Genomic DNA, 72,089 nt, shown 5'->3' with positions numbered 1-72,089 from the left:
AAAATCCTAAAGCTTTACGAGAAATCAAAGATTTAAAACTATTTTTTTTTGTGTTTTTGTAAAATATTTACAAAAGGGAGTTTTTCTAAGAGTTTAAAAGCTATTTTGAGAAAATTTCTTCAGAAAATGGGTTTTGATCCGAATTTTGAGGAAATATGGATTTAAAGGACTGGATTCGGCTCCGGAATTGAATTTGAGTACATCAATATGGAATTTAATTCAGAGAATCTGAAGAACGATTGAAATATAGCTTTGGTTTTCTCAGAAAATGAAACCAAGGGCAAAAAGGTCATTTTTACAAATTTTTGAAATAATTGGGGTGTTCACATTAATCCAACGTTGGAAGAGTTTTTAGGCATGTTTTGAGTGTGCATGTGTTTGAAATGAGATTTCTATATGTCTGCATTTTTCAGTTGTTCTAAGTCCATTAGTTCTTATTTTGTTCGAGTTTATTACCTTAGGAAAAGTGACTATGTGATTTTCTATTTTGTGCGTTTTTAGATTTTGTGAAAATGAAAAGTCGAGTGATGTTTGTTGATTGTTGTGTAGGTCGTCCAGCAGGCTGTAGTATTTTTTGGTAGTTCTTTAGTTTACTGTTTTCATTTCAATGTGTGAATTACTGTTTAGGTTCTAATAGATTGTAATCTTAGAGTATGTTTTAGTAGATTAATTTATGTTTCATGTTTTAGCAATAGTCGATTTTAGTAGATTCCTACTTAGCGTTTTTTCTGATTTATTTATTTAATTTACAGCATGACTAGTTGGATTAGGTTGTTTGTTCTTAGTTAAAATTAGTAATTATAATTGTGGTAGCTTAGTTTAATTTAGATGTGTAATTGTCATAGTAGTATTAGTTAAAATTAGATTTTTCGTTTTTCATATAGGTGTAGTCGTCTTCTCCAAATGTAGGTCAGCCATTAGAGGTCCAGCAAGTTTGTAAAAGTCGGTTTGAATAAGTTGATAATATAGTATAATGTCGATTTTGATTTGATTTATTTATTTCATATATTTTAGTTGATGTGTTAGTATAGTTTTAATATAATGCTTGTTTCATTTCATGTAGATTAAAATTCTATAGGTTAGGTCAATGTTAGACGTTTTTTATGTTCATTTAGTCATAGGCTAATTAGATTGGTTAGAATTCCTGATTTTCGTTTTAGTTAACTTATTATTAATTGAGTAATTGAATTTTGTGTTTAGTATTTAATGTGATAGATTGTGTCAATTCGTTATTTCTTGTTCATGCCCTTTGCTTAATGTATATAGATGTTAGTTTAACTAGAATTAATGTAGTTTAGATTAGTTAATGAGGTATTAATAGTTGATAGTTGAGGGGCATTGAGGTCTTTGAAGTGAGAAGACGATTTTGGTATGAATACATCTCCTCTCAATTTGTGGATAGTATTTAAGAAGGTTATCTTTTCCAACCCAACCATAAATGACTTCTTTTTCCAAAAGAGAGAACCCTTTGGAATTCCAAGGACTCTTTAAAGAGGTTTACACGATTTTTTGGAAACCCTTGGGAATTCCAAAGGTCTTTCCAAAGGATTACACGAGTTTTGGGCAAGTCTTGAAATTCCAAATTTTTATTTAAAGCAACCCAAATTCGTGTATGATGTTTTGGGAAATAGTTTAAAAAAAAAAGGGAGTTAATGTTTTGAGTGAACCAAGGAAAAACGTTTGGAAACCTCCTTATGAATTTCAAAAGATTGTCTAAAAGGGTTTACACGAGTTTGGCAAGAATTGAATGCTATATGCTCTTTTAAATCTAGGCAAAATCGTGTAGTGTGTTTTTGGAAGGTTTTCAAAAGGGATTCAATAGCTTTTAATGCCTATTTGGAAAAACGTGTGAATCATTAGTTGGATGGTTTTTGAAAATTACACTTTCCCAATATGCATTTAAGGCAATTAAGAGGAAAACTTCATTTCCCAACCAAGTCATAAATGCCTTCTCATTTTCAAAGTTAGAAACCCTTTGGAATTCAAAAGGTCATGCTAAATATGGCTACACGTTTTTGGAAAAGATTGGAAATTTGAAAGGAGCATTTAAAGCTAATCCAAAAACGTGTTTGGTGTTTTGGGAAAGGTTTTCAAAAGAAGTTAATGTTTTTAATGAAAAAGAGGTTGGACGGTTTTTGAAGTTGAGAACTTTCCTAAAGTGCAATTAAGGCAATAATGAGAGGAGGTAACTCATACCAAATTCGTGGTCTATCATTGAAAGCTCTATTTACTACTTTCGTTATTTGAATTAGCATTAATTAGGTGTTAATTAAATTAGTAACGTAGCATTAGAAGTAGATTTTAGAAAATCGTGTGTATTTAATTAGGATAAGTTATTGAATTAAATTAGGTTTGTAAATTTGTGTAGGTCTAATTAGGTAGATTCTAATTGTAGTGTATATTTAATGTAGTAATTAATTTAGATTGAATTTAGTGTTTTTAGGAACTAACCATTATTATTATAGCATTTAACCTTAGTTAACCCTAACCACCCTTATCTAACCATATGTTACGACAATGAAGCCATACATGATACTTCAAGTACAAGGTTTTGATGATGAGCAAGTGGAATCAACTGCATTTTAGCTTAGGCTATGAAGAAATTGAAGAATTCAGTGAAGAATATTTGAAGACTAGTGTGCAAATGTTTAATTCATTAAAAGTCTTAGATTCTTGTAAGAGCCTTACTTAGAGTGCATATTTATGTTGCATTTCACCTTAAAAGTCTTTAGAAAAACTTTTCTAAAAAGAACCTTCATGAAAATATTTTTAGAAAACTCTTTTCTTAAATTTTCATGTTTATTAGTCGACCAATAGACTTACCAGTCGACTAATCCTTTCGCGCCATATTTTCTAAAAAGTCATTTTTGTCAAATTAGTCGACCGAAGGTTTTATCAGTCGACTGGACAGAATGTCTGTTTTCTAGAAAATTAGCAGCAGTCGACTAATGGTTTTATCAATTGACTGAATAGAACATGTGCAGCAGTCGACTAATGCTTTTTATTAGTCGACCGAACATAATGTTTGTTTTTCAAAAGATTTTAGCAGCAGTCGACTAAAAGGTTTTTCAGTCTACTGATGATATTATCAGTCGACTAACTTTTCTCAAGTCGACTAAGTTTCAAAAGTTCAGATTTTCAAACGGCTCGATTAACAGATCAGTCGACCGACGATACCTGTCAGTCTACTAATAACTAACTATTAGTCGACTAACTGATGTTTCAGTCGACTAATTTTGCCGTTTTCCTGAAACTTCAAAAAGGCGTGTCTTTTCATTTTTCAATCGTTTTGATCGTTCAAAATGGACAATTTTGATACCCTTTCATACCCTCAACGTATGGAAAACTTTAACTATAAATATGAGTGCATTGTACACTCAAAAATAACAAGAATTCAATTGATTTGAATCATTTACTTATTGTTTTTCACTCCTATTCATTCAAGTATTTATTTTCTCACTCACGTGATATTTTCACTTCAGTTTTTCACTTAAATCACTTTGAGAGATAGTGAATTCGTGAGTAGAGTATTTCAACAACCTCAAAAGCCAATAGCATCTCATTTTCATTCAAAAGGAAGGCTCATAGGTTGTTTTGTAAGTTGTTACTTATTTTCTGTAAAAAGAAGGACTCCTTGGTGTAAAGGAGTTGTTTGCTTTCATTAGGGTTGTTACTGAAAGTGGGACCAGTTATGGTCTGTGTGATCTTGTAGTTTACAAGGTTGATAGTGGATATCTCAAGCGGGTTTTGCTTGGGGACTGAATGTAGGTCGGGTTAGACCAAACCGGGATAAAATCTTGTGTTCTTTGTGTGTTTGCTTTGAGATTTGCAAAATCATTAAATATTCTGCAGACAATTTTTTAAAAGCACTATTCACCCCCCTCTAGTGCTCGTTGCCTAGATCCTAGTGCACTTTCATTTGGTATCAGAGCACAGGTTTGCTATTACTTTGATTTGACCATCATCTAGCATGGCAACTACAACATCTCAGCACAAAGAAGGATGCTCTTCTGTTCGTCCTCCTCTCTTCGATGGAACAAACTATGGATACTGGAAAGTAAGAATGACAATATTCTTGCAATCCATGGATCTCGATATCTGGAGAGTTGTTTCAGAAAAGTACCAAACTCCATCAACTGATTTTAGCCGATGGACCGATGATGAAAAGAAGTCTGCTTCACTGAATGCTAAAGCCATGAATGCATTATATTGTGGCGTTGACAAGGTAGAATTCAATCGCATCTCTCAATGCTCTACAGCAAATGAAATTTGGCATACTCTTCTAGTAACTCACGAAGGTACGTCAAAGGTAAAGGAATCTAAAATTGCTTCTTTAGTTCATAAATTTGAATTGTTCAAAATGAAGCAAAATGAATCTATATCGGACATGGTAACTAGAATGACCGATATAACTAACACTTTGAAATCCCTTGGAAAAGAATATTCACAAGTGGATTTAGTCAGAAAGATTCTAAGGTGTTTAACTCCTGAATGGGAGAGAAAAACCACTGCTATTGAAGAAGCAAATGATCTCAATACTCTCACTCTTGAAGACTTAGTTGGTAACCTAATGGCATATGAGGTCCAACTTCAAGACAGACAAGAAGAAGAGCCTAAGAAGAAATATCTTGCTTTTAAGGCTACTTCTGACTTAGAAAATTCAGAAGAAGATGAAGATTAAGATATTGCCCTCGTCACAAGGCAATTCAGAAGATTCATCAAAAAGGGAAGATTTCAAAAAAAGGTAAAGAAAGCAGATTCTTCCATTCCCAATGAAGTCAAGTGCTTTAACTGCAAAAAGGTAGGACATATCAAGAAAGATTGTCCTCTTCTCAAAATCAAGCCCAAGGACCAATTCAAGAAGAAAAAGGCATTTCAAGCATGTTGGGATGATAGTGACTCCTCTTCCGATGAAGAATCAAATGAAGAAGTCGCCAACATGTGTTTTGTAGCACAAGAAGATTCGGTAAGTCAATTTGACTATGATGAGTTATTTGAAGCATTTAATGATTTATATGCTAAATTTAAGAGTCTTAGTTCTAAAAATAAAGAGTTAAAAACTGAAAATTTAACTCTTGACTCTCAAAATAAAGTGTTACTTCAAGAAATAGAAGATCTCAAGAATGAAAATTCTTGCCAAGCACTTGAGATAAAAGAAATTGGAGTTAGAACCAATCTCTTACAAAAAGAAATATCTAGTCTTAAAGAAAAGTCAAATGATCTTATTTCTATAGTGACCAAATTCACAAATGGTCAAGAGAATCTAGAAAAACTTCTTGGGTCTCAAAAATACTCGGTTAATAAAACCGGATTGGGATATAGCTTCTTTGATACTCAAAATAGACCAAACTATGTTGTGAAAAATCAAAGACATTATTCTCAACCTTTTGTTCATAGAACTAAACTTTCTAGTTCTAATAGAAATGCATCTAGATATGATTATTCTAGACATGTTTATTCTAAATCCTTTTATAGAAAGAATATTTATTATCAAAGGAAACCAAAATCCAAATGGATATGGGTTTTTAAGACTAACTCTCATGGACCCAAAAATAGAAAGGGGTCAAATGCTCTGTTTTCTGATTTTGTTGTAGGTACACAACATAAGGAGCAAATGGATATTGGACAGCGGCTGTTCCAAACATATGACTGGAAGGCCGGAGTTATTTTCCACCCTCCAAAATAAGGATGGAGGAATCGTCACCTTTGGTGACAATAACAAGGGAAAAGTGATAGGTATTGGTAATATTGGTAATCCAAAATTTTTCTTGATAGAAAATGTTCTTTTAGTAGATGGTTTAATGCATAATTTAATATCTATTAGTCAATTATGTGATAAAGGTTTTCATGTTTTTTTTTAAAATGATTTATATTTAATTTCTGATTTTCAATCTAAAAAGATCATTTTTAAAGGTAAAAGAAGAAAAAATGTGTATGAACTATATCTAGATGAATTACCCTCTTTTAATGAAAAATGTCTTATTGTTTCAAATGAAATTCAATGGTTATGGCACAAGAGACTTGGACATGTTAACTTTAAAATTATTTCAAAGTTATCCAAGAATGATCTTGTAAGAGGCCTACCTAGAATACCATATAAAAAGGATCACTTATGTGATGCTTGTCAAAGGGGTAAACAAATCAATAGTTCTTTTAAAGCAAAAGATATAGTTTCAACAAAACGTCCTCTTGAACTTTTACATTTAGATCTATTTGGACCATCTAGAATTCAAAGCTTGAATGGTAGCAAGTATGCTTTTGTTATAGTAGATGATTATTCTCGGTTTACATGGGTGATTTTTCTAAAAAGCAAAAATGATGCTTTTTCAGAATTTTCTAAACTTTGTAGAAGAATTACAAATGAAAAATCTACATCTATTATTAAAATTCGCAGTGATCATGGTGGTGAATTTGAAAATGAATCTTTTCTAAAGTTTTGTGATTTACATGGTATATCTCACAACTTTGCTTTTCCTAGAGCGGCTCCACAAAATGGAGTTGTTGAAAGAAAGAATAGAACTTTGCAAGAATGTGCTAGAACCATGCTTCAAGATAAAAATTTACCAAAATACTTTTGGGCTGAAGCAATTAATACAACATGTTATGTCTTAAATCATGTTCTTATTCGACCAATTTTACATAAAACATGTTTTGAATTGTATTATGATCGTATACCAAAGATCTCATATTTCAAATTTTTTGGTAGTAAATGTTTCTTGTTAAATACCAAATATAATCTTGATAAGTTTGATTCAAAATCAGATGAATCAATATTTCTTGGATATTCTTCTAGAAGTAAAGCATATCGTATTTTCAATAAAAGAACATCTTGTATTGAAGAATCTTTACATGTTGCATTTGATGAGAATTGTGAGCAAGTCATACCTCTAAGCGAAGAATAAGAAGTAATACTTCATGAAGAACCCTTGATAGAGAGTACTTCTCAAGGAAATATTCCTCTTCAACCGGTTTGGAAAGAAGTTCCTAATCATCCACATGAACAAGTTATTGGTGAAATAAAGAGTGGTGTCCAAACTAGAATGCAATTAGAAAAATATATTGCAAATGTTGCTTTCATATCTAAATTAGAACAAAAGAATATCAATGAGGCTTGTGTTAATGAATTTTGGCTTTTGGCCATGTCTGAAGAACTTAACCAATTTACTAGGAATGATGTTTGGGATCTAGTTGATAGACCAAAGGATCATCCGGTAATTGGAACAAGATGGGTCTTCCGAAATAAGCTGGATGAAAATGGTGAAGTCATTCGTAGCAAAGCAAGGCTAGTGGCACAAGGCTATAGTCAAGAAGAAGGCATAGATTTTGATGAAACCTATGCACCAGTGGCTCGATTAGAGTCAATTCGAATGATGCTTGCTTTTGCTAGTTACATGAACTTCAAGTTATCTCAAATTGATGTTAAGAGTGCATTCTTAAATGGACACATCAATGAAGAAGTTTATGTAGAGCAACCTCCAGGCTTTGAAAATGAGAAATATCCAGAAAAAGTCTACAAATTGAAAAGAGCTTTGTATGGACTCAAACAAGCACCAAGAGCGTGGTATGAAAGACTACAAAATTTTCTAGAACAATCTGGTTTTTCCATTGGTCGGGTAGACTCCACTTTATTTATTAAAAATCTTAATTCAGATATTCTTATTGTACAAATTTATGTTGATGACATAATATTTGATTCTACTAATGATTCTCTTTGTAAAGAATTTGCTAAAGCTATGCAGGAGGAGTTTGAAATGAGCTTGATGGGCGAATTAAACTACTTCCTTGGACTTCAAATAAAGCAAACTGAAGAAGGAATCTTCATCAATCAGGCTAAGTATACAAAAGAACTTCTCAAGAGATTTGGGATGGACTCATCGAGATCAAGAAGGAATCCTATGAGTACAACTACTTCTCTTGATAAAGATGAAAATGGTAAAAGTGTAGATACTAAGCTCTACAGAGGTATGATCGGATCTCTATTATACTTAACTGCTAGTCGATCTGATATTATATTTAGTGTTTGTATGTGTGCAAGATTTCAAGCTAATCCAAAGGAATCTCATTTAACTGCAGTAAAACAAATTCTACGTTATTTGAAAGATACTTCAGATTTCAGTTTGTTTTACCCAAAATCATCTTCCTTTGATTTAGTTTCATATAGTGATGCAGATTTTGCAGGAAGTAAATCTGATCGCAAGAGTATTAGTGGAACTTGTCATTTCTTAGGAAATTCCTTAGTCTCTTGGTTTAGTAAAAAACAAAATTCAGTATCACTCTCAACAACTGAAGCAGAATATATAGCGGCTAGTTTAGCATGTTCACAAGTACTATGGATGAAACAAACCTTAAAAGATTTCGGCTTGAATTACTCCACAACAACTATTTATTGTGATAACACTAGTGCTATAAATCTTTCGAAAAATCCTATTCAGCACTCAAGAACTAAGCATATTGAAGTGAGACATCATTTTTTAAGAGATCATGTGTTAAAAGGAGATATTTCATTAAATTTTATTTCCACTAAAGAACAACATGCCGATATCTTCACTAAACCTCTTAAAAATGAAGATTTTATGAGAATTAGGAGAGAACTAGGTATTTGCTCATTTTTGGATTTATAAAAATGTTGATTTTTTAACAAAATCTCAAAATCGCACTATATTAGTCGACCGATAAAATTCTAGTCGACTGCTGTTTTAAATTTTGGAATGTATTGCACTATATGATTACTTCAATCAAGGATTTGCTCAACTCACTTTTCTAATCTTTGTTGTCTGAACTTTCATACTTTATGGGTTGTAATATTTTAAACTTATATCTCTATTTTGCTTATGCTATTTCTGCCCTTACTCTTTTTTATTCTGACAAAGGGGGAGAAAAAGATGATAGCAATTACATTGCAGGAGATCTTGCATGAGAAATGCAAAATTAAGAGAAAAAGAAAGCTTTGAATGAATGTATTTCTAAATGCATGAAGAAATGATGAATGGAAATGCAAACCAATCAATATGTGATATATGTGCTTTAAATGTGCTAACTTTTAATGTTTTGCAACATATTGATAGGGGGAGTAAAATCTCCATCTATGCATTTAAATGCTTCATCTTTGATTAAGTTTGTCATCATCAAAAAGGGGGAGATTGTTACGACAATGAAGCCATACATGATACTTCAAGTACAAGGTTTTGATGTCATCAAGTGGAATCAACTGCATTTTAGCTAAGGCTATGAAGAAATTGAAGAATTCAGTGAAGATTCTTTGAAGACTAGTGTGCAAATGTTTAATTCATTAAAAGTCTTAGATTCTTGTAAGAGCCTTACTTAGAGTGCATATTTAGGTTGCATTTCACCTTAAAAGTCTTTAGAAAAACTTTTCTAAAAAGAACCCTCAAGAAAATCTTTTTAGAAAACTCTTTTCTTAAATTTTCATGTTTATTAGTCCACCAATAGACTTACCAGTCGACTAATCCTTTCGCGCCATATTTTCTAAAAAGTCATTTTTGTCAAATTAGTCGACCGAAGGTTTTATCAGTCGACTGGACAGAATGTCTGTTTTCTGGAAAATTAGCAGCAGTCGACTAATGGTTTTATCAGTCGACTGAACAGAACATGTGCAGCAGTTGACTAATGCTTTTTATCAGTCGACCGAACAGAATGTTTGTTTTTCAAAAGATTTTAGCAGCAGTCGACTAAAAGGTTTTTCAGTCTACTGATGATATTATCAGTCGACTAACTTTTCTCAAGTCGACTAAGTTTCCAAAGTTCAGATTTTCAAACGGCTCGATTAACAAATCAGTCGACCGACGATAACTGTCAGTCTACTAATAACTAACTATTAGTTGACTAACTGATGTTTCAGTCGACTAATTTTGCCGTTTTCCTGAAACTTCAAAAAGGTGTGTCTTTTCATTTTTCAAACGTTTTGATCGTTCGAAATGGACAGTTTTGATACCCTTTCATACCCTCAACGTATGGAAAACTTTAACTATAAATATGAGTGCATTGTACACTCAAAAATAACAAGAATTCAATCGATTTGAATCATTTACTTATTGCTTTTCACTCTTATTCATTCAAGTATTTGTTTTCTCACTCACGTGATATTTTCACTTCAGTTTTTCACTCAAATCACTTTGAAAGATAGTGAATTCGTGAGTAGAGTATTTCAACAACCTCAAAAGCCAATAGCATCTCATTTGTATTCAAAAGGAAGGCTCATAGGTTGTTTTGTAAGTTGTTACTTATTTTCTGTAAAAAGAAGAACTCCTTGGTGTAAAGGAGTTGTTTGCTTTCAGTAGGGTTGTTACTGAAAGTGGGACCAGTTATGGTCTGTGTGAACTTGTAGTTTACAAGGTTGATAGTGGATATCTCAAGCGGGTTTTGCTTGGGGACTGGATGTAGGTCGGGTTAGACCGAACCAGGATAAAATCTTGTGTTCTTTATGTGTTTGCTTTGAGATTTGCAAAATCATTAAATATTCCGCAGACAATTTTTTAAAAGCACTATTCACCCCCCTCTAGTGCTCGTTGCCTAGATCCTAGTGCACTTTCACCATATTCAACTTTAGTAGACCGAAATTAGTTAGCCTACCCTTAGTCAACTAACCCTCGTTAGTTAGATTAACCCTAGGTATTTAGTTAACCTAATTAACCCTAGTCGAATTTCCAACTAAACCCTAGTTGACCTTAGTTAGGAACTAACCGACCCCTTAACTACCTTATTAGACCCTAGTTAACCCTTACCTAAACCTAGTTAGTCATCCCATCCGATCCTAGCCTTAGTTAAATCCTACTAACCCTAATCAACCCTTGTAAACCCTAAGCTAACTCTAGTTAGTTTGACTAACCTTAAGTAACCGACCCCTAGTTACACCCTCTTAACCCTAACCGACCCATTAACTACCTTAGTAGACCATAGTCAACCGTACCTTAGATAGATAACCCTATTTACTAGTTAGAATCTAACCCTAGTTAGTTTAACCATAGATTAATAATTGCTTTATTAGGTTAGAATTAACATTAGATTAATTAGTTCATTAGGTAATCATGTTAGCTAGAGTATGTTAGATTTAGTTAGATTTGTCATTTAGGTTAGATAGTTAATTAAGTTAGTTAGTAAGTTAGTAGTTGTCTTAGTAAGTTAGAATTAATATTAGAATAGATAGTTAAGTTAGTTAGTGATATTAGATATTATGCATTAGGTTTAATTAGAGTTTATATTCATTTAGATATCATATTTAGAGTATTAGTGAGTTTAGGTTAGGTTATTTCTTAGATTTTATAATTTAGTTTAATTGTTATTGTTTGCTGTAGTTTAAAAGTAGGTTAGGTTCAGTTAGGACTGTTTTTGTACGTGGTTCAATGTCCAAATGTCAATTGTGGATTCAAAGGGATGAATAGTGCACTGAACCAAAACCTTAATTTTCACCCGATCGTGCACTAGCTAGTTCATGTAAATTTTTCGTGAGTTTTCTGGATATTATTTTTCTATTCTCCACATTGGTGTGTTAATTGTCTGCATACCAAATTTCAGCTCGATCCAAGTTGATTTGGTCTGTGTTTTAAGCGTATTATGAAAACACTTTTTCGGATTTTGAAATTTCGGGTCCTGCGATTTCCCAAATTATCCTGATTTTGAAACGCTTTGTTCTGGAGATCCAGAACGTATTTTTCACTTCTGTAAAATGTGTCAGCTTCATGGATCTGTCTTTTACAGAATAGAAGTGATTTGACTAATTTTGGAATTCGTTTGACCCCTCAAACAGTCGTTTTGCAAAAAGCTGTCAGAATCTATTTTTGCCTTCTTTAGGGACAAAACAGTCTTTTAACTATTTGTCTGATTTCGTGTAGTTTTACTGTTTTATAACATTGTAGTTAGTATATTAACAGTATTTAGAGTAATTAGAGTTGCTTAGCTTAGTTAGTTCACTTAGATAATATAATTTTAGTTTTATATATTTAAATTAACTGTAGTTTAATGTAGAAATAGTTTAGAATTAGTTTTAGATGTAATTTAGATGAATTCTTGATTTAGTTACTGACTTTTTGTTTTTATTATGTAGGTTGTTAAGTTAGAACAGATTAACAGATGCAATTCAATTGTGATGTGCGACTGCACTTGATGTGAAAAGATAGAAATGCCCCTGGAGACCTGCTGACGACTTAGCCGCCGATTGTAGTTTATTTTCATAGTTAGATTGTTGTTTAATTTAACTTGTAAACATTGACATAGTTGTAAACTTTTTATGTTAATAAAGTGTTATTTTAGAGTTAATTCAGAAATATCCCGTTCCCTGTGGATTCGACCCGTACTCGCCACTTCGGTGGAAAGTCGGTTTTATATCTTTGGTTGACGATTTTCCCATGTATTTCATTGAAAAATATTGTTTAAAAAATATCAACTCCAAAAAGATCAACCAGCGGGCCACAGTCCGAAGTATATCGGTAGGCGCTCAAGGATGTTGAAAAACCTTACCTTAGAACCGGAGTTGAAATTCTATGCCACGTACCTCGGATTTCGGTTCGGGTATATCGGCATAACCGGATTGGACAAAGATGATCTGAACCTAGAGTTAGGATTAGGGTCCTACAGCTGTTTTCAAAGTGATGCATCTAGAGTCAGCCTTTTAGGGAGTGTTGAATGTGCATAAATGTTTGTGCAGGATGTGATTATATGTGTGTTATCTCCTTAATTCTTTATATTTCCCAATGTTTTCCAACTTATTAGGTCTTTTTCAAAATATCCTTATTTTCCAAGAGATCTTTTTCTCAAACCCTGGATGATTTTCTTAAATATCCCATTTCTTTCAAAACTCCAGGCAATTTTTTATTCTACCTTTCTACTGGATCTCGAATTTCTAGCCACATTTTATATCCTGCCTGCAAAATTTTTCAAAAATTTCTCACATTTCCCAAAAGTCTCATTCTAAGTCTTTCTCTGTTTTCAGTTCGATGGCATCCAGTCAAGTCGATCCTATCTTTCCTGAAGGTCACATCTCCTATGAGGTGCAACAAGATCGTCCTGAACATCGAGCCCTTAGCACCGAAACTTTCATTCCCCGGTGGTACTATTCTTGGCTTAAAAGCTTTTCCCGAATGTTCCCGGACCATTTGAGCGAGTGCGGATTAGAACTGCATCAGCAGTCGGAAAGCAGACCATCAACGGCAACCTGATCCATGCAATGGCAGAGCGATGGAATCCTCGGACGTGTACCTTCTGGTTCCCATGGGGAGAGATGACCGTTTTAATGGATGAATTTTCAGAAATCATGGGATTACCAGAACCAGCCGGTCAACCAGGAGATCCCTTAGAACATCAATTCCTTATCAATGTCAAGGGTTTGGACCCCCGAGATTCATTAGCTTGTATGACAGGCCGTCGATCCTGGCCTCTGATCCAGTTGGACGGAAATGAATATGTTGACCTGCTCGAGTTGTACCGCCAGTACAGAACCTTCATCGAAGTCAATTTGCTATCCAGAACAACTAAAGAAAGGATTCAGAATGCAATGGTTATGTGCACTGTAGGATTATCCCTCTTTCCAGACGAGCAAAACTACATGAACATTAGAATAATCCAACTTATGAGAAGATGGGGAAGTCGACAAACCAACCGTCTTTCCATAGCCATGGCAGCGCTTGCTTTCCTGTATCGGGGTCTGACTCGTTTCTCACTCGGAGAATCTATCTTAGTTGAAGGTTGCATCTACGCACTTCAATCCTGGTTCTTCCAACATGTTCCAGCTCGAGCAAGCTCTTTTAGATACAATGGTCAAGAACTCCTTCCAGTAGCGTAGTATTGATCCATGATCAACAACATTCAAGAAGATGACATTGTTTGGGACTGTTTTGATCGGCAGCTATCTCCTCCTAGATATACCTACGCTTATGGCAAGCGGTTTAAGTTGCTGGGACCTTTCTTCTGCACTTACTACCAACCAGAGAGATGTGTTCGACAGTTCTCCCAGAGGCAGCAGTACGTCGAAGCCCGACTGCTATCAGAAGCTATGGCAGAATTCGATCTCACTTCCGCATAATGGTCCGGGGCATATCATTTTGCCCGCTACAGCTGGGATTCTTTTGTTTCTCTTAAAATCTTTCCTGGTCCTAGAGTGTTTGCCGACTATCGTGAATGGTGGCAAATTGTTTGTCCCCCACCTCTTTGTCAAGATCAATAAAATCATATTTTCCTCATTTCAATAAATTTTTTTCTCTTTCTATTGTGGTTTGACGACCTCGCCTAGGTAACAAGGCACATTTTTGTTATTTATTCCTGTTGCAAAAAGAATGACAACACAATTGTCGTGATTCCCGCGACGACTCAGTCCCTAGTAATGGGATATCTTTTTCAAATTGTCTACCATATTTTCAGCAAATATTTCTTCCAAAAACCAATTCCTACAGAATCTAATCAAGTCTTTGCCCTGCAGAGAGCATCCATAACATTTGATGGTTCGGACAAGATCAGGCAAAAGAACCACGACATCTCAGTACTCGTCAGCCTCAGAAGAAGAGATGGGTTCCCCCCGGTCCGAGAGGAGTCAAGAGCAGCAGCAAGAAGACGATGGCATAGACCCTCAAATGTATACCATGTTTCGGAAAATGATGAATAAAATCATGAATGAACAGCCTGGGACCAGCTCAGAAAGGAATCCCTTCAGAGAAAAATTCCATGGTCACAGGGATAGGAAGGCTTCTAAGAAGCAAGTACAGCTGGAAGAGATCTCAGACGGAACCGATTCAATCGAAGATACAGATGAAGAATATGAAGTGCCTCCGGTATTTCAGAAGCGGGGCCAAGAACAAAGGAAAGGCCACAAATCAAAGGTTCAGGACACAGAAAAACCCCTGCAAGCACAGTTCAGGGAAATGGCTCGAGTTGTTAAGGATCTCCAAGCCCGCGACAAGGGCAGGAAAGTCTTCACCAGTGAAGACTTCTACGACGGCTTAGAAGGGGATGATGATATGGAGAATCTTCCCCGTAAATTCATCAAGTTCGACGGTTCTGGCGACCCAAAAGCTCATCTCTCCACTTTCTTTGCCGAATGCTCAAGGTTCAAGAGGGACAACCGAGCACTATTTCTATGCTTCCCCCGCAGCTTGGAAGGAGTTGCAGCCAAGTGGTATGCTGAGCATATCAACCCAATCGAGCTCAAGGAGTTCAACAAAGTCGTAAATCTGTTTATTGAACGCTTCATGTTCAACACAGAGGCGCTTCCTACATTGAGCCATCTCTGCAATCTAAGGCAGAATGAGAATGAAAAGGCGCGGGACTTCATTCACAGATGGAGGTCAGCCTGCAACAAAATGAGAGATCCTATCTCGGAAAGGCACGCCATGTCCCTAATCCTCAACAACTTTTCGCAGCCATTAAGAGGATTGATCTCCACAGCACCATCCAGGACCTTCATTGAGTTGACTGAACGAGCCAAATGGCTCGAACTGAGTGTGGAAAATGGAGTCTACGAAGGCTTCACTTTTTCCAAAAACAACCCTCAAGGTGAACAGAAGAAGAAAGCTCACTTCACCTATCCCGCCAACAACAACAACAACAACATCGGAATCAGTACAAAGGGCAGAAGAAAGATTACTGCTATGGCACAGCCAGTTCAAACAACAAAGGCGATCAGAAAGGAAAGCCTGTTCCTCAATACAGCAAGCCTCCTCAGCAGGATCAAGGGCCAAAACTGCGCGAGAAGACTAAACATGAAGGATGGAGTTACGATAGAAAGTTTACTTCTCTTGACCAAACACTCGAGGATGTGCTCGAGTATATGCTGTCAAAAGAGATGGTCAAGTTGCCAAGACTGTTTGATCCCTCTGTGCCTATGGGGAAATGGAAAGACCAGTTCTGCAAGTTCCATAGGACAGTGAGACACAACACTGAGAACTGCTTTGTTCTCAAAAACATCGTGCAAGATCTTATTGATAAAAATCTATTGGTAGAAGGAGAAGAAGAAGAGAAAATTGATATTCTCAAGCAACCTTTTCCTCCACACACCATGGCAGTAGTGTCCGCACAGCCATTCCTGCCTCACGAACACATCAAGCCGTGTTCTGCACAAGACCTACAAGTTCAGCATCAGGTGTCAGTGCTACGACAGGCAGCTCCAGCTTCTAAGAAGATGGACCTAATTTCAGCATTCGACAAGATGAAAGTTTCTGAATCACCTGCAAAGCCAACCCCCAAGTCAAAGGGAATTCCTGACTTCCTCGATCAAATCATCAAACCCAGATCAGAAAGTTCAAGTCAGAAGCCTCTGACTGCTCTGTCCAATGTTTCAATCTTGGACTTAGCCAGGAATTCCCGCAAGCACCAACAAGTACTGGATGATTTGCTCAGAAAGATCAAAGTTAAGCCCAGTACCACTCCTGAAGACATGGCACAAATAGTGAACTCCGCCATGACCAATGCACCGATCACTTTATCGGATGAGGACCTCCCAAAGCCTCATTCCTTTCATAATAATGCTCTGTACATTGTCGTTCGAGTTAGAGGAATGACAGTACCACACATGCTAGTTGATGGAGGCAGTAGCCTCAATATATGTCCCAAGGTGACAGCAAAAGCATTAGGGATCAAATATGAAGAATACATTCCATATCCCATTACTATCTACGGATTTGACAACCATGGTCAAACGACCAAAGGCAAAATATTTCTGGAAGTATTCATCAACTATTCGGTGCACTCCGTTCTCTTTCACATGGTAAATGTACCACCCACCTACAATCTGCTGCTTGGAAGAACGTGGATTCATAATGCTAATGCAGTGCCTTCCACCCTGCATCAATGCATAAAATGGTCAAAAGGCGGAATGATTACGACAATACTGGGAGAAGACCCAGAAGAAAGGCTCCCGCAGCCCATGATTCCCCGATCGTCATTCACTGCGGATATTCCCAGCATTGGGGAAAGTGAAGATATCAATCTCGGAGAGAATCGAGAAATACTCCAGGCATCATCAGAACTATCTTTGCACACCGTAGCCATGACCCGATGGAGAGGTCCTCAATTCTTCAAGGATTGGAGGCCGAATCAACTACAATGCCATCAAAGATCATCCGTTATTCCCGCAATTCATGAACGCAAAAAAGGAATTTGACTTGCTCCTAAAACATGGTTATCAACCCTTCAAGGGACTGGGTAAAAATGAAGATGGCTGCATCAAGCCAGTGATCCAGAAGCATCGTCCCCACAGAGCAGGACTAGGGTTTTTCGACATAAGCTCGCCAAAGAAGACTATTTTTGTCAAAGGGTCACATTGAAGAACATTTGTTACTTTCTTTCTATTCTTTCCAAATTAAATGTATCATTTTATCAATGTCTTTGATCAATTCAAAATCAATAAAATTCCAAGTCTCTTTGTCTATCTGGATGTCGTTTGTCTCCTTTCCGTCTATCTCTTCATTTTATAATTTTAATATCATTTTATGCATAGTTCTCTTCAAATGATTGCTTGTCTTACGATGGGCAAATTTCTTATCCAAAATTTCGGAATGACTTCTCGGACAATCAAAAAGCTCGTTCTCAATCCCAAGGCTTTTCAGAAATCGGCAGCAATTCACCGAGTCAAAGCAAGCACCGAAGATGGCAAGATTGTAAAGCGATCAGATGATTGTGCAGAATATGATCAGTCTCTTTAGGAATTACTAGAGTTCGTCGCAGTTCAGAAGCAGGACGAACCATCTCCTCTAGTACAAGATCCGACTGAAGATGTCAATATCGGTTCAGAGGAAGATCCCAAAATTCTCCAGATCGGAACCAGTCTGAGTCCGGAAGAAAAGAAAAGGCTTACAAATTTTCTCAAGCAACATGAAGAAGTGTTCGCATGGACATACGAAGATATGTCGGGCTTAGACCCAAAATTGGTCGAACACCGTCTCGTCTTGAAGCCAGAAGCTAAGCCAGTCAAGCAGAAGCTGAGAAAAATGGATCCTAGAATAGAACAACAAGTCAAAGAAGGACTTAAAGATCTGCTCAAAGCAGGATTTATCCGACCTATTGACTATTCATATTGGTTAGCCAATATTGTCGTTGTCCCAAAGAAAAGTGGCAAAGTAAGGATCTGCATAGACTTCAGGGACCTCAATAACGCGACTCTGAAGGATGACTATCCACTTCCAAGCATCGATCTCCTAGTCGACAGCATGGCAGGACACGCCATGTTCTCTTTCATGGATGGATATTCCGGTTACAATCAGATTAAGTTAGCCGCCCGCGACCAATCCAAAACTTCCTTCACTACGCCTTGGGGCACTTTTTGTTATACAGTTATGCCTTTTGGGCTCAAGAACGCTGGAGCAACGTATCAACAGGCAATGGCCGTTATCTTTCACGATCAGATGTGCAAAATCATGGATGCGTATGTTGATGGTATTCTCGTGAAATCCAAAAAAGAAGAAGATCACCTCGAAGCTCTTGACCAAGTCTTTAAGCGACTCATTCTTTATAAGTTAAGGCTTAACCCACAAAAATGTGTTTTTGGAGTCGAATCAGGCAAATTGTTGGGTTTTCTGGTCAGCAAAAAGGGAATTGAAGTCGACCCAGCAAAAGCAAAGGCTATCATTGATATGCCACCCCCGAAGAATCTCAAAGAATTGCGTAGCCTTCAAGGACATATGCAATCAATCCGGCGATTTATTTCCAACTTGGCAATGAGATGCGAACCTTTTAATCATTTGCTCAGAAAAGGAGTGAAGTTTGAATGGGGACCAGAATGTCAGCAATCGTTCGATCGAATCAAGAAGTATCTTCTCAATCCTCCTATCTTGAAGCCGCCAGAATTGGGAAAACCTCTTCTGTTATACATCTCAGTAAATCAAGTCGCATCAGAAGTCAAAATCCTGTCTAAACTCAATCCTCTCAAATACATCTTGGAACAACCTTTCCTAAGCGGACGGGTCGCAAAATGGCAAGTCTTATTGATGCAGTATGACTTAGAATATGTCTCGCAGCAATCAATCAAAGGTCAAGCAATTGCTGATCAATTGGCAGATTTTCCTCTGACAGAAGAAGTGAAAGCCGAAGATGATTTCCCTGATGAGCAAATATGCAATATCCAGCAGTATCCAATCTGGAATTTATTTTTCGACGGTTCCAAGAATATGGCCGGAATAGACATTGAAATCTTGTTAATCACTCTAGAGAAAGAGATGATTCCATTTTCTCTTAAGTTAGATTTTCAATGCACCCATAACATGGCTGAATATGAGGCCCTAATTCAAGGTCTGAAGATTCTACTAGACTTCAATGTTAAGAGAGTACATGCCTACGGCGACTCATTACTCGTTGTCAATTAAGTTCGAGCCGAATGGCAAGTCAAAGATCAAAAGTTATTCCCCTACCAGAAAATTGTTTCAGCTCTTGTCAACAATTTTGAAGAATTTCAACTCTTCCATATCAAGAGAGATTTTAATCAAGTGGTCGATAGTCTAGCCAGTTTAGGCTCCATTATGGCATTCAAGAACGAAGAATCTTGTCGCTCTTTTGAAATTGACAGACTTGACCAACCTGCTTTCCTTCCAACAGAGCAAGTACACCAAGCTGAGCAAAAGAAGAAGCCTTGGTATTACAACATCAAAACTTTCATAGAAACTAGCGAATTTCCTCCAGAACTCTCAAAGAAAGAACAGCGAGCAATCCAGCGTATGTCTACTCGATACTTTATTCTGGCAAATGTCCTCTATCGTCGAGGATTCAGTTCAGAATATTCCAGATGTTTAGATGAAGAGGAAGCCAAAGAAGTCGTGCGAGAAGCACACAAAAGCATTTGTGGTGGCCACGTCAGCTACCAAACCCTTGTCAAGCAGATCATCAGAGCATGTTACTATTGGAAGACTATGCAGCAAAACTGTTATCATTATGTGAAGAAGTGTGTGCAATGCCAAATACACGCACCTTCTATTCATGCTCCGGCAACTTATTTGCAATCTGTTGTCTCTCCTTGGCCGTTCTCTATGTAGACCTTCGATGTCGTAGGTCCCATCACCCCTTCTGCTTCAAATGGCCACAAATACTTCCTTGCCGCAACAGAATATTTCACCAAGTGGGTAGAAGCTATTACTCTTCGCACAATAGAAGGCCGACACGTAGTCTCTTTTATTCACAAGAACATCCTTTGTTGTTTTGGCATCCCACATGACATCGTGTCAGATAATGACAGTCATTTCAAGAATGAAAAGATGAAGACATTCTGCTCAAAGTTCAAGATCTATCATCATTTTTCTGCTCCATATTATCCTCAAGGGAATGGTCAGGCAGAGGCCACCAATAAGATTTTAATTTGTATCTTGGAGCGAGCTGTGGAAACAGGCCGTGACTGGCATGAGAAGATCCACGATGCACTATGGGCCTACCGGACCACCATTCGTACACCAACAAATGCTACTCCATCAGAATTGGTCTATGGAACAGAATTAGTATTGCCGCTACATGTTCAGAAGCCCGCTTTGAAATTCGCATCGCTTCTAGAATTACCTCTTGATCGATATCAGCAGCAGCGACTGATACAACTAGACTTACTCGACGAGAGAAGGCTAAAGGCTGCAGAGCACGCTCAATCCTATCGCCAGAGAGTTGCCAGGCAGTACGCAAAGTCGGTCATCGAAAGAAGATTCAAAGTCAATGAGTTAGTGCTTCGATCCACAGCCTATCTCAAGCATCATCCTGGCGGTAAATGGTCGCCAAATTGGGAAGGCCCATATGTCGTCAAATAAGCATTACCTCGCAACTCATATTGGCTCATCAACGCCGATGGGGTAGAATTGCCGGATCCCATTAATGCTCGACACTTGAAAAAGTTTTATACGTGAAGCAATTATTCCTCCTTTGTAATCCTCCTAATTTCTTTCAAATAATGATCAAACTTTCTTTTCCCAGTTACACTGGGGCATTTTTAAAATTTTGTTCTGTATGCAGGCAGGATAAGCAAATCACTTATTTTACACACTTGTGTATTCATGTGCATCAATTCATATTCATTTGCATTCAACTACATTAACAACAATCCGGTCAGTATTGGGATTTCAACAAACAGTCCCATCACAATTTCTAATGATTCAAAATTGAAAGATAATCACCGATACTGAACCAAAACCCAGCGCTCGAACTGGTATTATTTCAAAATCAAGTGTTCAAACTGGTACATTTTCAAAATCCCAACTTTTCGAAAAACCGAGTTGCGACTCGGGTTTTTATTCAAATAATTTTGTTTTGTTGATCTGGGTTCCGACTCGAGATCTCTTTATTCGAGCTCAGATTCGAGCTTGTCATTTTCTTTTGTTGATCCGGGTTCTGACTCGTGATCTCATTACCTTATTCGAGCTCTTCATTTTCTTTTGTTGATCCGGGTTCCGACTCGAGATCTCTTTATTCATTCAAGCTGAAACTCGAGCTTGTCAGTTTCTTTTGTTGATCCGGGTTTCGACTCGTGATCTCTTTATCTCATTTGAGTTCTGATTCGAGCTCTTCATTTTCTTTGTTGATCTGGGTTCCGACTCGTGATCTCTTCATCTCATTTGAGCTCAGATTCGAGCCCTTCATTTTCTTGTGTTGATTCGAGTTCCGACTCGAGATCTTTTTATTTTTTTCGAGCCCTGACTCGAGCTCTTCATTTTATTTGTTGATCCAGGTTCCGACTCGTGATCTCTGTATTTTATTCGAGCTCTGACTTGAACTCATCATTCTCCTTTGTTGATCCAAGTGACTTCGATCCTCGGGGTTTGTCAATTGCTCAAATTTGATATTTTGCCGACCAATTTCCAATTTAAATCTTTGGATCATGCAATTCTCCAATTCCGACCTCTGGGTCACCCAATTACCAATCTCAATTCCAAATTCTCAATTCTCAATTTCAAATTCTCAATTTTGACCTCCAGGTCATTTAATTTCCAATTTTCGACCTTCGGGTCACTCAATTCTCAATTTCGACCTTTGGGTCACTCAATTCTCAATTTCGACCTTCGGGTCACGCAACACAATTTCGACCTTTCGGTCAACCAATTCTCAATTTCGATCGTTAGGTCATCCTTTTTCGACCTCCGGGTCATTCAAATTTCCAACAATCAATTTTCCAATTTTCAATTTCGACCTTTGGGTCAATCAATCTCAATATCCAATTTCAATCATTTTCTCTTGCGAGAGACCCTTTTTAGGGAGAGTTCGAGGGAGCTCGTTCTTTTCGCATGCTATCCAATTCGTTCACTTAGCCCCTTTTCAGGGAGAGTTTGAAGGGACTCGCGTCTTTGTGAACCGTTTGCAAAACAATTTCCAATTTCACACAAGGAACCCTTTGATAGGGAGAGGCTCGACGGAGACTCACTTTTTTTGTGACCCCCCAATTTCATACTAGGCCATCTTTCGTCATGAAGGACCCTCTTTGCAGGGAGAGTGTGATGGACTCGTTCCTTTCATGACCCAATTTTCAGACCTCACTATTATCGGCCCCTTTCCATAAGAGAAGCCTAATATTAGGGAGCTTTGACGAAAGCTTAATTTCTCTTCGAAAGTTCGTTTTGCAAACACCTCCTCTTCAGGGAAGAGAGGAGTATTTCCCATTTCCCATTCAGGTAAGGGCTAAGCTTGAGTCTCTCTTTTTGGGGAAAAAGATGGGAGAATTTTCGTCATGGATGTGTTAAGCAGGACTTCAAATGCTCTCTTTCATCAAGGATTTCAAGAACATTTTGTCAATTTATCAATTACATGTTGATTTCAAAATCTTATTGAGCAAATTTTTACCTCAGTTTACCTTTAACATTACTTCCAAAAGAGTGAAACTTTTGTAAAAAGAGATTCAAAACTCAAATTATTTTTATTGGCCAACCAAAAGGATGAATGATAAATCCTCGATATGGCCAGCAAAAGAAAATTCAATGTTATTGCAAAGCCATAAATGATCGATATTGATCGCAGTCAATGGCACATCTTTAAAGACTATTCTTGTAAAGATGAGGCAGTGGAAATATCCTGAGCGCTAGAAAAAGAGAGAATTCATCCAAGCTCTGTCTCCTCAGGATCACCTAAGCTGCAATTAAATATTCGCAAAAGGGATCTCTCAATTGTCGTCAAGATGAAGGCAAATTAAGCGAGTAGACCTCCGGGGCCAAAGAAGATTTGAAACATCTCCAAGATGACGGAGTTTGCAACGAATCCTTCCAGGGAAAGTCCAAAGCACTGTCGAGATGAAGGCAGATGCGATGAACCTCCCGACAATCCCTAAAAGATATTTAATTTCAGCTATCATTCAAAGATCTCTAACCCATGAGCCAATATCGTCAAAGAAGGATCGAAACATCTCCAAGTTGAAGGAGTTTGCGACGTACCCTTCCCAAAAGAGAGCAAGAGAGAAAAGAGAGAGAGAGAAAAAGTCAGATCATCTCCAAAATGAAGGAGAATGTAGCAAAAAAAAATACTCAAGAGAGCCAAAAGAGCGCAGAAAGATTATCATGAGGGAAGCTTCAGGATATCAAACTGCCAGATCTATCAAGAATCCTTTTTAAATTTGTGAAATTCTATTATCAATACTCTTTCATCAATTGCTTTCTTTTTCCTGTTCATATCAAGGAAATTGATAGCTTCCTTGAAGAAGGTCAATTGCAAGCAATTTGGATTTCAAATCTCGATTCTACAAAGTCAATCTCGTTCAGAGGTAATGCTTCAGGCAGAAAAGAATGAATATCTTTGCAACAATGCGTATCATTTTCAAAAACTTTGAATTAACAATAGAATTCTCAACATTTTGGCAATATTTTCTAGCTATCCTGGCGTGAAGTGAGAGCTTGATGTCCGTCCTTGATACATCCTTACACCAATTTTAAATCCCTCTTAAGGACTTGATTCCTTCCCTTCTTTGAGAGCGTGAGCTCTCAGATTCACACACTTCCTTGTGTCCCCATTGTCCCACCATAGACAGTCCCATTTCGGCTCGAGGTCGAACCACCAATCATTTCTCGCAAAAGGCAATTCCAAAAGCTATTTAGTCTCAGCAATGAGACGCCCAAAATCAACCCCTTTTCAAGCTTTAGGGACCCCATTTTCCTTCCTTTTGCAAAACCCTTGTCGGATTTACTGTGCAAAATCCGAAGGTTCCATCATACCATTTCATTTTCCGCCCGATCAGGTTAAGGGTACAAACCTGAGTCTCGTTTCGATGAGATATTCCATTCCCCGATCAGGTTAAGGGTCAAACCTGAGCTTCGGTCCATACGAAGCATTTTCTGTCCCATCCAGGTTAAGGGCAAAAACCTGAATTTCACTCTTACCAGAACAAATCTTTTCTCTTTATTCTCTATTTCATATCTACCACCTTCCTCGGGCTAATTTCTTCATACCCAGACAGATCCTTCTAACTGGGGCATTTTTTTATATAGCCCAAATTTGGAGTGTTTTTCTTTGCCACTAAGCTCGACCACAAGCCGGCTTAGTAGAAAAGAGGGGCATCTGTAAACACCCCAAATTTTCATTCACCTTCTTGACATTTCCACCGATCATTACATTCCGGTTCTCCAGAAGCAATAAAGGGCAAAATGGTCATTTTCTGAGATTGAACCTTGCAGAAAGTCTAAAATTTCATTCTTGAGTCTCAAAACTTCTCTATTTAGACTCAGAGACATCTTCAAACTGCAAATTTTCAAAATCTCATGCTTAACCAGAAGTCAGATTCAAATTCAGAGTGGCAATTTTGTAGAACATGTCTTTTGCATAGCATTGCATGAGCATTTCATATCATTTCACTGCACAGCATGTCATTTTGAGATCTGGAACTCCTGATTTTCAAAATTATCAATCCAGATTTGATTTCTAAACTTTTCAAAATTGATTTTAAAACCCTGGGTTTTCAAAATCATCAATTTTTCCCATTTTACCCTCAGGACCCCGAATTACGACAAGTTTTCTCAAGAAAACAATCTGGATGATTTTGACATTTCAAAATTTCGCCAGTTGGAAAGGGGGGGACACAATTTCAAAATTCATAAGATCTTATTTCAAACTTTTACAAAAAGACTCCGAATTTCCCTACTTTCAAAATTTCGCCCTGAAGAACCATTTTCTTCCAAGTTTTGAAATCAAACCAAATTTTGCTTCGTGTTTTTCTAAACTAGCCTATTATTGTGAAAATTCCAAAATATCTCATTTGGCTCTTATTTCAAATAAAGGACGCGGGACCCGCCTCGAGGTGGTGTCACACTCAAATTCTCAAAATTTTCCCTTATTTCCAAAATAGTGCCCACTCGAAAGTGGCACCGATTTACAAAACCTTGTTTTTAACTCAATTTTAATAAAATATTTAGTGGGCCCACGTAGGTGGCGCCCCACTAAGACTCCTTACCAAGAAAAGCAAACTTTTTTTTATATACTCCAAAAAGTTTTCAAATCCAATGAGGTGGCGCCACCTTAAAAAACAAAGAGAAAAAAAAAACAAAAAAATCGTTTTTTTATTATTTTCTTTTTAGTTATTACTTTTCAGCCCCAAAAAAAGAGCCACCGTGAAACCCTACCCAAAATCCCATGTTTACCTAAGTTTCAAATATCAGCTTAAGAATAGGAGTCGCCTCCTCTCAAATCGGCGAGCCCCCTTCTCAAAAGGATTTCAAATTTTTTAAAAAGTTGGTTTCAAAAGTTATCAAGATCGGCAAAAGGGGAGAAAAAGGAGGAGTTTTGAAGCATCGACTATAAAAGAAAGAGGGAGGTCCAGCGAAGCCATGGTCATTTTTTTTAGAACTTTTCATTTTTTTTACTTCCCCTCTCGGTTAGCAGGGCATACCCCTTTTCGGTTGGAATCTCCTTTGAAGGGCATGCCTCCTTTGCTTCCAGCAGGTGAGGAGAAGGCTGCGATCTCCTGAGAGACTGCCGCTTTTCTTGAAGGCTGTGATTTCCAGGGAGGCGGCCATTCCTCTGGAAGCCTGTGATTCCCCTTTTCCGCCCCTGCTTCTCTCGGCTAATAGGAAGCCGACCCCCGATTCTGGAAAGACAAGTCTTCAACGATTGGCACTCAGGAGCTCTTTCATATACCTCTGGAGGATCAGCTCACTCTGTTAGGAAGCGCACCTTCAACCTCTGCCGAACCAAGGTAAAGGCCCTTTCCTTTCTTCCTTTCTGTCTTACTCTGCATCTACAAGAATTAGATCTCAGGTTCATGTCATGTGCCCTGTAAACCCTTTTCAATGGTTGATGTGGTTTACATTCCGGTTTAGTCAGTGCATTAAGAAACGATAACGCCCCTCAATGGCATTCTCATTTCAGTTCTAAAGAGCTTGGCTCCATCGAGTCCTTATTTCCAAACTCTCGCATGGTTCACTACGGTATCATGAACTTTTCAAAATGATCTCTTTATTTCAGTTCAAGGCTTTCATGTGTATTTCTAACCCAGTCTGTTATGTGATTCCTTTTAGAGTAAATTTCAGTTATCAATCTTTGAAAACACAGCAACGGGGACTTCAGGCGTTGGCTGTGTCAATATTCTCATCGTCATATGGTTTTCTTGTTTTAAGTTAGTTTTGAAAACTTTGGCATGTCATCGGTTTTCACAGAATTACATGGGTTTTGCTGAAAATACCTATATACGATGGAATAAAATGATAGCTTACAGAGCTTATCATACAGTAAATAATGTTCTTAACCAAGGCATTAACATCCAGCTCAGCTGATTTTGCCTGCATTTCCCTATCCATCAGTATAGGCATCTGAATTTTATTTTATTTTTTCTCTCTCTTTTTGATCTTTGAAAACAACATCTTTGTCATTAGACCTTCCTGTTTTTATCTTGCAGAGCATCTTTTTAACTGCATTAATATTTGATTTGAGTTCATTGTGATGCTAACTACAGGACATATCAGCCAACCATTCGGTTGATCATTCACTTTTTTTATTTTGTATCATTTGTTGTTTTGATAGCTACTTTTACTCATCTATGACTCATGTCTCCCTGTCACTATAATTTCTTTGTGAGGATAAGGAACCCATCAGGTGGATCTTGCATTGTCACTCTTTAATCGGCTTCCACTTGCCAAAATGCTGTTATTTTTCTGATTTTTGAGTCTATGTGATTGATTGTTGTTTCGTTCTGCATTGGTGACGTTAAAATGAATGCAACTTATGTCTGGTGGTATTAATTTTAATGGTGTTTTGGAGAATATAGAGAGAGGATACAGTAAATCCTCCTGTACTTGGCACTTCTCTGATGATAATTGTTCCGCAAGTGATCTTATTACCTAACACAGAGGTGGTTTCAGCACTTTTGATCTGTGACTTCATCTATGGCATTTCTTTGAGTTTTCATATCAGCATCTACAACCCAGGTAAGGATAACAATGGCAAAAAACCGCAACACTGGAGCTAACAACAAGCTCAAAAGGTCCATGTGAACCCTACGTAGCACATGTATATTATCCAAAACATTGTATCCATCTACCCCAACGTGCTCTATTTTCTTCATAGCAGTATGGCAAATATATGTAGAGTCTATGAGGTATACCTGTACAGTATCACCCAGGCTCACTTTTCAGCTTCCTGTGTATCCACATGCATGTCCTCTTGCTGTTCTTTTTTTTTTTTAGTCACTTAAGTTAATTCCACCACCAGCAACATCTTTTAAAAATGTTTTTTCCTCATATTCTTGTAAAACATGGAGGCCGTTTGTATCTGTGAACTTCTTCTTGCATGTGCCATCACTGAATCATGCGATCATGTAAACACCCCAAATTTTTCAAAAACTTTTAAATATTCCCTTTTTGCCCCTAAATTCATTTTTTGAGCAAATGAGTCATTTCAAATCTAAATTCCAGTTCATTTCTCAAGTTTTATTGAAATTAAATTCATTTCATATGTTTAAATTGATTTCGGATCTGGATCCATTGTCCAGATCCAAATCTAAGTCTCCTTGTTCAAATTTTAAATTATAGAAAATACCAAAAATAGTTTTTAAATAGCTCGGACAGTCCATTCGACATCCGTTTGGATCCATCACATTGTATTCCTCGATTCGAGTGTCAAAACTCGAACATTTTCTCAAAAAAACTGGGTCCAAACCCATTCTTCTGAAGAAATTTTCCCGAAATGGTCTGAAATTCTCAGGAAAATACTTTTGTAAATATTCTTTTTAGAAAAATACAAAAAATTAGGGTTTAGTCTTTGTTTTCTCATTTTTTTTTATTATTCCAAAAATATAAAAAAATAAAAATATTGAGAAAAGAACAAAAAAATCAAAAGTAAATGAAGGAAGTTGCAGTGGTTTTTTTGAAAACCCGTTTTTGAAAAAAAAAAAAACCTTCTTTAGAAAAACCTCTTTTTGGAATTTTTTTTAGAAAAAGCCCCCCCTCTTTGCAAAAATTTGAAAAGTAAAGGGGCCCCCCTTAGAACTCATTTCTTTAGGGTTTCGGTAAAACCCTCTCGCAAGAGGATTGAGGATCCATGACGCATTTCCCACCTTATCTTCCAAACTCCCGAACCCTCCATGGCCAACCCCCCAGGTGCGACATCTCCACCGCCCATCGGCTCACCATTCTTCCTCCCCCACTCATCCCTAACAAACCCCTTTCGCAGGACCGCCATCGCCCTTCTTTCTGCCTACCCTCTCCCGCCTTCGTCCATCTCTAACAAGATCCTCTATCTCCTCCCTCGTAAGCCCCCCATCTTCAACCGCATCCTCCTTTCCATCTTTAAAAAGGGACAAAGACTCTCTTCCTCCGGACCGCTTCTTCACCCCAGCACCCCTCTTTCACGCTTCCTCTTCTTCTCCCTCTTCTTCTCTTTCTTCTTATTTCTTGAGTTCTTCTTTCATCTAACCAAAAGGAGTCGACTACGAAGCACCTACAGTTGCAGGTAAGTAACTCCTTACTCTTTTAATCTTGCTTTTTTTTTAGAAATACCCTTTCCCTTTCATAACATCGTCTGTTTTTTTTTTTCTCCTCTTCTTTTGATTTTTGTTCGACTTTCTTCTTTTCTTCGTAAAGCAAAATGGTGGGCTCGACCTGCCCATAGCAGGATCGACCCACCCTACGCAAAATCAACAGGAACCTTCAGGTTTCGATATTCCTTTTATTTTATAACAAAATTTATTCTCCTCAATCTTCAGCATTCGGCCTTTATTTAGATTGTTTTCTACATCCTGTTTCTTCTTTTTTTTTTTATGTATACTTTTGTTCTTCTTGTGCTCTTTCATTTCCCCTTTACTGTAGATGTTTACATCGGGTGGTTTGTCTTATATTTGGCCTTCGATTTTAAATAGCATTTGATCACTCGCTCTGCTAAATAAATTTTAATCGCATTTTCTTTTTCTCTGGCCTGTTCAATTCAGCTTATCATTTCTGGTTTATTAGGATCCGTTGTATACGTATTGACTTCCCTTCCATTTTCTAATTTCTTGTTTGCATTTTTTTTTTTTACTATTATTATGCATCTTATGAAGGTCGATTGCCTGTTATGTTCCATTCTGGTTGGGATTATCGGTTGATGTCTCCAGCTCCAATTATTTGTTTTCATTTTATATAGCAGCATTGATGTTGTGATTCACTCCCAGCATTATCATTCACGCCTCATCCCCACCTGTTCTTTTATTTCACTTCAGTAAATATCATTGTGATATCTCCTTCATGATTTCCTTTCGTAGGATCATACAGGTTCGTGATCAGATCATTTTGAGTATTATAATATAGGTTGCATTTGGTTTCCTTTGGATCATAGGTTGTGTTTGATTCTTTCATTGATTTTCGAGTTACTATCTATATCTTAAATATTGCTTCTAAGTTTCAATTTCCTAGTTGCCTTGCGACCTTTCTTGTAATGATAGGGCCCCTGTTCCTGCATCTTATGACATTGGTAGTAATATTACTACTCCTGTTCCGGAAGTTTTCCGGAAGACAAGACTTCAAGCATGGGTGAATTGATGCAAGGCAGATACATGGTTGTCTTTCAACAAAGAAGAATCAGGTGGTGCCTCAAATTGATGGAATCTGCTCTTCGCATACAGCGTGATTTAATTGTCTTCCTGTGATGTTATAGTCATTTCCAGTAGATTTCCCTGTTGGTTTTGTACTCTAGGTTCTATTTTGAGTCCATAATATTATCCTATGATTGAATGTTGTGAGGGGTTTTATTGTTCATAATGATTTCCAAACAGGTGATGTTAGATGACTTAAAAGACATTGCTGAGAAGACTCTTGTCAAACATGAGTGATGATTCTGGAAATGTTACCTATAAACTAAGTAAATCATCATACTGGAGATAAACTTTCATTGGTCGGGCGTTGTGGTGATCGTGAAAAATTCTGCAGGGAAAGAGGACCCACTCAATAATTGGCTCATAGCGGTTGTGGTTTCCTGCAATCACTCTCAACACTCACACCCTCATGGTTATAAGTCAGATGTAATATTTGTCTTAAAATCAATGTCTAAATATGGACATTCATACAGGTTCATGCACAATGGAATTAGCTCCACCAGGGTTTTATTATAATGAGGAATGTGAAGGCATGAGCAATTGCTTTGAAAATGGCCCAGGAATGAACCAATTCGTTAACATTCAAACTTGGCACCTGGCCTTTTCTTTTCTTTGTTGCTTCCTATGTCGTTCTGCAGGTGGATCGTTGGACGAGGTTATTCCTCCCTGACTGAAGCTGGAATTCGGTGCAAATCGTGTTGGAGTAAGCTCGAAACAGTGGAGGGGTTAGAATTGAGGATATAGAGGCTTATGGCACAGCCTCTCCATAAAGCCAGCATTACTTCTGATTGGTGGTGGATTATTTGAAGGCCATTCATGCATCGCTCTCAGTCTATCTGCAGCAGTTGCAGCAGTGCAGTGATGTTATCAGAAATTTTGTGGTGACTACCAGCAAATAGACATATTGGATTTAGTTGACTGAGGTGGCTGGAAACATGTCATTAAAAGGTTATCTCGTAGAAGGAATGATTTACTATTGGTAATGTTCGAGACAACTCTAGATAAAATTGATGCTTTTCGCGGCTCAGAATTCTGCAAATGACTTTCAAATGTGTTTTAAATCATAAGATTGCAATGGCGTGTATGTTGCTGTTTTGCGAGACAGATTGAAAAACTTGTTACATGTCTACTTTGAACTGAGACAACAAAGCAAACTTATGAAATTGACACTGTTGGTAAGAAGTCATACTCTGAATAAAAGGCATCTCTCAATGAAGCAGTGAAGAAGCTGAAACTACTGAAAAGGCATCGACAAAAGAGCAAAAGTAAAATTGCCAACAAAGAAGAGGCAATATGGACTGTGGCCCAGTCATGGAAGTCATGCCCAATTGGCACGCTACCATTTTTTTGAGCCCTGCTGGGAGGCTTCCCGTGTTTGAGAGGGTCAGCAATGACTCTGCATTCACAGAAACCACGCTGAAAGCATAACTTCCTTTATAAAAGGGAGTGTTGATGAGGAGTGAAAAGAGACAAATTCAAACCCCAATGAAAAGTCTGCACGGAATAAGAGGTTAACATTCTGTGTTAAGGGAAACATAAGTGTTGGGAAGACTACATTCCTTCAAAGAATAGCCAATGAAACACTTGAATTGCTTGATCTTGTGGAAGTAGTTCCAGAGCCTATTTCAAAGTGGCAGGATGCTGGACCCGATCACTTTAATATTCTGGATGCCTTCTATGCAGAACCCCAGAGTAATCAAATGGTTTTCGTTTGTGCTGTGCCTAAAGCAAATTGGATGAATGAGATGGAGATCAGCATCTATGATTCATGGTTTGATCCTGTTGTTTCTTGTCTTCCTGGACTTACCCCTGATGGTTTTATATATCTGAGAGCTAGTCCTGCCACTTGCCATAAGCGAATGATGCTGAAGAAAAGAACAGAAGAAGGTGGCGTATCACTGGACTATCTGCATGACTTGCATGAAAAGCATGAGAGCTGTTTGTTCCCTTTTCAGAGTGGGAATCATGGGGTGTTATCAATTAGTTAATTGCCACTCCATATGGATAACTCCCTGCATCCTGATATGAGAGATCATGTATCTTATTTGGAAGGAAGCCATATGCCTGCTAGCATTCAAAAGGTGCCAACTTTGGTTCTAGATTATGAACCCAATGTTGATTTCAGCAAAGATATTGAAGCAAAGATATGCTCGCCAAGTTGCTGAATTTCTTGAATTTGTCGAAAAGGAGAAAAAGGTGCCGTCCCCTAAATCTGGTTAACCAACTGATTCTCCTACCTCATAATGGAAATTTCTGGACTCCAGATAAGAATCTTTCTAGTCTTCGACATTGAAATCGTTTGATTTTGTGTAGGCAATGTCATTCCTGTCTAGTTAGTTGCATGCATGCTTTGTTTGATTTTCTAGTTCTGTCTGTGTTTTGTTGTTGAAAATATTTTTGTGGCCATATACAACACAATACAGTCACCTATCATTCAATGTGTTGGATTTTTATCAGCTATATTGTTGTTGAGATTGATCGGTTGATATTTTGTGAAGATATCTTCAAGTTATTGAAACAAGTTTACCATGAAATCAGAAGTAAAGCCTGATTAGAAATCAATGTAAGTCATCCAATTACTATAAGTCATCCAATCACTGTAAATTGTCATGTTTAGTTTCCAACATTTCCACATCATCTACACTGCCACAACACTGCAGATCTGTTGTAATGTGCATAAATACTGCATCTGTGCATTTTTATTTCACTTGTATGTTATATATTGATAATTTTTTTTACCATCATCATTACAGCACAATATTGCTTCATTACACATTGTCACTTGTACACAACCTCTGTCATCATCCTTGCAGCAATGTTTCAGCCATTTGCTGTGTAACCACATCAGCTACTGCAGCTACCTCCACCTTATTGTTAATATTGGTTGTATAACCTATTAACATCCTTCATTCCCTACTGTCACCACTGCTTGCACATAGCATTACACATAGCACCCACTGTAATTTCAATTCCCTACATTGATGTTGCTTTGATCCATGATGGTTAGTTGTCTTTTACATTAACTAATGTTGCATTGATGTATTTTCAAAATCCCTGTGTATGGCTTACATTGTATTTTACACACAGTCCCTTCACATTCAGCATAGTGGGTATCATTCATTTATGTCACACATATTGGATGTGAGCATATATATATATATATATATAAATATCATGCTTTGATATATATATGTACGTATCTCTCTCTCTCTCTCTCTCTCTCTATATATATATATATATATATATATATATATATATATATGTATTTCTTTCACATATGTGCATTGCCTACATAGAAATGTGTCAAATTCTTAAACATAACATCTGTGTGTTAAAAATTCAATATCCTGTGCTAACTCTCTTTTTTTTTTAGGAGGATATAAAAAGTTTGAATTTCTCTCTTGGACTAGAAATTTCTGATATTTGCAATTCAAAGTTATAATAAATTAGGTAGAAATGAGGAATTCATATTTCAAAGCTTTAGATAGAATGAGCATTGTAGATATCATAAATTGCTTATTTCCATGCTTTTTGCCTGTATTTCTCAAAAATCTCATAAATGGGATCACAAATGACACGTGCACCATTTTGTAAGAGGTAAATTAATCCTAAGTTGATGATTTACATCAATGGCCATAGTCAGGGTGTGGACAAAACTTAGGATTTTTATCTTTTACGAAATAACACCGGATCCACACTGGATCCATTTTCAAAATTCATCATATTTTCCTTAAATATCTTCTTCTTTTATTAGAATTTAACTTAAAATTAATTCAAAATATATACCAATGGCCATAATCAGGGTATATTGAGAGTTAATTTCATTTTAAATTCTATAAAAGCACCAAATGTATTTTATTCTTCACCTGAATTTAAATATAGATTATTATATAATACATTCAATGACCATAGTCAGGGATGTATTATATCTTCAATCTTATTTTAATTCATTTCAAAGAATAAGATAGTTTTTCAAAATCCAATTTCAAAAATTTAAATTCATCCAGCATATAGGATAGAATTGCATCATATTTTCAAAATTCCTTTTCAAAAACTCCAAGTGATTAATATCTTCTTCAATCAATCTTCAATCTCTGTAAATCCAATTCATCCTTTCGATTTTTCAAATTCTATTTCATTTTCAAATCTCAAAGTTCAATTTAAACTTTGAGATTTCAAAATTCATTTTATATTCAAAATCAGATTTCAAGGTTCAATTTGACTTTGAAACTCCAATTCCAATCCAACTCAAAGTTCAATTTAGCTTTGAGGTCCTTGATTCACCTTCTAAAAATTGAATTCAAGTCCCAAATTCAAAGTCCAATTCGACTTGGAAATTCATTCACCTTCTGCATTTAACTCCAAATCCACTTTTAGGATCCATGATTCAACACTCACATTGGATCTCAGACTTCAGATCCAGAATCCAATTCTATTTTTGGATCTCAGACTTCAGATCCAATTCCATTTTAGGATCCAGAACTCAACTTCCATCTTGGATCTCAAACTTCAGATCCAAATCCATTTTAGGGTCCAGAATCCAATTCCACTCTGGATCTCAGTCTTCAGATCCAAAATCCATTTTAGGATCCAGAACCCAATTCTACATTGGATCTTAGATCTCAGATTTTAAATCCATCTTTAGATCCAATTCCGTTCCCAATTCTAAATTTTAAATCCAAGTTCATTTTCAGATCTCATCTAAACTCCCTAAATCCATTTCTATTCTTAAATACCATTTGATCATCTCAGATCCATTCCAAACTTAAAAATCCAAATTCAATTCCATCTCAAGTATTCATTTCCTTTCCTAAATTCAAATTCAAATTCAAAGCCCATTTTTAACTTTGAAACTTCATTTCCTTTCACTTTAAAGCTTCAAGTCATTCTTTCTCATTTATTTTCCCAACTCTGATTTACTTCAAAGACTTAGAACTTCTCTGATCTATCTCAAGTTCTAAGTTAAATTCAAACATTTCTTCATTCTCTTACCAAGTTCATCTCAGAATACTTGGAAATTTCTAAGACATCTTTGAAAAGAGCATACATCCTCGCATTGCACAAGCATGATTCTTTGTGCATTTAGAGTTAGAATAAATTCTTAGATTATATTTAGGCAAAGCAAAAGGTATAGATTCGATCCTTGGTTCGATTACCCGTGGTAAAGGCGCCAGGAACGGTCGAACCTCGTACCGACGAGCGAATCCCGTCTCTCCATTTTCCCGTAATATTTTCAAAAAAACGGAGGCGAGTTAAATTTCTAAATATTTTCAAATAAAGGTCAAGTGAGACCGCGCAAAAGAATTCCTCTTCTCTCTCTTTCTTTCTTTTCTCTTCTCTCTTTCTTTTCTTTCTTTTATTTTCTTCCCTTCAAAAAGGAGGAAAATAGAGGTTAGAAAAGGGAAAGAGAAGGAAGAGAGAGAAACCACAAGAGAGAAGAAAAATTTTGCGATGATCACAGATCAGCATTCCTCAGATTACGTAATCCTTTCGTACCAATGACATTCACTGATTTTATTTCATTTATAAAATCATTTGCTTTACTTGCTGTAAAAAGACATACTGTTTTATCACTTCCATTGTTGTATCAGATAGTAAATACATAAGGTTTAATGGCATGTTTTTTTTGTGTGCTGTGTATAGGTCTTATTGTCACAGCCATAGATGTTGGATCTATGAGGTTTTAACAAGTTCATGTTGTCTGCATAGATGCTTTATTTCATGTGCTCATTGGTTTCTTTTTGCATATTATAAAAATAAAATGTTAAGCCTCATTCTACATAGATTGATGATATACCTGTTTGTTGGCAATAGCAAGAGTTATTGGAAGCTTGTGTTGCTTATAGTGTGATTGATGGGCATCGATTTTCCATCAATGCAGGAAATCTGTACCACGGATCCTGTATTTAAAAATTCAGTTCATCGAATCTGATTATTGGGGCAAAACAACCGTTATGCTCGCTTAGCATGAAAAACCCATGGTTAGGATATAAGACCCACACCTATATTGTATAAACATTTAAGAGAGATACCCGCCTCTATGACATCAATCCTTCAAAGTTATCCGATTAGGGTGTGTATATACCATTTTTTTCTTTGATTTTAAGCAACTCTCATATGGAACATAGTGTCTGTATGTTGCATATTTTAGCGTATCCTTACTTCTCTTTTGTCAAATCATTGTCCCCCATTCATTTAATGCCATCATGACCTACACATTTCTCCTTTTGCATAAATGATATTCTCAAGCATGGCCCTGAAAATCTCTTATTTAGCATAGGCACAAGCTTGGGTCATCATATATACATTTCATTAGCATAGGTGCAATCATACTCGGTTTAGCACAAATGTAAGGCCTCCAATTTCTTTGCCTACTTTGTATTGCTATTTTTGGTATTAACTCATTTGCAGGAAAATCTGGAGGATGCTGATTCTTTACATTATATATTTTGTCTATTTCATTTATGTTGCTTTATGTCAGAAATGTAACAATTCAATTTGGAATAATACTTACTTTTACTGCTTAGATTAGGATGCATATCATGTAGTTTGATTTTGTAATATCCTGATCTTATGAATCATGCATTTTATTTCAAAATGCACTGTGGATGAACACGAATGGCACGTGCACCAACTCTTAGAGAGTTGATGAACTCGGTGGAGTCCATATTTACGGCCCTAGTCGGAATATGGACGAGACCCAGATCCATCATCTTTCTACCAGTCACATTGAGCCTACACTCTTAGGCTATCTTAAAATGCACATCATATTTCTAATTTTTCAAAATATTGTGAATTAACTCAAGTGAACTCTGAACATATTCATGACCACAGTCAGAATATGTGAAGGATTTGCTTTGGCTTAATACACATTTTTCCAACAAATTTCTCAGAAAATCTTTTCAAAGTGCATTCATTCACTCATATCATTTGCATCATGAAATCATTGGTTTTCTCATGATTTTCTTAAGAAAATTTCATCCTCAAGAAATCGATTTCTCAAGAAACTCTGAGAATTTTTCAAAATCGGTTTTTCCCAAGTCAAGTTTTTCCATAGTTTTCCATGGAAATCAGTTTCTCAAGTAACTCCTAAAATTTTCAAAAGTCAGATTTTCCAAGTCAAGTTTTCCCGCGGTTTTCCCTGGAAAATGTAACTTTCTTAAGATTTTCAGGAGGAGTTTCTCACCTTTCTCAAAAATCGAAATTGATTTCCAAGTGTTTCAAGGTTAAGATTCTCAGGATTTCAATTTCCTGAGTTTCAATTTCCCCTCTCTAAAGAGTTTTCCAATGGAATTTGTTCATTTTCCAGAGAAACTTCCAAAAAGCTAGAATTTTCCTGATCAACATTTTCTCTTCTTGTGTTCACCTTTTCTCAAAAACCACCTCCACTTTCTCAGGATTTTCAAATTATTCATGATTTTCCCACATCTTTATGCACTTTCTCGAGATTTCAAATCCTTTTTATCAGAGTTTCCTGAGAGATTGATTTCCATCTTTTTCCTGAGAAATGCTTTTCAACTCTAAATGTTTTCTGAGCATACATCATGTTTTTCCAACTTACATTTTCCAAAACCTCATAGCACATGCCTGAATTCTCTGTGCATTTAGGATAGAACACGATTTCGATGATTTAACTAAGTCAAGCACATTTTGGTCCTTGGTTCGATTACCCCTGTTAAAGGCGACAGGAACGATCGAACCTCGTACCGACAGGTCGAGCCCCATCCCATGGATTTTCCCGCAATTTTCAAAACGGAGGCGAGTATTTCAAAACATTTCCAAAATCCGGTCAAGTTTGAATCGCGAAAGCATTTTTCTCTCTCTTCCGCAAGGAAGGGAAGACGGGAAAAATTTTGCGACGATAACAAGGGACCCCATTTTTCTTCCTTTTGCAAAAACCCTGTCGGATTTATTGTGCAAGATCTGAAGGTTCCATCATGGTCTCTTCCTTCAAGGATTCCATTCATTTTTCTGCCCAATCAGGTTAAGGGTACAAACCTGTGCCTCATTTGATGAGGTATTCCATTTTCCGCCCGATCAGGTTAAGGGTACAAACCTGATCCTCATTTGATGAGGTATTCCATTTTTCGCCCAATCAAGTTAAGGGTACAAACCTGAGCCTCATTTTGATGAGGTATTTCATTCCTCAATTAGGCCAAAAGTTTAACTTGAGCTTCATTCCATACGAGGTATTTCTGTCCCATCCAGGATAAGGGCAAAAACTGAACTTTAATCTCGCAGAGTGAATCTTTCTTTGTTCTCCATTTCATATCTACCATCTTCACCAGACTAATATCTCTATACCCAGTCAGATCCTTCTAACTGGAGCATTTTTATATATAGCCCAAATTTGGTGTGTTTTTCTTTGCCACTAAGCTTGGCCACAAGCTGGCTTAGTAGCAAAGAGGGGCATCTGTAAACGTTCCAAATTTTTACTCTCCTTCCCGATATCTCCACCAATCATCATATTTTGGTTCTCCAAGATCACCGGAGGGCAAATGGTCATTTTCTGATATTGGACCTTGCAAAAAGTCCGAAATTCATTCTCAATTCTCAAAATTTCTCCATTTAGGCTCAGAAATATTTTCAAACTGCAAATTTTCAAAATCCTATTCTTGACAAGAAACTAGAATTTCCAATTACTGTTTCAGAGTGGCATTTCATGAGACATGTCTCTGCATATCATCGCAGGAGCATTCCATATCATTTCACTGCACAACATGTCATTTTGAGATTCAGAACTCCTGATTTTCAAAATTATCAATCCAGATGCGAGTTTTAAATATTTCAAAAGTGATTTCAAATCCCTGGGCTTTTCAAAATGTCCAGTTTCCCTCATCTTAACCCCCAGGACTCCGAATTCAAAGCCCATTTTTAACTTTGAAACTTCATTTCCTTTCACTTTAAAGCTTCAAGTCATTCTTTCTCATTTATTTTCCCAACTCTGATTTACTTCAAAGACTTAGAACTTCTCTGATCTATCTCAAGTTCTAAGTTAAATTCAAACATTTCTTCATTCTCTTACCAAGTTCATCTCAGAATACTTGGAAATTTCTAAGACATCTTTGAAAAGAGCATACATCCTCGCATTGCACAAGCATGATTCTTTGTGCATTTAGAGTTAGAATAAATTCTTAGATTATATTTAGGCAAAGCAAAAGGTATAGATTCGATCCTTGGTTCGATTACCCCTGGTAAAGGCGCCAGGAACGGTCGAACCTCGTACCGACGAGCGAATCCCGTCTCTCCATTTTCCCGCAATATTTTCAAAAAAACGGAGCGAGTTAAATTTCTAAATATTTTCAAATAAAGGTCAAGTGAGACCGCGTAAAAGAATTCCTCTTCTCTCTCTTTCTTTCTTTTCTCTTCTCTCTTTCTTTTCTTTTTTTATTTTTTTCCCTTCAAAAAGGAGGAAAATAGAGGTTAGAAAAGGGAAAGAGAAGGAAGAGAGAGAAACCACAAGAGAGAGGAAAAATTTTGCGATGATCACAGTTTTGGCGACCGAGATGGGACATCGTCTTCATCCGGTTGGATCTATGCCTTTGCTTTGCTTTTATATAATCTAAGTCTTTATTCTAACATATGTCAGCTACATTTTCATGCAAAACCTTAGGAGCCTAGACTCTGTCCTAAAGCTGACATCATTGTATATAGGATCTAAGTATGGTTTGGTAGGACTATATTGAGGAGATTATTCCATGTTCACATTAGACTTAGGTCTTAAATACAACTCTCCTCAATTTTAGGAATTGAATGCAAACAATGTATGCAAGTGTATGCTTCTTTTCATTTAAAATCTATCTCTTTAGGACTTGCATTAGAGCCTTCTGATTTTATTACATGTTGATCATATTTTGAAAACATCCCTACCTACATTTGTCCCGGTCTTCACGTTGCTGGGCTGTCTCACTGAACCATAGTTCGGGAGAGAGCCTCACAACTGGACCACTTATTTGGGTTCGCGCCCCCCTACCACGTACCTAAGGGCCATAGTCCGAGGTATATCGGTAGGTGCTCAAGGATGTTGGGAAGCCATTACCTTAGAACCGAAGAGATATCTTATATGCCACGTACTTCGAGCTTCGGCTTGAGTATATCGGCATACCTTGATTGGAATCAGATGATATAAATCTTAGAGTTAGGATTAAGGTCCTATCAGCCATTTCAAATATTGCATATAGAGTCAGCTTTAGGGAGTGTTGTTTGTATATCCTTGCTTGTATATCTGTGATTGTGTGATATTTTCCTTATATTTTCCAAAACCCTGGGTATATGTTTCAAAATGTCCTCTTTATTTTTAAAACCCAGGTGTATTTTTCTTTATCCTTTTCTTCTTCTTCTTCTAAAAATTCTTCAAAAAAATTCTTATGATCCTGCCTGCAAGTTCTTAAAATTTTAAATCTTTACCATTTGTTCTCAAATTTCATTTATTCTTTTATTTTCTTCTGATTTTATATTCTTGTTTATGTTTTCATAAAAATCTCTTTCCGTCAAGAGATATCCTTTTCAAAATGGTATTTTCTTTCATATTTTAGTTGGTTACTCTCCTCGTGGAGTAAACAACACGATTTTGTGGCGACCCCATCCCTAGTAATGGGATACAATTTTTAAATTTCAACCTGAAATCCTCTCTCTTGTCAAAACTTTTCCAAAAAAAGGTTTCTTTGATCTAAAAACCTCCACTTTTCTTTACAGCGAGAGTTGATATCTGAAAATGGTCACGACAAGAGCAGGAAAAGAAACAGATCCTCAACTCAGCGACAGTGAGGCGGAAGGGATGAGCTCTCCCAAATCGGCCTGGGGACAGGGTCAGAACAAGAAAGATGACATCGACCCCGCTATGTATGACATGTTCCAAAAGATGATGGCGAGGATGATGTCAGAACAAGCTGAGGCCAAGCTGAAAGAGGCAGTTCCTAAAAGCAAGCTGAAGAAGAAGCCTGTAAAGAAGCAAGTCAGAATCATCAGAAAGAAGGTGCAGCCAGACACTGCTTCTGAGGAATCAGAGTCAGTCGAGGAAGAGTCAGAAGAGGAAGAGCAGATTGTCTACAAACAAAATCCTCCAAGGCAGTCCATAAAAATAGCTGCAGAAGAGCCTGAATCCGTCAACAAGCCCAAATCTGGGGCTCCAGCAGAACACCTGATGAGCAAGCAGATGAAGGAAATGAGTCGAGCAATCAAGGACATTCAAGCCAAGGGTAAGGGCAAGCAGACCTACACCGGCGAAGATTTTTATGATGGTCTAGATGGGGATGATAATCTGGAGAATCTTCCCCGCAAGTTTTTCAAATTTGACGGGACTGGCAACCCTAAAGCCCACTTAGCCACATTTTATGCAGAGTGCAGCCGTTTCAGAAAAGACAACAGGGCTCTGTTCATTTGCTTTCCCCGCAGTCTGGAGGGTATAGCAGTCAGGTGGTATGCGGACCACATCAATCCTATCGAACTACAAGAGTTCGATAAAGTAGTCAATTTGTTCATAGAGCGTTTTCTATTCAACACTGAGGTTTCACCTACGCTCAATCACCTTTACAATTTAAAGCAGAATGAGACTGAAAGAGCAAGAGAGTTCATCCACAGGTGGAGAAGTACCTGCAATAGAGGAACATGCATTGCAAATAATCCTCAGCAATTTCTCTCAGCCCCTGAGAAGCCTCATTGCCACTTTTCCAGCAAAATCCTTTATCAAATTAATTGAGCGAGCCGAATGGCTCGAAGCAGGAATAGAAAGTGGGCTTTACGAGGGCATGCCTCTGGCCAAAAATATCCAAGACCAGAAAAAGAAAGCGCAGTTCACTCATGCAGCTGATACCTCTAGCAATAATCTTGATAACAACAGAAGAAACAGAAATGACAGCAAGAATGGTCAGAACCACGGCGCAGCTCAAAGGGAAAAGTCTTCCAAGCAGAGTAACAAGCTGTCTCAGTCTAACCTTCCGCAAAAGGAAAAGATAAAGCGCGAAGGTTGGAGTAATGATCATGAGTTCACTCCTCTGAAGCAAACGCTCGAAGAAGCCCTTGAATTCATGCTGGCCAAAGGATTGGTTAAACTCCCGAAAGTCACGGATCCTCCCACGGTCATGGGAAGGTTCACAAATCAGTTCTGCAAGTTCCATCGAGCAGTGGGGCGTGACACCGATCACTGCTTCGTCTTCAAAAATATTGTTCAGGATTGCGTCGACAAGAATCTCTTTGCTGAAGATGAAGAGGAAGATGACCTAGCCGTCATGACCAAGTCTCTCCCCGGCTACTCAGAAGACTGAAGATGTCAGAATTCTCTTACCTTTTCCCTTTTTGCCAAGTCATCTTGTAGGGTGCCAGTCAGCCCAGTCCTTTTGTGACCTTTTGGTCAAAGTGTTTGTAAATATTTCAGTTCTTTGTTATCAGTTTTGCTCGTCAATGAAATGTCAATTTTCCTTTATATCTCTAAATATCCAAATACTTTCTTCCTCTGCCACATAGGGGCATTTGCTTTTGAAAATCTATATTTCAAAAATCTCTTCATCAGCTTCTGTTAAAATCACATTTAAGTTCCTGTTCTTTTCAGAATGCGGGACCAATCCTGACATCATTCATGAGAGAAATGATATTACCTATGAGGGCTTTTTCAAAAATCATGAAATTTTAAAAATCTTCGTTATGACCAAGGAGTTCAATTATTCCTTGGTCTAACCTTTGACAAAAAAAATCAACCCTCGTGTTGATCATATCTTCAAAAATAAGTCTTTCAAACCATTATATTGAAAGATCAACCCTTGTGTTGGTCTTATCTTCCAAAATGAATTTTAAACCTTTATATTCAAAGATCAATCCTTGTGTTGATCTTATCTTTCAAAATGGATTTTAAATCTTTATATTCAAAGATCAACCCTTGTGTTGGTCTTATCTTTCAAAATGGTATTCAAATCTTTATAGATCAACCCTTATCTTTCAAAGTGGATTTCAAAACCTTTATATTCAGAGATCAATCCTTGTATTGATCTTTTCTTCCAAAATAGATTTCAAATCTTTTTATTCAAAAGTTTAACTCTTGTGTTGGTCTTATCCTCCAAAATTGATCTCAAAACTTTTCAAAGATCAACCCTGGCGTTGTTCTTATCTTTTAAAATGGGTTATAAATCATCATATTCAAAGATCAATCATTGCATTGGTCTTATCTTCCAAAAATGGGTTTAAAATCATTATATTCAAAGATCAACCCCTGTGTTGGTCTTATCTTCCAGGATTGGGTTTTAAATCATTATATTTAAAGATCAACCCTTGTATTGATCTTATTATCAATTTCGAACTGTTATTTTTAGAAATCAGATCTATTGTTGATCTTCTGCTTCAAAATTAGATTTCAAAACCTTTGCCTTCGAAAATTAACCCTCATGATGATCTCTCATGTTTGATTTAAAGGATCAGATCTTGCGCTGATCATTCTTCTTGTGGTGGATTTTCTTCCCCCAAAATGATTTCTCATTTATCCCTTAAATAAACATTTTCCTTTCAAGATCCCATATGCAGGCAGGATCAGAAAAACTCCTTTTTTCTTAAATCTTATAAATTTTCAGTTAAATTTGATATTTTTTAGTTTCATTCATTTTATTCAAGTTTATATCAATTTTATCAAGTTTTTATCAAGTTTATCAATATTTCCTCAAATCCATTAAATTTTATCAATCTTTTTACCCTTTCAGGTTAAGGGATAAACCTGATGCCTCTTTCCCATGAGGTATTTCCTTTATTCTTATCTTTCCCGCTCAGGTTAAGGGAAAAACCTGACCCTCGTTGTCCGAGGTGTTCCCATTCAGGATAAGGGAAAATCCTGAAACCCCTCGTAGGAGCCACAATGCTACCTATGAGGATTCTTTTGTAAATACAAGTTTTATCGATCTTTGTTGATTTTCTAGATTTATATCAATTTTCCTTCATTAAAACTCTTTAAATTTCATTCTTTTTCCCATTCAGGATAAGGGATAATCCTGAGACCCCTCATAGGAGCAACAATGCTACCTGTGAGAATTCTTTTCCAAAATAAATTTTCAAAATTTCTTTCCTTTCTTCTTCTCCATTTTTATAAAATTTATGCTTCTCCCCTTTCAGGTTAAGGGGTAAACCTGAATCATTCGTTTCTAAAGTCTCATCAAATGTCTATTCCATCTCCCCTTTCAGGATAAGGGAAAATCCTGAAAACACCAACAATCATTCTCGCTCAAATCTCAAGTATCTTAAAGAATGTCGGTGTCCCCTTCTTTTTTTTTTCAAATCTCCATCAGAAAACCCAGTACTTACACTGGGGCATTTTTGAAAAATTCATACAGGTAAGCCTAGCACTCATGCTAGTGTTTGGTTGACCGATCAGTTGGCCCTCAGGTCACAATCTTTCCTCAATTTTCCTCAAATTCTGTCAATCTTCCATCAATTCCTATCCCTTCGCATCAATTCTCCTTTGAGATTCGAGTTTCGACTCGAACTTCCAACTCTTTCCTTTGAGATTCGAGCCCTGACTCGAACTTTCCCGTTTTCCTTCGAAAATTTGGGTTTTATCTCGAGTTTTCTTGCCTTCAGTAAATGAACCTTCAAGTTTTGATTCGAGCCCTGACTCGAACCTTCCTGCTTTCCTTTCTTCGAAAATTTGAGTTTTGTCTCAAGTTTTCTTGCCTTCAATAAATGAACTTTCAAGTTTTCCTTTGAGATTCGAGCCCTGACTCGAACCTTCCTACCGTCCTTCGAAAATTTGAGTTTTATCTCGAGTTTTCTTGACTTCAATAAATGAAATTTCAAGTTTTTCCTTGAGATTCAAGCCCTGACTCGAACCTTCCAGTTTTCCTTTGAAAACTCAAGTTTTTAACTCGAATTTCCCTGTTTTCTTTGCAAAATTTGAGTCCTGATTCGGATACTTTTTCAAAGGCTTACCTTCAAAACAAAGTTTTATGCCGAACTTGCCTTCAGAGCTTTAAATTTACATTTACCTTCAGAATTCAGCCATATGTTGGATTCTTCCCTAGAATCCCACTGATATTATCAAAATTCGATGTTAAGCAAAGGTTTCGTCATCAAGGATTTCAGGAATATCTTGCCAAATTGCCATAAAATAGTTGTTGATCTCAAACTTTTATTACATAAAGAATTTCCTCAAATCTCCTTAAGTATTTCTTCCAAAAGGGTGAAGCTTATGTGAAGAAAGGCTCAAACTCCAAATTTTCTGTTGGTCAACCAAGAGGATGAAGAAAAATCTTCGACATGACCGGTAAAAGAAATATTCAATGATGCAGAAGAGTCATAAATGAGCTGATATTGATCATAGCTATGGCATATTCTTAAAGATTATTCTTTGGCAGCAGGACAGTGAAAATATCCTGGGCAATCTGAAAAGAACCTACCCAATTCATGTCTCCTCAAGTCAGCTAAGCTGCAAATCAAATATCCGCAAAAGGGATCTCTCAATTGTCGTCAAGATGAAGGCGAATTAAGCGAGTAGACCCCCGGGGCCAAAGAAGATTCGAAACATCTCCAAGATGATGGAGTTTGTAACGGGTCCTTCCAGGGAAAGTTCGGATCACCGTCGAGATGAAGGCGGATGAGATGGACCTACCAACAAACCCTAAAAGATATTTGATTTCTGCTCTCATCTAAAAACCTTTGAGTCAATACCATCACATACAATCCCTGAGATAAATGAAGGATCGGAACATCTCCAAGATGAAGGAGTTTGTGACGTACCCTTCCCCGAAAAAGAGAGAGAAGTCAGGACATCTCCAAAATGAAGGATGATGTAAAAGCCCAAGAAAGCCCCGTGACTCAAAAGAGTGCAAAAAGATCATCATGGGAAAATGCCCAGGATATCAAACTGCCAAAACTGCAAAGAATCTTCTTCATCTATGTGAAATTCTTCTATCAATATCTTCTCATTTAATTACTTTTATGAAGCTAAGAATATTTCCTCTCCTTATCAAGAAAATTGATAGCATCCTTGAAGAAGACCAACAACTAAATTTGACTTTGATCCTGGATTCTATAGAGTTAACCTAGTTGGGGGTAATACTCTAGGTGGAAAAGGGAACATCTTTCGAAAGTACTTACCTTCAATTACCTTGAAACAACTACAATTTTTATCACTTTGGCAATATTTTTTCCAGCTTTTCCAATGAGAAATAAGAACTTGACATCTTTTATTGATATATCTTGGTGTTGCCTTTTCCTTCTTTCGCATAGTCGAAAGAGTTGCCTTCCCCTCTTTTCATAAGAGTTGCCTTCCCCGTCTTTCGCTTTGTTGAGAGACTCGCCTTCTCCTTGACTAAAGGATTGCCTTTTTCGTCTTTCACTTTGTCGAGAGACTCGCCTTCTCCTTGATAAAAGGATTGCCTTCTTCGTCTTTCGCTCTGTCGAAAGACTCGCCTTCTCCTTGATAAAAGGATCGCCTTTCCCGTCTTTTCGCTTTGTCGAGAGACTCGCCTTCTCCTTGATGAAAGGATTGCCTTCTCCGTCTCTCGCTTTGATCGAAAGACTCGCCTTCTCCTTGATAAAAGGATTGCCTTCCCCATCTTTTGTGTTGTCAAAAGATTCGCCTTTCTCCTTGATTAAATGATTGCCTTCTCTGTCTCTCGCTTTGATCGAAAGACTCGCCTTCTCCTTGATAAAAGGATTGCCTTCCCCATCTTTTGTGTTGTCAAAAGATTCGCCTTTCTCCTTGATTAAATGATTGCCTTCCTCGTCTTTCGCTTTGTCGAGAGACTCTCCTTCTCCTTTCTGAAAGGAGTGTCTTCTCCGTCTTTCACTTTGTTGAGAGACTTGCCTTCTCCTTGATAAAAGAATTGCCTTCCCCGTCTTTCGGTTTGTCGAGAGATTTGCCTTCTCCTCGATAAGAGGATCGCCTTCTCCGTCTTTCGCTCTGTCGAAAGACTTGCCTTCTCCTTAATAAAAGGATCGTCTTCCCTGTCGTTTTACGTTGTCAAAAGATTTGCCTTTCTCCTTGATTAAATGATCGCCTTCCTCGTCTTTCGCTTTGTCGAGAGACTTGCCTTCTCCTTGTTAAAAGGATTGCCTTATTCATATTTCACATCTTACATTCTCCTTACCTACAGGATTGCCTTCTTCATATTTTACATTTTACATTCTCCTTGTTAAAAGGATTGCCTTCTTCATATTTCACATCTTACATTCTCCTTACCTAAAGGATTGCCTTCTTCATATCTTACATTTTACATTCTCTATGTTAAAAGGATTGCTTTCTTCATATTTCACATCTTACATTCTCCTTACCTAAAGGATTGCCTTCTTCATATCTTACATTTTACATTCTCCTTGTTAAAAGGATTGCCTTCTTCATGTTTCACGTTTGCCTTCTCCTGTCAAAAGGATTTGCCCTCCTTCATCCTTCACTTTGTCAAAAGATTTGCCTCCTGTTACCTTATTCATCGTCCATTTTTGTCTCACATCTCCTTACTTTCCATTTCCCACATTTTCCGGAAAAGTTACCCCATTCAGTTGAAGTATCTCTCCTGTCCCATCACGGTTTCGAGAAATCCGTGTGGTCGGTTCCCACTCAGGTTAAGGGTCAAAACCTGTACTCCCTGCGAGAGGTCATTAAATTCAAAAGCTGATTTAGTCTCAGCAATGAGACGTCCAAATTCATCCCTTTTTTAAAAGCTTTAGGGAGCCCCATTTTCTTCCTCCTTTCGCAAACCCCTTTCAGATTTGTTCGTCCAAACTCCGAAGGTCCCATCATGGTTTCTTCATTCAAGGATTCCATTTGGTCGTCCCCTTCTGGTTAAGGGTTAAGCCTGAACCTCGCCCCTCGAGGTGTTTTTCCTTTTTCAGGTTTGGGTTAAACCTGAGTCTCGTTTCGACGAGGTGTTTTCCTCTAGTCCCATCATGGTTCTTCCCATCAAGGAATCCGTACTTTGTATATCCATCCAGAATAAAATCCTACTTGAGCTTCATCTCATGAGGCGTTTTCTCAAAAATGTCCCATCAAGGTCATCACATACTCCTTTTCCCATTCAGGTTATCTTGATAAATCTTCCTCCCATCCAGGCTAAGGGCTAAACCTGCGTCATTCCCAAAAAAGCTGATCTTGACTTGATCTAAAATCTTTATCTTTCATTATTTCGGGATCTTCGCCCAAAAATCCCACCACGATGTCCTCATCTCCATCATTCAGTCATATCATTTCCGAGGATTTCATCCCCCCAAGCCATTCAAGGATAAAGTTTTAAACCTGAAGAACCATGTCTTTCAAATAAATTCTCCCACACCCAGTTCAGATCTGCTGACTAGGGCATTTTCAAAATTTGGAGTGTTATCTTTGCCACTAAGCTCGGCTTTCAACCGGCTTAGTAGCAAAGAGGGGCATCTGTAAACACCCCAAATTTTTCAAAATCTTTTAAATATTCCCTTTTTGCCCCTAAATTCATTTTTTTAGCAAATGAGTCATTTCAAATCTAAATTCCAGTTCATTTCTCAAGTTTTATTGAAATTAAATTCATTTCATATGTTTAAATTGATTTCGGATCTGGATCCATTGTCCAAATCCAAATCTAAGTCTCCTTGTTCAAATTTTAAATTATAGAAAATACCAAAAATAGTTTTTAAATAGCTCGGACAGTCCATTCGACATCCGTTTGGATCCATCACATTGTATTCCTCGATTCGAGTGTCAAAACTCGAACATTTTCTCAAAAAAACTGGGTCCAAACCCATTCTTCTGAAGAAATTTTCCCGAAATGGTCTGAAATTCTCAGGAAAATACTTTTGTAAATATTCTTTTTAGAAAAATACAAAAAATTAGGGTTTAGTCTTTGTTTTCTCAATTTTTTTTTATTATTCCAAAAATATAAAAAAATAAAAATATTGAGAAAAGAACAAAAAAAACAAAAGTAAATGAAGGAAGTTGCAGTGGTTTTTTTGAAAACCCGTTTTTGAAAAAAAAAAAAACCTTCTTTAGAAAAACCTCTTTTTGGAAATTTTTTTAGAAAAAGCCCCCCTCTTTGCAAAAATTTGAAAAGTAAAGGGGGCCCCCTTAGAACTCATTTCTTTAGGGTTTCGGTAAAACCCTCTCGCAAGAGGATTGAGGATCCATGACGCATTTCCCACCTTATCTTCCAAACTCCCGAACCCTCCATGGCCAACCCCCCAGGTGCGACATCTCCACCGCCCATCGGCTCACCATTCTTCCTCCCCCACTCATCCCTAACAAACCCCTTTCGCAGGACCGCCATCGCCCTTCTTTCTGCCTACCTGTGATCATCACAAAATTTTTCCTATTCTTTTGTTGATTTCTCTCTCTTCCTTCTCTTTTCCTTTTGTAACCTCTATTTTCCTCCTTTTTGAAGGGAAGAAAATAAAAGAAAGAAAAAGAAAGAGAGAAGAGAAAAGAAAGAAAGAGAGAGAGAAGAGGAACTCTTTTGCAGGTTTTCACTTGACCTTGATTTGAAAGATATTTAGCAAATAACTCGCCTTCGTTTTGAAATTTATTTGCGGGAAAATGGAGAGACGGGATTCGCTCGTCGGTACGAGGTTCGACCGTTCCTGGCACCTTTACGAGGGGTAATCGAACCAAGGATCGAATCTATGCCTCTTGCTTTGCTTAAATATAATCTAAGAATTTATCCTAAAGATCTAAATGCACAAAGAATCATACTTGTGCAATGCAAGAATGTATGCTCTTTTGAAAATTGATTTAGAAATTTCCAAGTATTCTGAGATGAACTTGGTATGGGAGTGAAGAAGTGATTGAATTTAACTTAGAACTTGAGATAGATCAGAGAAGTTCTAAGTAATTGAAGTAATCAGAGTTGGAAGAATGAATAAAAAAAAATGATTTAGAGCTTTAAAATGAAAGGAAATGAAGTTTCAAAATCAGAAATGGATTTTGAAATTAATCATGGATTTAGGAGAAGAAGAAGGTGAAATTTTGAAGTGATACTGAATTTGAATCTCAGAATGGATCAAATGGTATATAAAAATAGAAATTGATTTAGGGAATTCAAATGAGATCTGGAAATGGACTTGGATTTGAAATCTAGATTTTGAAATGGAATTGGATCTTTAAAATGGATTTAAGATCTGGGATCTAAGGTCCGATGTAAAATTGAATTCTGGATCCTAAGATGGATTTGGATCTGAAGTCTGAGATCCAAAGTAGAATTTGAGTCTGGACCCTAAAGTGGATTTGGATCTAAAGTCTGAGATCCAAGAGGTGGAATCGAGTTCTGGATCCTAAAATGAAATTGGATCTGAAGTCTGTGATCCAATGTAGAGTTGGATTCTAGATCCTAGAATGGAGTGGATCTGAAATCTGAGATCCAAATGTAGAGTTAGGTTCTGGATCCTAAAATGGATTTGGATCTGAAGTCTGAGATCCAATATGAGTGTTGAATCATGGATCCTAAAAGTGGATTTGGAGTTAAATTCAGAAGGTGAATGAAGAGTTCCCAAATTTTGAATAAAATGAATTTCCAAGTCAAATTGGACTTTGAATTTGGGACTTGAATTCGATTTTTTTAGAAGGTGAATCAAGGACTTCAAAGTTAAATTTGAACTTTGAGTTGGATTGGAGTTTGGAGTTTCAAAGTCAATTTGAACCTTGAAATCTGATTTGATCTTGAATATAAAATGAATTTGAAATCTCAAAGTTTAATGTGAACTTTGATATTTGAAAAATGAAATAGAATTTGAAAAATTGAAAGGATGAATTGGATTTACAGAGATTGAAGATTGATTGAAGAAGATATTAATATCACTTGGAGGAAAAAAAAATATGATGCAATTCTATCCTAAATGGTGAATGAATTTAAAGAATTTTGAGATTGGATTTTGAAAAGTTAATCCATTCTTTAAATGAATTTAAGATAAGATTGAAAATATAATACATCCTTGATTATGGTCATCGAATGTATTATATAATAATCTATATTTAAATTCAGGTGAAGAATAAAATATATTTTTGTGCTTTTATAGAGTTAAAAATGGAATTAACTCTCAATATACCCTGACTATGGCCATTGGTATATATTTTGAGCCAATTCTAAGTTAAACTCTAATAAAAGAAGGAAATATTTGAAAATATGATGATTTTTGAAGAGGATCCAGTTTGGATCCAATGTTATTTTATAAAAGATAAAAATCCTAAGTCTTGTCTACATCCTGACTATGTCCATTGATGTAAATCATCAACTTAGGATTAATTACCTCTTACGAAATGGTGCACGTGCCATTCGTGTTTCCATTCGTGAAATTTAAAAATAAAGGAGAAAATATGAGAACAAATAATTCATAATATTTGTAATGCTCATTCATTCTATCTAAGATTGTGAATGTAAACATTTTCATTATATCTAGTTATTTACAAGTTTGAAAATACAAAGAGATAATAAAATCCTAAATCTAAAGACATCTCAACAATTTCTGAATATTTCCTGCAAAACACTTGGTTAGTATAAAGTGAGAGGGAAATGGAAATGACAAGATATTTACATGGAATCTAAGGGCGTCAATAATTAGATAGACGTACCTAAATGTATATTTCACAATTTAAGAAAAAGGATACATATAAGAGTTGTCATGTGAGATGCAATGGAAATGTATACGAGGAGCTATGAGAATTCATACCGAAATGGTGCTTTCCATGCTGTACTGAAGTGGGTTTGATCAAGTGTTGGCCCAGCTTTTGACAGCCCCAAGACCCGTCACCTTTGCAATGAGGTTTTCATCAAGCAACATGTTGGTTGCCTTCGCATCACGGTTGGATGATAACTGCTGTCACTCCACTTCATTTTCGGTGATGTTTGTTCTTAACCCAAAACTTGGTAGGAACCCTGTGCTCCCAGGTGCATTGATATAACATCCGCTATGTTATTATGTGCAAGATCCGATGATGCAATAACAAATGGCAAGACACTCCCTCTGTAATAAAGGCTGTGCATTCGAATCCAGGTAGGGTCAACAATATAACCCTTGGTTATGATATGACAGGCGAAAGATGCCTTTAGCAGGTACCAGTATAATAGTGAGACTCATCTTTTTCATAAATGGGGGAACCAGATGGACAATTTTGATGGAATCAGGTAATTGATGTCTGCAGCAGACAAGTATGCAAGCTTAATCTGATACATCAACCAGGATCGTGCATTTGCAGTTTTGATCTGATAACTTCTTTGGTATTTCAAACAAAATTCCCTATAGCAAAGTTTTTGTACCATCCCATGCATTTGCAGTTGATCACATCTGTACAGGAACTTTTCAAGTGGTCCTATACATAACAGAAGTAAAATTAGCTAGTCTGGAAGGGTGTTCCTCTTCATGATCTTAAGTTCCTAAAAGAACTGGCAGTCATGACCGGATGTCTAAAAACATGGTTAACTAGCCACCAGCTTTCTTAGCTTCAACTGGGAGCATCTGTCTATTTCTCATATCATCTTGCAAACTAGAAACTGTAGACCAGTTGTTCTGCTTTAGATACCCCTGAATCAAAACAGTATAAATAATAGGATCAGGAGCTATGCCGCTCTGTAACATATCATTGAAAACTTGTTTTGCCTCAATTATCAATCCTAAATAAGAGAGTTAAACGTAAACAGATACGGTTTGCTTCCCTCTTGAATCATTGTATTCTTCAGTTTGAAAGCCCCCACAACGTTCCCCTGTTTGCAAAGCCCAATGACCCAAGATGTGTACATCAACTTGTCTGGAATAATACCTACCACTACCATTTCCTTAAAGACAGCCTCAGCCTCTTCCAGATGTCCTTCCTTGCACAATCCATTAATGAAAATGGTATAAGCAATCTTATTTGCAGTTGGGTACAATTGCTTCACTCTATGACAATATTTCCTTGCCACATTTAATTGTCCATGTTTACATAGACCATCCATTAGTGCTGATAAAGTAACAATGTCAGGTTCAATACCATTAGCAACCATATCATCATGAACGTCAAAAGCCAATTTCAAATTTCCCTGTTTCATATGTGCATCAATGAGAGTTGTAAAAAATGATCTTGTCTGGTCTCAGCCTTCTCTTCTTTATGTCACTAATGAGTTCTAGTGCTTTCTCCAACCTACCATTAGTACAAAGCCCTCATACAATTGCACCATATGTAGCAACATCAGGTTCAATTCCTTCCTCTATAACTCTACCAAAGCATTTGATCCTCGCATCCACATTTTCATTCTTAAAGAAACCATCAATCATTGAAGTGAATATAAAGCTATTAGGCCAAACTCCATTAGCCAACATTTTCTCAAACAGATCTGATGCTCTTTCCAGCAGCCCTTTCTTGTTCAAACCATCAATCAGTGCACTATGAGTAACGATATTCGGTGTCACCGCTGACTTTGACATACTCTCAAACAGATCAAAAGCAACATCAAATCGACCATCTTTATAGTACTCATCTATCAGCCAAGTAAAAGTAATTGAAAACGCCTTCCATGATCATAACCTTAAACACCTTGCAGGACTCATCTACCCTACCAATTTTACAAAGAGAATCGACAAACGTACTGTAGGTAATCACGTTGGGTGTATAGAACTTCTACATCAAACCAAGAAAACTAAATGCCTCTCTAACCAGTCTATTTTTTTTGCAGTGCCCATAAATCAAAGTATTCAAAGTGACTCTATCTCTTTTCCCCCTTTTTTTTAGCAATAAATACTCATGGTATTTTGCAATGGGTAAATTCCCACACAGAGGCACATATCAAAAGAGGACATGAGGGTTAATTGTCATGTAAAGAATAAACAAACTGGAGGTGGCAACATGATGAAGAGTGTAATTTACAGGGAGCTTGCAGATGAGTGTACATGGTGGTGCTGGAACATGATGACAGGAGCAATGATATTATCAATGAGAGATGTGAGGCGGTGCATACAGATGGAAAAGTTAAAAAAAAAAAATCTCTAGATGCTGCAACAATTCCTAATAGCAGATATACACATAGATATTGAGAACGAAATGTGAGTGCCAGCCTGTATAGCAGGATGTGTACATTTGCACAAAAGAGTTTTTATTCATGGACATCGGAAATATGGAAATGGGACATACATACCAGATTTTAGAAAGAAAACACATACCTGTATATGAGGACGCAGAAACGAACTTCTGTTAGAGATGACCCTGATGCTTTATGAACCCTTTTCTCTTTTCTGAGATAACCGTATTCTTGCAGCAAAGCAAGTGAACACAGCCAGCATGGATAACCACAAATTGTGAAGGCTTATTTCAAAGCATTGGCTGCCCACATAGTCGTCAAAACCAAGATTCTATAACTTAACAGGATAATAGTCAAGACGCTTTCATAATGCTCTTTCAACTGTTGATGGATTGGTACTTTTATTAGCAAATATACTGGTTTACAGAAAAGCCAGAGAAAATACTGCTGCCGCACCATGGATATGGATAAACTTTGATCTGAGCTTGACATACCCTTTTAATGTAGGACATGATCTAAAGAAAAATAAGTGGAAATGAAGAGAGATGTACCCCAGAGACGATATACAGGTGAAAATGAAGGTATGGTGATGTATCTATGCTCCTGTGCTGCAATATACTGATCCTTAAAGCTGAAAGGAGTGATCTCTCTCCAAATTCCTTCATGACTGACTGCCTTAGTTTTTTTTTTTTTTTTTAGAACCTGCACAAGTCTCAAACTATGGAGTGCATACATTATGGACAATGCCGAACCACATAAACTTAAAAGAAAATTATAACTACAATGGATTCATCACTTCCTTTTTGGTCATTTGTGTCACGATGTGTATCAAAGTGCCGAGGTCTGTGTACATCTGAACAATGGATGCTCAGTGAAACACTCACGATGCAGATGATGGCGATGGCTACGTTGGGGCTAATGCTGCAAAAGAGTAATATGTTAGAGTGATGGTGGTGGCCATAAAAGCATGACAACGACATCCCTAAGAGCCACACGAGTCATACAAGATACAGAAAATAAATTGGGAAAACAAATTCCTCTGTTGAGCAGGAGACTTCGAATATTCTGAAGCATTGAATGAACATATTGCTTTGATCGTTGAATGAATTGAACCATGATTGAAACCGAGGATTAGATAACTTCAACGATTTTCTCAAACTGTGATTTGTGAATCCATCAAATTGAGTTACGGACATTCCTTTTGATCTAGACAATGTAGGGAACTCCTGATCAATTTCCAGAATATGGGATTTTAAACCTGCAAAATTTCTGAATCGGACATGTTATATCCAAATCGGACCAACATGACTTGAATTAGCCTGCAGAAACTGTCACCAGACATTAGCAGCAATGATTGATTACAGGTTTTAAGGGGTTCAGATCATCCCTGACTCATCAACCATATATAATGACATTTAAGAAACTTAAAATAGCGTAAATCTCATGGGGTAATTCCAGCAGAAATACAGAGGTGATATCAAACAATGAAGGCAAACATCCAGAAACCTAAGGACATCCACAAAATGCGGGAGTTTGAAATAGAGATGACATCTGAGAATACAAAAAAAAAAAAGGGGAAGAAAGAGAGAGAAAAAAAAAAGAATTTGTTGGAATGTAAAATTCCATTTAATGTAGCATGCGGATGTGTTGGGGTTGCTATAGGCAACCCAACACTCATCCGTGGTGCGTCGATGGGGCAAAAGGGAAAGAAATAAAAAAATCGAGAGTTTAAAGCAGAGAAAGTAGAGGAGAAAGAATAAAATGAATGTAAGGATAAACCCAAAATCCAGGTGAATAGGCGATGCCATTGCGAGTCATCGTCGATCACCAATGTATAAGGAAGGATATTCAACGAAATCTAACAATCCATAGAAGTAAACACTGGAAATCAGAAGGCCGATGAACAATCACAAGTAACAGATGATGAAAATGAAAACCGAAGAAGAAAGAGGAAAAAGAAAAAAACTCTAAACATTTGTTAAAATTATATGAAAAACGAAGAAAGAAAAAAAAAACTCAGAAGTAAAGTGAGGAATTCTTGCCTGGCTTTTCTGGAATTCTGAAAGAGGAGAAAAAATGGGATGGTGAAGGAGGATCGAGAGTGAAGAAGGGTGCGGGGGTGAGGAAGCGGTCCTCTGAAGAGGCATATGTGACCCCTTCTTAAAGAAGAAGAAGCTGAATCCGGAGGGGTCGAGCTGTTGGAGATCAAGGGTTGATGGGGGGTTCGGTGCAGATGGACGAAGGAGAGAGAGGTGATGGGCGGATGGAAGCCATGGAGGCTTCGAGAAGGGGGAGAAGGAGAATGAGAGGCGAGAGACAAGCCCCAGCTTGAAAAAAACCCTAACTTGGTTAAAAGGGAATTTTCTCAAAATTTCCAAAAAAAGTCTTTTGAAACAAATTTTTCTCAAAAACGGGTCTTTAAAGTTATTTTCTTCATTATTCTGATTTTTTTATTCTTTTCTCGGCCCCTTTTCCTGATTTTTTTTGTTTATTTTTTTTGAGAGTAAAATTCTAACACCTGAGCAGTACGAGAGATAAAACTATTTTTTTGTATTTTTCTGAGAAATATTTACAAAAGTATTTTTCTGAGAATTTCCGACCATTTCGGGGAAATTTCTTCAGAAGAATGGGCTTGGACCCAGGTTTTGAGAGAATGTTCGAGTTTTGACACTCGAATCGAGAAATTCAATGTGATGGATCCAAACGGATGTCGAATGGACTATCCGATCTATTTAAAGGCTATTTTTGGTATTTTCTATAATTTTGATTTAATTTTAAAATTTGAACAAGGAGACTCAGATTTGGATCTGGACAATGGATCCAGATCCAAAATCAATTTAAACATATGAAATGAATTTAATTTCAATAAAACTAGAGCAATGGACTGGAATTTAGATTTAAAATGACCCATTTGCTCAGAAAATGAATTTAGGGGCAGAAAGGGAATATTTAAAAGATTTTGAAAAATTTGGGGTGTTCACAGATGCCCCTCTTTGATACTAAGCCGGTTGAAAGCCGAGCTTAGTGGCAAAGAAAACACTCCAAATTTTGAAAAATGCCCCAGTCAGCAGATCTGAACAGGGTGTGAAAGAATTTGATTTAAAAGACATGGTCTTTCAGATTTGAAACTTTATCCTTGAATGGCTTTGGGAAGATGAAATCCTCGAAGATGATATGACCATATGATAGAAAGGAGGAAATCGTGATGGGATTTTGGGCGAAGATCCCGAAATGATGAAAGATAAGAATTTAGATCAAGTCTCGTGGGCGAGACAAGGTCAACCTTTCAGAATGACGCAGGTTTAACCCTTAGTCTGGATGGGATGAAGATATATCAAGATAATACGAATGGGGAAGGAATATGCGATGACCTTGATGGGACATTTATGAAAGAAGGCCTTGTGAGATGGAGCTCAAATAGGATCCTGTCCTGGATGGATATACAAGGCATGGATTCCTCGATGGGAAGAACCATGATGGGACTTGGAAGGAAACACCTCGGCGAAACGAGGGAGACTCGTTGAAACGAGATTCAGGTTTAACCAAAACCTGAAGAAGGAAGATACCTCGTGATATGAGATTCAAGCTTAACCCTTAACCTAAAGGGGACGACCATATGGAATCTTCGAGTGAAGAGACCATGATGGGACCTTCGGAGTTTGGACGAACAAATCCGACAGGGGTTTGCGAAAGGAGGAAGGAAATGGGGTTCCCTAAAGCTTGAAAAAGGGATGAACTTGGGTGTCTCATAGCTGAGACTAAATCAGCTTTTGAATTTAATGACCTCTCGCAGGGAGTACAGATTTTGACCCTTAACCGGAGTGAGAACAACCATACGGATTTTTTGAAACCGTGATGGGACAGGAGAGATGCTTCAGCTGAGTGAGGCAACTCTTCTGGGAATGTGAGAGATGGAAAATGAGGAGATATGAGACAAAATGAACGATGAATAAGGTAACAGGAGGCGAATTTTTCAACGGGGTGAAAAGATGAATAAGGCGAACTTTTTATCAAGAAGATGAATCTATTGACAAGGCAAAGAGAAGAGGGCAAATCCTTTGGACAGGAGACGGTGAGAGGGAAAATATGAAGATGGTGATGAAGATGGCAATCCTTTTAGCAAGGAGAAGGCAAGATATGAAATATGAAGGAGACAATCCTTTTGACAAGGAGAATGTAAGATGTGAAATATGAAGAAGGCAATCCTCTTAACAAGGAGAATGTAAGATGTGAAATATGAAGAAGGCAATCCTTTTAACAAGGAGAATGTAAAATGTAAGATATGAAGAAGGCAATCCTTTTAACGAGGAGAATGTAAAATGTAAGATATGAAGAAGGCAATCCTTTTAACGAGGAGAATGTAAGATGTGAAATATGAAGAAGGCAATCCTTTTAACAGGGAGAAGGCAAAACGTAAGATATGAAGAAGGCAATCCTTTTGGTAAGGAGAAGGCAAAATATAAAATATGAAGAAGGCAATCCTTTTGGTAAGGAGAAGGCAAAATGTAAGATATCAAGAAGGCAATCCTTTTGACAAGGAGAAGGCAAGTCTCTCGACAAAGCGAAAGACGAGGAAGGCGATCATTTAATCAAGGGGAAAGGCAAATCTTTTGACAACGCAAAAGACGGGAAAAGGCAATCCTTTTATCAAGGAGAAGGCGAGTCTCTCGACAAAGCGAAAAACGGAGAAGGCAATCCTTTTATCAAGGAGAAGGCGAGTCTTTCGACAAAGCGAAAGACGGAGAAGGCAATCCTTTCATCAAGGAGAAGGCGAGTCTTTCGACAGAGCGAAAGACGAAGAAGGCAATCCTTTTATCAAGGAGAAGGTGAGTCTCTCGACAAAGCGAAAGACGAAGAAGGCAATCCTTTTATCAAGGAGAAGGCGAGTCTCTCAACAAAGCGAAAGACGAAAAAGGCAATCATTTAATCAAGGAGAAAGGCAAATCTTTTGACAACGCAAAAGACGGGAAAAGACAATCCTTTTATCAAGGAGAAGGCGAGTCTCTCGACAGAGCGAAAGACGGAGAATGTAAACAACTCTAGGTTGTATCAAAATAGATATCAAATATTTATTTCATTCTTAGAATATCTAGAAAATTTTGCCAATAGGATAAATTTATAGTTGACTTCAACGCTTAAAAAATGTGCACGTATGTGCGAAAGATATTCCCTCTTTTACCTAGAGTATTTCCTCCAACAAGGTTAACTCTTTGGTTTTAAGAGTCAAATTCAAAATTTTAGCGCTGATGACTTTCTTCAAGGAAGCTATCTATTTCCCTGATATGAGAAAAGAAGAAATATTCTTAATTTCATAAAAGCAAGTAGTAAAAAGAAATTGATAACAATTATTTTGCATAAGAAAAGGTTACTTCTGGCAATTTAGGCAGTTTGATATCTGAGTGTTTTCTCATGATGATCTTCTTACACCCTTTTTGAGTCATTGGGCTTTTTCGGGCTCTTTACATCATCCTTCATTTTGGAGATGTCCTGACTTTTCTCTCTTTTTCAGGGAAGGGTATGTCACAAATTCATTCATCTTGGAGATGTTTCGATCCTTCATTTTCTCAGGGATTATATATGACAGTATTGGCTCAAAGGTCTTTTAGATGATAGCAGAAATCAAATATCATTTAGGGTTTGTCGGTAGGTCCATCACACTCGCCTTCATCTCGACGGTGATCTGAACTTTCCCTGGAAGGATCCTTCACAAACTCCTTCATCTCGGTAGATGATCCAAATCTTCTTTGGCCCCGGGGGTCTACTCGCTTAATTCGCCTTCATCTTGACGACAATTGAGAGATCTCTTTTGCAGATATTTGATTACAGCTTTAAACTGGATAATGTGATATGGATTAAGTGGATTTTTTTATGGCTCAGGATATTTCCACTGTCTAATTGCCAAGAAATCGTCTTTAAACATGCATCATAGCCATGATCAATATTAATTTGCTTCCAGCTTTTAATTGTCATCGAATATTTATTTCTCTAATCATACCGAGGATATTTCTTTCATCCTTTTGGTTGATCAACAGGAAAAAGATTTGAATTTTACTTCTTTTTCGCAAAGAGTTTTACCTTTTATGAAGAAAATACTAGAGGTAATCTGAGGTAATTCTTTTGTGCAGTAAGATTTATTTGGAATCAACAAATATTTTTAGCAGATTGGCAAGGTTTTCATGACTTCTATGTGAAATATTTACTCAATATAGATTTTGATGCGACCCTTAGTTGCGATTTATGATTTTGGATATTCTGAACAGTAAAATTGGAATATTTCATTTAACGACCAGCAAAGTAGCTGGAACCTTTCATTTAATGACCAGTAAAAACTGGGACCTTTCATTTAACGACCAACGAAGGAGTTGGAACATTTTATTTAACGATCAGCGAAGTAGTTGGGACATTTCATTTAACGACCAACGAAGGAGTTGGAACATTTCATTTAATGACCAGCAAAGTAGCTGGAACATTTCATTTAACGACAAGCGAAGTAGCTGGGACATTTCATTTAACGACCAACGAAGGAGTTGGAACATTTCATTTAACGACCAGCGAAGTAGCTGGGACATTTTATTTAACGACCAACGAAGTAGTTGGGACATTTCATTTAACGACCAACGAAGGAGTTGGAACATTTCATTTAACGACCAGCGAAGTAGCTGGGACATTTTATTTAACGACCAGCGAAGTAGCTGGGACATTTTATTTAACGACCAACGAAGTAGTTGGGACATTTCATTTAATCATTTAACGACCAGCGAAGTAGCTGGGACATTTCATTTAATTATTTAACGACCAGCGAAGTAGCTGGGACATTTCATTTAATCTTTTAACGACCAACGAAGTAGCTGGGACATTTCATTTAACGACCAGCGAAGTAGCTGGGACATTTCATTTAACGACCAGCAAAGTAGCTGGAACATTTCATTTAATCATTTAACGACCAGCGAAGTAACTGGGACATTTCATTTAACCATTTAACGACCAGCGAAGTAGCTGGGACCTTTCATTTAGTCATTTAACGACCAGCGAAGTAGCTGGGACATTTCATTTAACGACCAGCGAAGTAGCTGAGACATTTCATTTAACGACCAGCAAAGTAGCTGGAACATTTCATTTAATCATTTAACGACCAGCGAAGTAGCTAGGATATTTCATTTAATGACTTGATTTAAGATTGAGACTTTCTGAGAGACAAACAGCACGAGGACTGATGAACTTGATCTTTAGATTTGAAAACTTAGCAAAATAACCAATGTGAATACTAGGTTTTCCAACTGAGAGTCGGGAAGGAGATCGGCCTATTTAAGATTTTTAGAGATTGAAGCAAGAAGAATGGCCGAGGTTTCAGGATTATCCCTTATCCTGAAGGGGAAAATGGAATATACATTTGATGAGAATTTTAGGAAAAGAATGATTCAGGTTTGTCCCTTAACCTGAAGGGAAAATAAAAGATTTTGTGAAGAAATAACTTGAATTTAGAAAGGATATGGCAAGATTTAGAATTTTATGATCTATGATTTAGATGGACCAGATATGTGACGGAGGATATAAAAAGAATAAACTTTGAGAAGACAAAAGGATATAGAACTTTGAAAAAAAAAATGTAGAACATTTGAGGAAAAATTTGATTTTATTTTTGTAAAAGAATTCTCACAGGTAGCATGGTTGCCCCTATGAGTGATCTCAGGATTATCCCTTATCCTGAATGAGGAAAAGAATAGAATTTAAAGAGATTTAATGTAGGGAAATTGATATAAATCTAGAAAATCAACAAAAATTGACAAAACTTGTATTTACAAAAGAATCCTCATAGGTAGCGTTATCGCTTCTATGAGGGGTTTCAGGATTATCCCTTATCCTGAATGGGGAAAAGAATAGAATTTAAGAAAATTTAGCGAAGGCAAATTGATAAAAATCTAGAAAATCAATAAAGATTAACAAAACTTGTATTTACAAAGGAATCCTCATAGGTAGCATTGTTGCTCCTACAAGGGGTCTCAGGATTTTCCCTTATCCTGAATGGGAACACCTCGGACAACGAGGGTCAGGTTTATCCCTTAACCTGAGCGGGAACACCTCGGACAACAAGGGTCAGGTTTATCCCTTAACTTGAAAGGGGCCACAAAGAATATTTAGAAAATACCTCATGGGACAGAGGCATCAGGTTTATCCCTTAACCTGAAAGGGAAAAAAAAGAAAAATAGAATTGAGGAAATATTGATAAACTTGATAAAATTTGATGCAAACTTGATAAAAATATGAATAAAATGAATTGAAACTGATAAAGATATCAAAATTAACTGAAGATTTACAAGATTTGAGAAAAAGAGTTTTTCTGATCCTGCCTGCATATGGGATCTTGGAAGGAAAATGTTTATTTAAAAGATAAATGAGAAACCATTTTGGGGGAAGAAAATCCACCATAAGAAGAATGATCAGTGCGAGATCTGATCCTTTAAACCAAACATGAGAGATCATCATGAGGGTTAATTTTCGAAGGCAATGGTTTTGAATACCTAATTTTGAAGAAGAAGATCAACAATAGATCTGATTTCTAGAAATAACAGTTCGAAATTGATAATAAGATCAACACAAGGGTTGATCTTTGAAGGTAATGCTTAAAAACCAATCTTGGAAGATAAGACCAACACAGGGTCGATCTTTGAATATAATGATTTAAAACCCATTTTTGGAAGATAAGACCAATGCAATGATTGATCTTTGAATATGATGATTTATAACCCATTTGAAAAGATAAAAACAACGCCAGGGTTGATCTTTGAAAAGTTTTGAGATCAATTTTGGAGGATAAGACCAACGCAAGGGTTGATCTTTTGAATAAAAAGATTTGAAATCCATTTTGGAAGATAAGATCAATACAAGGATTGATCTTTGAATATAAAGGTTTTGAAATCCACTTTGAAAGATAAGGGTTGATCTATAAAGATTTGAAATCCATTTTGAAAGATAAGACCAACACAAAGGTTGATCTTTGAATATAAAGATTTAAAATCCATTTTGAAAGATAAGATCAACACAAGGATTGATCTTTGAATATAAAAGTTTAAAATTCATTTTGGAAGATAAGACCAACACAAGGGTTGATCTTTCAATATAATGGTTTTGATCAACTTATTTTTGAAGACATGATCAACACGAGGGTTGATTTTTTGTCAAAGGTTAGACCAAGAAATATTTGAACTCCTTGGTCATAACGAAGATTTTTAAAATTTCATGATTTTTGAAAAAGCCCTCATAGGTAATATCATTTTTCTCATGAATGATGTCAGGATTGCCCCGCATTCTGAAAAAGAACGGGAATTAAAATGCCCAAGTATGGCAAAAAGAAAAGAAAAGATATAAAGGAAATTAACATTTCATTTGATAAGCAAAGGTTTGATAACAACTGAATATTCACAAGAACTTGAAAAGGAAAAAGAGTCATAGAAGACTGGGCTGACTAGCCCCTACAAGACAACTGACAAAAAGAGACGAAAGCAAACAAAACTTTGGCTTTATCAATTCTTTGAGTGGTCCGGGAATGGTTCTGTCAGGACTGCTGGCTGCTTTTCTTCCTCGTCCTCTATCAAAATACTTCTATCAATGCAGTCTTGTATCATGTGCTTGAGGACGAAGCAGTGCTCTGTGTCATGCCCCGTTGCTCTATGGAACTTGCAGAATTGATCTTTGAATTTTCCCAAGATTACGGGAGGATCCGCTATTTTAGGGAGCTTGATCATCCCGTGCTTTAACAGGTAATCTAGAATTGTTTCCATAGTTTGATCTAAAGGAGTGAAGACTCGATCTTTCTCCCACTTGATGTACTTGGGCTTCTCTTGAAGATCCCCTTTCTGTTGGATGCCAATTGGAAGCGGCTTGTCATTGTTCTTATACGCTGTCTCCTTCTGCCTCTTGCCCTGATCTACTCTCGGACCACTGCCACTGTTGTTCTTGTTTCCCTTGCTGCTGCTACCAAGATTATTGCAGGAGGCATCAACTGAATGAGTGAACTGCGCTTTCTTCTTCTGGTCTTGGACATTCTTGACCAGAGGCGTGCCCTCGTAAAGTCCGCTTTCTATTCCTGCCTCGAGCCATTCAGCTCGCTCAATCAACTTGATGAAGGATTTCGCCAGGGAAGTGGCGATGAGGCTCCTTATGGGCTGAGAGAAATTGTTGAGGATCACCTGCAATGCGTCCTCCTCAGGAATGGGTACCTTCATTTTTTTGCAGGTGCTTCTCCACCTGTGAATGAAATCACCTGCTCTTTCATTCTCTCCTTGCTTTAGGTTGTAAAGATGATTTAATGTAGGTGAGGCTTCAGTGTTGAATAAGAAGCGCTCGATGAACAGATTTACTACCTTATCAAACTCTCGTAGTTCGATAGGATTCACATGATCAGCATACCATCTGGCTGCTACACCCTCCAGACTGCGGGGAAAACAGATGAACAGAGCCCTGTTATCTTTCCTGAAACGGCTGCACTCTGCATAAAATATGGCCAAGTGGGCTTTAGGGTTGCCAGTCCCGTCAAATTTGAGAAACTTGCGGGGAAGATTCTCCAGGTTATCATCCCCATCTAGACCATCGTAAAAATCTTCGCCAGTATAGGTTTGCTTGCCCTTACCCTTGGCTTGAATATCCTTAATAACTCGATTCATCTCCTTCATCTGCTTGCTCATCAGGTCCTCTGCTGGAGCCCCAGACTTGGGCTTGTTGACGGATTCGGGCTCTTCCGCAGCTATTTTTACGGACTGCCTTGGAGGATTTTGCTTGTAGACAATCTGCTCTTCCTCTTCCGATTCTTCCTCGACTGACTTTGATTCCTCAGAAGTAGTGTCTGGCTGTACCTTCTTCCTGATGATTCTGACTTGTTTCTTTACAGGGTTCTTCCTCAACTTGCTTTTAGGAACTGCCTCTTTCAGCTTGGCCTCGGCTTGTTCCGACATCATCATTGCCATCATCTTTTGGAACATATCGTACATAGTGGGGTCGATGTCATCTTTCTTGTTCTGACCCTATTCCCTAACTGATTTAGGAGAGCTTTTCCCTTCCGCCTCACTGTCGCTGAGTTGAGGAACTGTTTCTTTTCCTCCTCTTGTCGTGACCATTTTTGAAATATCAGTGTTCTCTCTGTAGAGGAAAAGTGGAGGTTTTTAGACCAAAGAAGTTTTGACAAGAGGGAGGATTTAGGTTTGAAATCTAAACAATTGTATCCCATTACTAGGGATCGAGTCGCCATAAAATTTGTGACAATTGCGCTGTTTACTCTACGAGGGAGAGTAACCAACTAAAAATATGAAAAAGAAAATATTATTTTGAAAAGGATATCTCTTGACGGAAAGAGATTTTTATGAAAATATAAACAAGAATCAGAAGAAAATAAGAGAATAAATGAAATTTTGAGGATGAATGGTAAAGATTTAAAATTTTAAGAACTTGCAGGCAGGATCAAAAGAATTTGGAAGAAATATAGAAGAAGAAGAAAAATACACCTGGGTTTTAGAAACAAAAGAGAAAATTTTGAAGTATATACCCAGGGTTTTGGAAAATATAAGGAAGATATATATAAAATATCATACAATCACAGATATACAAGCAAGGATGCACAAATAGCACTCCCTAAAGCTGACTCTATATGCAATATTTGAAATGGCTGATAGGACCTTAATCCTAACTCTAAGATTTATATCATCTGATTCCAATCAAGGTACGCCGATATACTCAAGCCGAAGCTCGAAGTACGTGGCATATAAGATATCTCTTCGGTTCTAAGGTAATGGCTTCCCAACATCCTTGAGCACCTACCGATATACCTCGGACTATGGCCCTTAGGTACGTGGTAGGGGGGCACGAACCCAAATAAGTGGTCCAGTTGTGAGGCTCTCTCCCGAACTATGGTTCAGTGAGACAACCCAGCAATGTGAAGACCGGGACAATATAGGTAGGGATGTTTTCAAAATATGATCAACATGCAATAAAATCAGAAGGCTCTAATGCAAGTCCTAAAGAGATAGATTTAAATAAGAAGAAGCATACACTTGCATACATTGTTTTGCATTCAATCCCTAAAATTGAGGAGAGTTGTATTTAAAACCTAAATCTAATGTGAACATGGATAATCTCCTCAATATGGTCCTACCAAACCATACTTAGATCCTATATGAAAATAATGTCAGCTTAGGACAGAGTCTAGGCTCCTAAGGTTTGCATGGAAATGTAGCTGACATATGTTAGAATAAAGACTTAGACTATATTAAAGCAAAGCAAAGGCATAGATCCAACCGGACGAAGACGTGTCCCATCATGGTCGCCAAACCTGTGATCATCGCAAAATTTTTCCTATTCTCTTGTTGATTTCTCTCTCTTCCTTCTCTTTTCCTTTTGTAACCTCTATTTTCCTCCTTTTTGAAGGGAAGAAAATAAAAGAAAGAAAAAGAAAGAGAGAAGAGAAAAGAAAGAAAGAGAGAGAGAAGAGGAACTCTTTTGCAGGTTTTCACTTGACCTTGATTTGAAAGATATTTAGCAAATAACTCGCCTCCGTTTTGAAATTTATTTGCGGGAAAATGGAGAGACGGGATTCGCTCATCGGTACGAGGTTCGACCGTTCCTGGCACCTTTACCAGGGGTAATCGAACCAAGGATCGAATCTATGCCTCTTGCTTTGCTTAAATATAATCTAAGAATTTATCCTAAAGATCTAAATGCACAAAGAATCATACTTGTGCAATGCAAGGATGTATGCTCTTTTGAAAATTGATTTAGAAATTTCCAAGTATTCTGAGATGAACTTGGTATGGGAGTGAAGAAGTGATTGAATTTAACTTAGAACTTGAGATAGATCAGAGAAGTTCTAAGTATTTGAAGTAATCAGAGTTGGAAGAATGAATAAAAAAAGAATGATTTAGAGCTTTAAAATGAAAGGAAATGAAGTTTCAAAATCAGAAATGGACTTTGAAATTAATCATGGATTTAGGAGAAGAAGAAGGTGAAATTTTGAAGTGATACTGAATTTGAATCTCAGAATGGATCAAATGGTATATAAAAATAGAAATTGATTTAGGGAATTCAAATGAGATCTGGAAATGGACTTGGATTTGAAATCTAGATTTTGAAATGGAATTGGATCTTTAAAATGGATTTAAGATCTGGGATCTAAGGTCCGATGTAAAATTGGATTCTGGATCCTAATATGGATTTGGATCTGAAGTCTGAGATCCAAAGTAGAATTTGAGACTGGACCCTAAAGTGGATTTGGACCTGAAGTCTGAGATCCAAGAGGTGGAATCGAGTTCTGGATCCTAAGATGAAATTGGATCTGAAGTCTGTGATCCAATGTAGAGTTGGATTCTAGATCCTAGAATGGAGTGGATCTGAAATCTGAGATCCAAATGTAGAGTTAGGTTCTGGATCCTAAAATGGATTTGGATCTGAAGTCTGAGATCCAATATGAGTGTTGAATCATGGATCCTAAAAGTGGATTTGGAGTTAAATTCAGAAGGTGAATGAAGAGTTCCCAAATTTTGAATAAAATGAATTTCCAAGTCAAATTGGACTTTGAATTTGGGACTTGAATTCGATTTTTTTAGAAGGTGAATCAAGGACTTCAAAGTTAAATTTGAACTTTGAGTTGGATTGGAGTTTGGAGTTTCAAAGTCAATTTGAACCTTGAAATCTGATTTGATCTTGAATATAAAATGAATTTGAAATCTCAAAGTTTAATGTGAACTTTGAGATTTGAAAAATGAAATAGAATTTGAAAAATTGAAAGGATGAATTGGATTTACAGAGATTGAAGATTGATTGAAGAAGATATTAATATCACTTGGAGGAAAAAAAAATATGATGCAATTCTATCCTAAATGGTGAATGAATTTAAAGAATTTTGAGATTGGATTTTGAAAAGTTATTCCATTCTTTAAATGAATTTAAGATAAGATTGAAAATATAATACATCCTTGACTATGGTCATTGAATGTATTATATAATAATCTATATTTAAATTCAGGTGAAGAATAAAATATATTTTTGTGCTTTTATAGAGTTAAAAATGGAATTAACTCTCAATATACCCTGACTATGGCCATTGGTATATATTTTGAGCCAATTCTAAGTTAAACTCTAATAAAAGAAGGAAATATTTGAAAATATGATGATTTTTTAAGAGGATCCAGTTTGGATCCAATGTTATTTTATAAAAGATAAAAATCCTAAGTCTTGTCTACATCCTGACTATGGCCATTGATGTAAATCATCAACTTAGGATTAATTACCTCTTACGAAATGGTGCACGTGCCATTCGTGTTCCCATTCGTGAAATTTAAAAATAAAGGAGAAAATATGAGAACAAATAATTCATAATATTTGTAATGCTCATTCATTCTATCTAAGATTGTGAATGTAAACATTTTCATTATATCTAGTTATTTACAAGTTTGAAAATACAAAGAGATAATAAAATCCTAAATCTAAAGACATCTCAACAATTTCTGAATATTTCCTCCAAAACACTTGGTTAGTATAAAGTGAGAGGGAAATGGAAATGGCAAGATATTTACATGGAATCTAAGGGCGTCAATAATTAGATAGACGTACCTAAATGTATATTTCACAATTTAAGAAAAAGGATACATATAAGAGTTGTCATGTGAGATGCAATGGAAATGTATACGAGGAGCTATGAGAATCCATACCGAAATGGTGCTTTCCATGCTGTACTGAAGTGGGTTTGATCAAGTGTTGGCCCAGCTTTTGACAGCCCCAAGACCTGTCACCTTTGCAATGAGGTTTTCATCAAGCAACATGTTGGTTGCCTTCGCATCACGGTTGGATGATAACTGTTGTCACTCCACTTCATTTTCGGTGACGTTTGTTCTTAACCCAAAACTTGGTAGGAACCCTGTGCTCCCAGGTGCATTGATATAACATCCGCTATGTTATTATGTGCAAGATTCGATGATGCAATAACAAATGGCAAGACACTCCCTCTGTAATAAAGGCTGTGCATTCGAATCTAGGTAGGGTCAACAATATAACCCTTGGTTATGATATGACAGGCGGAAGATGCCTTTAGCAGGTACCAGTATAATAGTGAGACTCATCTTTTTCATAAATGAGGGAACCAGATGGACAATTTTGATGGAATCAGGTAATTGATGTCTGCATCAGACAAGTATGCAAGCTTAATCTGATACATCAACCAGGATCGTGCATTTGCAGTTTTGATCTGATAACTTCTTTGGTATTTCAAACAAAATTCCCTATAGCAAAGTTTTTGTACCATCCCATGCATTTGCAGTTGATCACATCTGTACAGGAACTTTTCAAGTGGTCCTATACATAACAAAAGTAAAATTAGCTAGTCTGGCAGGGTGTTCCTCTTCAAGATCTTAAGTTCCTGAAAGAACTGGCAGTCATGACCGGATGTCTAAAAACATGGTTAACTAGCCACCAGCTTTCTTAGCTTCAACTGGGAGCATCTGTCTATTTCTCATATCATCTTGCAAACTAGAAACTGTAGACCAGTTGTTCTGCTTTAGATACCCCTGAATCAAAACAGTATAAATAATAGGATCAGGAGCTATGCCGCTCTGTAACATATCATTGAAAACTTGTTTTGCCTCAATTATCAATCCTAAATAAGAGAGTTAAACGTAAACAGATCCGGTTTGCTTCCCTCTTGAATCATTGTATTCTTGTGTTTGAAAGCCCCCACAACGTTCCCCTGTTTGCAAAGCCCAATGACCCAAGATGTGTACATCAACTTGTCTGGAATAATACCTACCACTACCATTTCCTTAAAGACAGCCTCAGCCTCTTCCAGATGTCCTTCCTTGCACAATCCATTAATGAAAATGGTATAAGCAATCTTATTTGCAGTTGGGTACAATTGCTTCACTCTATGACAATATTTCCTTGCCACATTTAATTGTCCATGTTTACGCAGACCATCCATTAGTGTTGATAAAGTAATAATGTCAGGTTCAATACCATTAGCAACCATATCATCATGAACGTCAAAAGCCAATTTCAAATTTCCCTGTTTCATATGTGCATCAATGAGAGTTGTAAAAAATGATCTTGTCTGGTCTCAGCCTTCTCTTCTTCATGTCACTAATGAGTTCTAGTGTTTTCTCCAACCTACCATTAGTACAAAGCCCTCATACAATTGCACCATATGCAGCAACATTAGGTTCAATTCCTTCCTCTATAACTCTACCAAAGCATTTGATCCTCGCATCCACATTTTCATTCTTAAAGAAACCATCAATCATTGAAGTGAATATAAAGCTATTAGGCCAAACTCCATTAGCCAACATTTTCTCAAACAGATCTGATGCTCTTTCCAGCAGCCCTTTCTTGTTCAAACCATCAATCAGTGCACTATGAGTAACGATATTCGGTGTCACCGCTGACTTTGACATACTCTCAAACAGATCAAAAGCAACATCAAATCGACCATCTTTATAGTACCCAGCTATCAGCCAAGTAAAAGTAATTGAAAACGCCTTCCATGATCATAACCTTAAACACCTTGCAGGACTCATCTACCCTACCAATTTTACAAAGAGAATCGACAAACGTACTGTAGGTAATCACGTTGGGTGTATAGCACTTCTACATCAAACCAAGAAAACTAAATGCCTCTCTAACCAGTCTATTTTTTTGCAGTGCCCATAAATCAAAGTATTCAAAGTGACTCGATCTCTTTTCCCCTTTTTTTTTAGCAATAAATACTCATGGTATTTTGCAATGGGTAAATTCCCACACAGAGGCACATATCAAAAGAGGACATGAGGGTTAATTGTCATGTAAAGAATAAACAAACTGCAGGTGGCAACATGATGAAGAGTGTAATTTACAGGGAGCTTGCAGATGAGTGTACATGGTGGTGCTGGAACATGATGACAGGAGCAATGATATTATCAATGAGAGATGTGAGGCGGTGCATACAGATGGAAAAGTTAAAAAAAAAAAAAATCTCTAGATGCTGCAACAATTCCTAATAGCAGATATACACATAGATATTGAGAACGAAATGTGAGTGCCAGCCTGTATAGCAGGATGTGTACATTTGCACAAAAGAGTTTTTATTCATGGGCATCGGAAATATGGAAATGGAACATACATACCAGATTTTAGAAAGAAAACACATACCTGTATATGAAGACGCAGAAACGAACTTCTGTTAGAGATGACCCTGATGCTTTATGAACCCTTTTCTCTTTTCTGAGATAACCGTATTCTTGCAGCAAAGCAAGTGAACACAGCCAGCATGGATAACCACAAATTGTGAAGGCTTATTTCAAAGCATTGGCTGCCCACATAGTCGTCAAAACCAAGATTCTATAACTTAACAGGATAATAGTCAAGACGCTTTCATAATGCTCTTTCAACTGTTGATGGATTGGTACTTTTATTAGCAAATATACTGGTTTATAGAAAAGCCAGAGAAAATACTGCTGCCGCACCATGGATATGGATAAACTTTGATCTGAGCTTGACATACCCTTTTAATGTAGGACATGATCTAAAGAAAAATAAGTGGAAATGAAGAGAGATGTACCCCAGAGACGATATACAGGTGAAAATGAAGGTATGGTGATGTATCTATGCTCCTGTGCTGCAATATACTGATCCTTAAAGCTGAAAGGAGTGATCTCTCTCCAAATTCCTTCATGACTAACTGCCTTAGTTTTTTTTTTTAGAACCTGCACAAGTCTCAAACTATGGAGTGCATACATTATGGACAATGACGAACCACATAAACTTAAAAGAAAATTATAACTACAATGGATTCATCACTTCCTTTTTGGTCATTTGTGTCATGATGTGTATCAAAGTGCCGAGGTCTGTGTACATCTGAACAATGGATGCTCAGTGAAACACTCACGATGCAGATGATGGCGATGGCTACGTTGGGGCTAATGCAGCAAAAGAGTAATATGTTAGAGTGATGGTGGTGGCCATAAAAGCATGACAACGACATCCCTACGAGCCACACGAGTCATACAAGATACAAAAAATAAATTAGGAAAACAAATTCCTCTGTTGAGCAGGAGACTTCAAATATTCTGAAGCATTGAATGAACATATTGCTTTGATCGTTGAATGGATTGAACCATGATTGAAACCGAGGATTAGATAGCTTCAACGATTTTCTCAAATTGTGATTTGTGAATCCATCAAATTGAGTTACGGACATTCCTTTTGATCTAGACAATGTAGGGAACTCC

The 72,089-nt window shown here is 37.1% G+C and overlaps 1 pseudogene; it reads left to right on the top strand.

The window, feature by feature from the left end:
• Positions 1-31,338: 31,338 nt before the first annotated feature.
• On the top strand, positions 31,339-32,155 carry LOC149845790 (uncharacterized; annotated as a pseudogene).
• The last annotated feature ends 39,934 nt before the right edge of the window (positions 32,156-72,089 follow it).

The sequence above is a fragment of the Nuphar pumila genome, chromosome 2 (assembly GCF_984573655.1).
Source record: "Nuphar pumila chromosome 2, dmNupPumi1.hap1.1, whole genome shotgun sequence".
In the NCBI taxonomy this organism is placed as follows: domain Eukaryota; kingdom Viridiplantae; phylum Streptophyta; class Magnoliopsida; order Nymphaeales; family Nymphaeaceae; genus Nuphar; species Nuphar pumila.
The sequence above is the reverse complement of the archived record's forward strand: the minus strand, read 5'-3'. Positions and strand labels throughout refer to the sequence as shown.